Raw genomic sequence first — 72,089 nt, forward strand, 5'->3', positions numbered from 1 at the left:
TACAATAGTTGCACCTGGTCTTTTTCTTGCTTTTATCAAGAGCCTTCTCAGACTTATTGTTGCTACCTGTGGAAGGAGAAGAAGTTGCAGACCTACTAATAGGAGAAGAAACAGTGGAAGGGCTGCCTTACCACTTCTTCTCTGCTGCTGCTGGGCAGCAATAAATGCTTGATCAACTGCACGCTGCCTGGCCCTGTTTTGCCTGGACTGCGCTTCTTGCAAGAGCTTGACTAAAGTATCATACTTGACAGCATTAGGTCTGTCCTCATTAAGAAGTCTCCACGTGGAAGCAAAAGTCTGATATGTCTCAGGTAAAGCATCAAGAACAGTCTGCACAAGAGAATGATCAGGAATAATCTCACCTGCAGAAATCAACTGTCCTTTGAGATCTTTAATCTCAGCAAGAAAAACATTCATGTCATCATCTTCTTGCATAATCTTCAATTCTAGCTCTTTACACAGGTAAGCGATTTTTACCTCATTACGACCTGCATACAAACCAGCTAGAATATCCCAAGCCTGTTTTGCTGTTTTAGCTGAACGAATATGTGGGGTGTTGTTACGTTTGACAGAAAGTGCAATCAAGGCATGAGCCTACGCATCTTTACCATCCCAACGAGCTTGTTCAACAGTGGGTAAAACAGTAGCAACAATAGAGCTGCTAGAACCTGCAACATCCTCAACAGATCCTACATCCACAGAACCTGGACGTACATCCATACCCTGCACAATGTTCCACACTCCTTTTGCAACCAAAACATGCTGCATCATGTATGCCCAAAGTGGGTAGTTGCTGTCTCCATCCAGTTTGTCTTCAGCAGACAACATGCGAAATACATCATTGCTGTTATCAGCCATGGCCACTGACTGAAACTGATGCAAAAGCTGCCTGATGAAGCAAAGACTGAACAGAAAACAACTCGTGCTATGTAGCACGGTCCACAATAGAGTACGTATGCCTGTTTTGCAGAAAACTGCACTCTCGAAATTTCTGCAGAAAATGACGAAAACACCTGTGCAGAACTTGAAATGCAAAAACGGAGCCCGAAACGACCTCAGATGCAAATTCTGAGAACGCCAAGCCCTACGGACTAATTTGCAGAGTATAGGGACCTGCAAGCGCTCGTGAAAACTCACCTCAATCGGAGAACGTGAGTCGGAGGGTGCTGGCGGCGTAGCCCTAGGAGCCGAGATACCAATTGTTGGAATTAGAGTTGCAGGAAAGCACACCAAGCTTGGAGAAGAAGAAGCAAGAATGCACACAACACAAAGTATATTAAATTGTGTCAATGTACAAAAGATAAGTTAGCCCTAGAGTGATGGGCGTATATACAAGCCGGGGGGAAAAAACCTCCTAAAGAGGGAAAAAGTGCCCCGGCGGTCCTAAGTGTGTTCACACACATCACTGCCTATATATATATGGCAACAAGGTTTGGCGGGAGTTTTGAGTGTATTTTCTTGAACTGGTCACATCTTCTTTCCTCGAAACTGACGAAGTGTTTGGTCTTGGTCAAAGTCTGATTCAGGGTTCGAGTCTGATAAGATTTTTCCTGAACTATCTTTCTCAAAAAGAGGGTGATATTTCAGTTACTATTTTACTGACTTTCATTCATTGAATATTCACTTAACTGATTTATAAATTAATCACGAATTCTCATTTATAATAAAAATTTCCGTTATGCATATTTCTATGCATAGAATTTAAATTCAATGAAAACAACACTTTTATAATAAAAATTTCCTTTATACATCTTTCTATGCATAGAAATTAAATTCAATAAAAATAACACTTTTATAATTTTAAAAAAATCCATTGTGTATCTTTCCATGCATAGAAATTAAATTCAATGAAAATAACACTTTTATAATTGAAAAAAATTCCAATATGCATCTTTCTATGCATAGAAATTAAATTCAATAAAAATAACACTTTTATAAAAAAAATTCCAAGATGCATCTTTCTATGCATAGAAATTAAATTCAATGAAAATAACACTTTTGTAATAAAAAAATTCCATTATGCATCTTTCTTTGCATAGAAATTAAATTTAATAAAAATAACACTTTTATAATTAAAAAAATTTCATTATGCATCTTTCTATACATAGAAATTAATTTTAATAATTAATATCAGTGATATCCATGCATATTCATAGGTGAATATGTACATGGGGTAAATAAGAATATTTCTTTTAGAATGCATAAACGGTGGGAATTACTCTTTTAGAATAACATAAAAATAAACTTTCTTTTCCACAAAATTCAAGAAAATTTTACCATAACCTCCTTTGTATGGCTGACCATTTCTAAATTTTTAACATTCTATTTTCTATTTAAATTAATCCCAATAAGATATAAAGGACTCTAATCTACACAATTTTCAATTTCAAGAGAGTAAACAATAAAAAAAGTTTAATCAGTTTATTTGTTAATCATTCTAATATAAAGAAAGGCTGAATTGTAAAGAAGAGAAGGGGGTAGCCTTCTCCTCAAGGCATAGCATCAGAATTCACTTTAATCAACTATAAAAAACAAGGAAATCAGAAAACCATAGATTTGAATTTAAAAAGTAGAAATTTTAGCTTGCATGGAGTTTGTAAGCTTTCCTTTGGCTTGAGGGATTGAGGGTTCTACTCTTCTTTGGATCAAGAGTGGCCACCAATTTCTTTGGAGAGGATTAAGTCAAAAACAATTGAATTATCAAGAAAATTCAATGTAATTAGCTCTGGGTAGGAGTAGAGTAATAGTGCATAAACACTATTAAGCTTTTACAAAGGGGGAGGCTTTTATTTATAGAAAAAAGTGAGCCTCAAACCAAGCAAACTGATTCTAGAATTTTCTAGATCAGTTTGGTCAATTTTTGACCATTTTTGGGTCAATTCAGCTTACTTTTTGGAACTAGACTTGAAATAGGAGAGAGAGGAGAAATGAAATATCTCTTTTATTGATTTAAAATGGGGAGTAATGATGAGAAAAAAGGCACCTCCTTCATGAGGGGGAATCCCCGAGGTGTCAAAAATTTAGTTTTTTAATGTTTCCTATGGTCCTTAGTCCACTCTTCATCTTATGTAAGCATTTACTCATTTTTGGGGGATTTTTCTTTATTTCTTCAATTTATCTCCTCCCTACATTTGGATTAATCTTATTGGTCTCTCAGAACCTTAATCCAAAATTTTTAAAAAATTTGGACCCTTAGGCTAAGGTCTTTTGAACAGATTACAATTTATTTCTAATGCACCTTAGGAACTTCTTTTTAAACTTCTGTTTCCGGGGAATTTATTTTAGTAAGAAAGGATATTTTTCCATCCAAAGATATCTAAAAACTGAATTACCTTTCTCTAGAATATTTTCTCTCTCTAGGCCAAAATAGGTAGAAACAAGATCTTTTATTATTCTCAAAAGGGGATTGATTACAGGGGAAGAAATTGGACATCTTGAGGAGCTAGGGAGGAATGTTACAAAAACAGTCCTTGAACACAAAGGTTCTATGCAAGTAAAATTTCAAGTTTGAGATTGGTTCCACAAAACCCCTTTTTCCTTAATTTTCAATTTCTTAATGAGAATCCTTGATCTCTCATCAGGGTAATCTACCCATCATTTAACTGATTGTCCAACTAGATTCTTGGTGATTTTGGTCAAAGAAAAACTAGTTTAATTCAACGGTAGTCTATTCTTTGTATTTAGGAACTGGAATTAGTCACGAAGTTTTTGCTTGATTCAGATCGAGAGATGGACAAGTAGGTTTATTGTCCGTCCCTCTCGTAGTCTAACCAAAATGATTCGGTTTAGTTCTAATGAGGATTTTCTCAGATAAACAACTACTGAACTTCTAATCGTAAGGAAATTCCAACTTTGTGAATTTCATTCTTTCTTTTCCGTAGTAGATTAAGAAATGGTTTTATTAGAGAATATTGGATTTTATTGAAAATACTATTCTTCCATTTAATCTATTTTTGGGTAAATACCAATTTGGTGATTTAACCACATAAAATATCCAAAGATATTCTTTCTGCCATTTAATTTCTCAACCTTAATTTCCTAGATGGAATTATGGTGAAAATTCCTCTTTTGTCTTAAAAATTAATTCAAATCCTTCTCTACTTAAATATCATAAAAATTCTTCTTTTAATTAAACATAATTAACTATTTTTTAAATAAGCTTAAAATTCCTCTTTTCCTCATTTAATGATTTGATTCCAATTATCATGGAAATTCCTCTTTTATCATAAAATGAATTTATCTAAAATTTCTCTTTAAATTAAATAAAAATATACATTATTCCAAATATACCAAGAATTTCTCTTGTACCATTTAAATGATTGAATTCCAAATATGATGGAAATTCCTCTTTCATCATTTAAATTTATTCATGCATAAAATTTTTTAACTAAAATTTCTCTTAAAAATTAAATAAAAATATCCATTAATTTAAATATGACAAGAATTCCACTTTTTCCATTTAAATGATTGAATTCCAAATATGATGGAAATTTCTCTTTTATCATTTAAATTTATTCATGCATAAAATAATTTATCTAAAATTTTTCTTTAATTTTAAATAAAATATCCTTTATTTTAATATTCTAAATTTTCTCTTTCTCCATTGAAATACATGGATCTCCATTATCATGGAAATTCCTCTTTTATTATAAAAATGAAATTACTAAAAATTTCTCTTTTTCTCTAATTAACTATTTATGCATAAACATTAAAAATTAATTTTCCATGGATGTGATGAGAATTATTCTTTTAGCATAGGATGACTAATCCTAGAATATGGTAGGAAGTCCTCTTTTCACATTATGTATAAAAATTATTTCTGTATTAATTTTTAAAAATTTTACCATAGCTCTGCTACTATTATTGATAATTTTTAATAATTTTAGAAAGCATAACACTTAGTAATACAATTATGATATATTAACTATCAATAGATCTAAATCCAATTTATGGATCTAAATCATAAGTTTATCATAATTTATATAACATAAAAGCATTAAAAACCCATTTCTTTAGCCTCTAGCTTAACTAGCATAGAGTTTGATTTTAGAATTGAGAATTGCTCCATGAGAAGCATCATTTGAATAGAGAATTGGTCATAGGACTGACCATTCTTTTGGGGAGAGAGAGAGAGATATACTTAAAAAACATCCTAATTAAGCATAAATGTAAACTTTTTATAATTAATCATTAGAATTATTTGGAAAGCTTAATTTGCATTAAAAAACCATTCATTTAAAACTTCTCAAGCTTGAGAGGAGTTGAGAAGTGAAAACATTTAGAATATTAGAGAAAAAACCATGAAATTACATCTTACCTCTTGTTTCGCTTGCTTCTCTTTCTTAGAAGAAGCCCCCAACCAATCAATTGGTTAGTGAATGTAGAGGCTTTTTAAAGGATAACAAAAAATATATTTATTTTAATGTTATACTGGCATGGTCTAGCTCACAGATGAGAATACAAAAGAATGAGGGTCTATTTATAGGTGAGCGAGACCACTAACTGAGTCCAACTAAGTTCTAGAATTTTCCAGGTTCAATTTGGCTGAATTTGGACAAGATTTGGACCAGTTTGGCTCCCATTTTGATCCAAGTTGATCCAAGAGAGGGGAGGGATAAAAATATCTTAATATTTTTGAATTAAAAACTCATTCACATGTGTGAAATAGGTGCCTCCTTAAAGTCTCCCCCTCTCCTTACCAAGGTGTCAAAAATGTATCATTATTCCAAAATATCTCATTTTTTTAGTAATATCTCATAGTTTTTTACTAATAAACCTTGTACTCAATCAACTCTTCATCTTATGTGTGCATTTACTCATTTTTTGATATTTTCTTTAATCTTATTGGCCCATAGAAACAATTATACCACCATAATCCTAAAATTTTAAAAAATCTTGACCCTTAGGCTAAGGTCGTTTAAATCATTTTTAATTGATTCCTAATGCACCTTAGAGAATTTATTTTGAATTTTTGTTTCAAGGAAATATATTTTTGATATTTGTAGAATTTTTGTATCCAAAAATATCTCAATATTGAATTACCTCTCTCTATAGAATTTTTTATCTCTCTAGGCAAAAACAAGGAAAAATGATATTTTCTTCTATTCAAAAATAGGGAATGATTACAGGGGATTGAAGTAAAAGCTTATTCAATATTCATCTTGAGGAGGAATCTTACAAATAACCATCCAATCTACTCGAATAACATCAATGAACAAGTGAAATGAATTCTAGAATTAAATCACCATGGACAAAGCTTGATAACATAAGATAAAGCACAAGATCAAGAGCAAGACATAATCAATCTCCCTCCCTCCCAATTGGAGTGGCTCATTCTCCCTGACATGGGTATCTAATTATATTAATTTCTAATTCCAATTCAAAATGGTCTCCTATGCATGCAAGTGATATCATGCATTCTTTTAATAACATTCCTTGCATTGAAAGAAGGTTGAAAGAACTGATGAGGCAAGTATAAGCATCAACAAAATTGCTCAAGGATCCACCAAGTTCATCATATAACAATATTGCTGCGTTTCAACAAGTATTTATCATAAGCCTTTTATTCTGAGTGTTTTCTTCATATATAATTTGAAGTCCTAACAAAGATCTTCTAGCTAATGATAGTTATAAATATCCAATTTCTCTTCTAAAATTAATGCTAACATTGCTCTTTTCAACATGCGTAATAGGGTGTGTTGTACCATCACGTTGTGAGGTGAATCCCAAGACCTCTCCAAATATGATGTGTAGATGGACGTAGGGTGTATATGGTTGTGTATAGTCAATCCATAGTGGCAAAAAGACCACGTGGCATCCAAATGTATAGGCGCAAGTGTGAGAAACAAAAAAGGAAGGTGTATGGAAAATGAAAGAGATGGGATGCGAAATATTTTGGAAGAATCGAGGATGCCAATGGGCTCAAGACGACGGGGGAGATAGTTTCTCAAAAACAAATGCAAGGGGGTGGGATTACGAGACCACCAGAGTTGAGACCGCAGTGAAGTGAGTTCCTACAGGTTAATTTTGTTTGGTTGCAGTTAGTAGGCTAGAGTTCTTGTAGTTGTTGAAGTTTTGTAGACAGAAAGATAGTACAGTGTAAGGAAGCATGGAGTCGTCTAGAGCAAAGAGTGCAAGGGAAGCAGAGGATCTTGTAGGAGGTGTGTTTTCTAGGATCCCTGTGAGATGCAACTCTGTTTAATGTTTTTCTCAACTATTCTATGCTATGTTTAAAGGAGGAGACCTGCAGTGTTAGGCTGTAGAGACTTTTGATGTTAGTTCTTGAAGAATCTCTATGTTTTCTTGGTGTTTCCATATCTTGTATGAGCTCCATGTCTCAAGGGTGTTGAGACAGTCTGATTTTGTTTTCATGAAGAAATCTGAGTGTTCTAAGCTTGAATTGTGTCCAGATTGTGGAGATTTTGTGATATGGAGCTTGGCTTGAGTTGCTTTTGTTAATCCCATTTCGGATCAACAAATATGCTCCTCCATTTAAGGACATTAATAAGTGTCATGCAAAGGCACTATAAAAGTTGTACATTATGAGATATTGGCCACCCAAGGCCTTCGTTTAGTAAGTTTTGGGTGGGCACCCAAGTGTGCCTAAGGGCCAATTGTATAGAAGGCATTTTCTCATAATTGAAGGACACAATCCCCCTTTGTGCTATGAGAGCTCTTGCCTTGTCTTGAGAGAGAGAGAGAGAGAGAGAGAGAGAGAGTGTGAGAGAGTGTACTCTAGTGCATGTTTCTTCGCTATGCATGTATGTGTAGAGGAGTGAGAGAGAGATTGCCTTGTGTTGTGGGGAGAACGACTCTACGATGATAGCGTGGAGTGGGAGATTGGAGGATTGGAGCTTCTAGAAGTGAGCTTGGGGACTTCAAGGGACGTGAGCTTGAAGTATTGGTAAGTACCCAACGATGGTTGTTGTCTATTGCTTCTTTCAATGGTGAATGTTTATAGTTCTCTCTTGGGAGGTGCGGTAGTCATTAACATTTTTGGCGCCGCTGCTGGGGGGAACACCATTGTTTCTTCCATCCTCTTTGAGCTTTAGCTCACTATGCAAGATTCATGATTGCCTTTGCATTCAAAAAATGCATTGTGATGAGAATGAATGGACAAGGTTTGATTGGAAGTGAAGAGTTGTTAGTAATTGTTTACTTTTAGTGTGTGGGTGAGTACTTGGGTTATCCTGGAGGAAAGTTACATCGTTTTTTCTTTTAATTTTGATGTTTATATCACCAAACTTGCTACCGTGAATGAGCAGATGTGATACTCTATTTTTAATTTTTTTAATTAGAGGTCTGATTCATTTTGCAAAGGGAGCACCATACCAGATCTCTTCAAGGGTAGAGATGAGCATGCCTTGATGCTTCTCTTCAAGGGTAGAGATGAGCATGCCCTATCTAGTATAGCATTACCCATAGTCATGTTTCCCAACTTGCTTGCTCCGGGTTCTTGTGTCCTGGTTACTTGAGACTCGCGATGTTATTGCTACTCAAGCTGCCTTGGCATCTTCAGGTTGTGGCAATTCAAGCACGTTGTCTTCATATTCTATTGCCAACTTACAGCATACATCTAAGGTAGCCGGTCTCGGGCTAATACTAGATAATCATGCATTTTATGATCTCAGACCCCTCTGCGGAAGCAAGGCAATAACTGATCATCTGTTAGCTTCTCCCATAGCTTACATCTTGAATTCACGTGCTTTGATGAAAAATAGATCAAGAGAGAGGGAGCACACACAGAAGAGCAAACCCTAATGTATTATGCAAACCCTAACCATAGAGTTACTACCTAACATGCCAGCACATAGTGCAACTGGCACAAGCTGACATCGAGCTTGAATCTCAACAGCCCCTCTCAAGCTCATGATGTACTACCATAGATGAGCTTGGGCTATCAAAGCTCTCAACACTCCCCCTCAAGCTCATCCCATGTACTCCCAACATAGTACAGAAGTACTCAAACTTCTCCCTGCTAAGTGGCTTTGTAAAGATGTCGGCCACCTACTCTTCAGTCTTCACATAATGCAAATCCACTGTACCATCCAACACTTTCTCTTTGACAAAATGATAGTGGACCTCTATGTGTTTGGTCCGCACATGAAAAACTGGATTCTTGGCCAACTGTATGCTGCTCATGTTGTCACAATGAATGACAACCTTGCCATCAATAAGCTCACCCAAATCAGCCAAGAGACTCTTTAACCATACTCCTTCACATGTAGCAATGGCTGCATCCCTGTATTTAGCCTTTGTACTAGATAAAGCAATAGTAGGTTGCTTTTTGCTACTCCAACTCACCTTTGCACTTCCAAATGTAAAGGCATAACCACTAGTAGACCTCCTGTCATACAAGCTACCTGCCCAATCTGTGTCTGTGTAGCCATGTACATCTAAGCCTTTACCATGCTCATAAAGAAGACCATAATGTGCAGTGGTCTTTACATATCGCATAATGCATCTCACTACATCCAAATGAGGTTTTCTGAGGCTTTGCATAAATTGGCTTACTAGCCCCATAGCATAACTGAGATCCAGGCATGTGATAGTCATGTAAATAAGACTGCCAACCAGATGGATCATCCAAGCCTTTACAATGCTCATAAAGAAGACCATAATGTGTAGTGGTCTTTACATATCGCATAATGCATCTCACTACATCCAAATGAGGTTTTTTGGGGCTTTGCATAAATTGGCTTACTAGCCCCACAGCATAACTGAGATCCGGGCGTGTGATAGTCATGTAAATAAGACTCCCAACCAGATGGATCATCCAACTCTTCACTAAAATCAACCGACAGCTTCACATTCTCCTCCAAAGGTGTACTCATTAGCTTACACCCTGTCATCCCATATTTAGCCAACATATCCAATGCATATTGGTGTTGCACTAACCATGTACCTGCATAGTCTTTGATCACTTCAATCCCAAGAAAATATCTCAATTCACCCAAGTCTTTCATATCAAACTGCCCTCTTGACATGCATAACATCTGTAGCATGATCTCCTGTGACAATCAAGTCATCCACATAGATGACAAGTAAGACAATCCCATGATCTATCTTTTTCACAGAGTGAAGAATCTGCTGAAGAAACCTGAAATCCAAGGGAGATAAGATATCAGCTTATCTTATCACTCCAAGCACGAGGTACTTGCTTCAAACCATATAATGCTTTCTTTAATCTGCAGACATGAGTGGGATACCTCGGGTGTACATATCCTTCTTCTAACTATGCCATATAAACTTCCTCTTGTAAATCACCATTTAGAAATGCATTTTTCACATCCATTTGATGCATTTTCCAACCATTTGCTACAGCCATAACAATGATTGCTCTCATTGTTCCCATATTTGCAACTGGACTAAATGTTTCATCATAGTCCAAGCCTTGGGTTTGTGCATAACCCTTAGCTACCAACAACCGTGCTTTATGGCGCTCAATGGAATCATCTGATTTGCATTTCACCTTATAAACCCATTTGCAACCAATGACATTTTTGCCTTGTAAGGCAACCAAATCCCATGTTTCATTTTATGAACCAATGCGTCCATCTCAACATCCATTGCCTTCTCCCATACATGCTTCCCAATAGCTTCTATATAGCATGTAGGTTCCACATGCTTCCCAATAGCTTCTATATAGCATGTAGGTTCAACATGCTTCACCAAAGAGGTCATATATGCATAATGCATAGCAAAGTCACGATATGTCAACCTGTCAACTGGATACCTGACCCTTTGGGACCTCCGCAATGCATGCGGATCACTCTGAACACCTGTCACTCTAGCATGTGGAAGCACATATCTATCTTGCCTTGCACACCTGGTGAGCATGCTTCTTTAAGTTAGCCACCAGGGTCGAGACGGCTGAATCATAAAAGCCCTTTTGTGTATTTTTCCTTGTGCAATTTCTGGATTTAAGCTTTATATATTGCATTCATGCTCATTGCTTGTGGGGTTGTACTCAACGAGGTCTTCCATCTGTCATTGCTTGCAACCTTCAATTTCAAGTGGGAGCTTGTGCTTGAACCTCTTTTCTTTCCTTCTTTTGGAATAGTGGGAATCAATCGCATGTCATGTTCATTATTGTGAATAGTAACACTTCGTCTGATTGTGTTCTATGGTCTGTATCTATTCACCCATCGCACGTACAAAGAAAGAATGTGCATAAAAATTATGATCACTCTTAGCAATTAAGATACCCCTTCTCTTTCCTTCTTTTGGAATAGTGGGAATCAATCGCATGTCATGTTCATTATTGTGAATAGTAACACTTCATCTGATTGTGTTCTATGGTCTGTATCTATTCACCTATCGCTCGTACGAAGAAAGAATGTGCATAAAAATTATGATCACTCTTAGCAATTAAGATACCCCATGAAATAGCAGTCTGCTATTTCACGGCATCCACACCGACCCTTTTGATGGGACTACACAATCCTTAATCTCTATCTAAATGAATAAATCACGCCCTAGCTGACCCATAGACTCGTCAAAAAAAAACCATACGAGTTAAAACCCTGCAACTTCATGGGTTAAAACCCTACAACTTCATGGTTAAAACCTTGCAACCTCATGGGTTAGAACCCTGCAACCTCACGGGGTTAAGCCCCTCATGGGTTAAGCCTCTCATAGGTTAAGCCTCTCATAGGTTAAGCCTCCTCACGGGTTAAGCCTCTCACAGGTTAAGCCTCTCACTGGTTAAGCCTCTCACTGGTTAAGCCTCTCACGGGTTAAGCCCCCTCACTGGTTAAGCCTCTCACAATTTAACACTTCACGGCTCAAGCCTTCCACCTACATATTTACGTCTTATACACCTTGTTATTTCTCACCCGACTAACACCCTTCTCATCAATCATAACACACAAACACACCACATCACCCAAAATAAAAGAAGAAGGGAGGACCATAAGCTCTTACCAGTCATTATGATTGACACTCTTCTCAATGTTCCAGATGTCGTCCTCCACAGCCCCAGAACCGAAAGTTGAAGAGACTCCGGACATCACATAAACAAGTACCACAGGATCACCAATAGACCGAAAGAAGAGAGCACCACACGGTACAAAACTCAATTATCTGGGGCTGTATGCACATATGATCAAGGGCTCAATGATCAGCAAATATCAATAGAGAGTACATGAAAAGATAACCCTACAGTACCACAGCCCAGAGTGTTTACAGATTTTGGAGGATTTTAAAGTCAAAGAAAAGTTGGAGAAAGTGGGGCTTGGAAGAATGGTCGAATGCCTCCCTTGCATAACGTAGAGTTATGTGCAGAATAATTAAAATCCTATGATAGGGCAACCAAGAGGGCACAGGTCACAAAAGCATATGGTACAATAGAGCAAGTCCTCCTCTCCGAACAGTTACTACATGAAGCTTTGCAACCGCTGCCGTCGCCGATAAAAATACACACTCACAATTTTGAAAAGATGCCAATGGAAGCAATTCTCAAAAGGAGTTTGTACAATTCAAATGGGGAAGCCTGCCAAGAAATGTCTATAATTATGTAAGTAAAGCCAGTCGACAGGTACAACAAAGTCCCTCTCTCAACCGAATAGCCAAAGTGCGTGAAGAGAAAGAAGAAGACTGGGCCTGGTATATCCATAGAGAGATGGAGAACTACCTGAAGGCACCCCAATCAAAAGTGTGCAATCCATACTTGCTCACCAAGGTACTTAGTCATGCAACAGATCTTCCAATTCCAGAAAGCATGCCAGAAGAACAGATACCACAAGCAACACCGCTAGAACTGCCAACAATTACCCTTGAAGAGTTGCAAGAAGGGCAAGCACTTTTAAAGGAAACAAAGGAGATAATGAGGGAACTGAAGAAGGGAAGATGAAAAAAGACAGACAAAAAGATGATGGGCATCATTCCAGAAGTTGCAGAGGAGTCTCAACGCTTGGAAGCTGAACTGGCCCAATGACGTTGCTTCTTATTATTAGCAAGAGGCAAGGGGAGTTAGCCTTTCAGATGTACCAGTGAGCATAGATTCAGACTTGCCTCAACAAACACCCCCTCCAAGCTCAACACATATGGTTTTGAAGAACCTCTCCCCACTCCGTGATTCTGTTCTCTCTGATCAGCAAACGTCCATGGAGATTGGTGCAAAAAGGTTTCCATTAGAAGTGGTACAAAGGAAGCCGTGGATAAAAGGCAAGGCACATGCCGAAAGAATCAAAGCCTTAAATGAAGTAATCACTATAAAATCCTTGGAAATTGATAAATTGATGGTGGCCAGCCCACAAACAAGTGTTTGATCACGTCAATCAACAGCTAAGAAGCAGCCAGTTATTAGTTGAAGAGAAACTAAAGAGAATTGAAGCTGCTACTGCATTGGAAGCATCAACCACACGGGCACAAGAAGCAGCTATACAAGAAGATATGAAGAGTTAGATGCTGCATGAATGGTACATGAGGTTGCAATCTCTGATCTGCTGTCAACAAAAGCCTCCCAGATACAAGAATTGGAACGCGAGCTAGTAATAAGGGAAAGGACTGAAAGAACGGACCCTGCATATGAATTGAGACTACTCATTGAATGAGCCTTAGAGATAGGTTTGTTGCCGGTAACTCCTCGGGCCCCTCCTCAAACCCTAACCTTATTTTTGTCTACACTAACCCTCTCCCTTCTTCAGTACGAGATAAACTTAACTAAAGACCTCAGTCTAGGAGATTTAACACTAATTCGCCACAAAAAGAGATGGCGATCCAACTATCATTATGGGTATCTTTAGGGGTGACTTAGTACTAATGGATCCAGCTGATATATTTTTCTATCCCTTACATCCAATCGTGCTTAGCCTCCATAGTTGGTGTCAGGTGTTACAACAATCAGACATTTTGGATAACAGTGTTGATAAACTTGAACTGTTTATGCCAGATGATATACCCACCAAACCAACCAACTACGAGAGGTGGTTGCAAGTAGTTACTAGTGGATCATTGGTCATCAGTGGTTAGAAGTTTATAATACACACCAGCATTTAAATCTCGCAGAGTCTACCCTATATCATCCGTTTGGTATTATAAATCTCTACCGCAATATACATGAACATCTAGAGGCAATGATGACTAATGTGGTATAAGACTTTGATAAAGCACATATTGAATATCCTAATATTACCACAGAAGATCTCACTGACCTACAAGAGTTCATAAAAATTAACAAGCCCACCCACCCACCCCCTAGTTCACGAGAGGGCCAGGAAGAATCACAAGGTTCGTCTATTCCTACTACCTATCCAGTTTTCTCTTCTATGGCAAGTAAGTTACTACACCCCTTTCCAAGTGTTACTCCTACCAACAAAACTGAGGCTCACTGCATTTGCTCTCGACTGGCTTCTATACCTTTAGATTTTCCCACTAACCTTCTCGACCCCAAGGAGATGCCGGTGCCCCACCCGTCTCCCCCACAACTACTTCAAGAGGTACGTCACATTCAACTAAGAGATGACTTTCAGCAATTTACTGACAGCAATATTCTTGAGTCCTTGTCATGTGCAAAATATGAAGGGCTTATCAGGTCAGGTAACCCATTACTAAAACCAAAATTGATGTTCAGGGTGTTGCTGCAAATCACACCGTTTGACCCAAATAGGAGAATCATGCCCAGATGCCTATTCAACAGTCTCATCTACACAGCAACCATATGTGTCATATCCTCTCCAAGCACCAATGCCTGAATTAGAAGAGTTATTGCCACCAGTGGGGGCAGGAGAAGGAACCTTATGGGCCAATGTAGTAGCAAAACATACAAAGCTGGCTAACCCTCACTTAGCAGATCTACTCGAAATTAAGATTGTCACATTTATGATCAACTACTATTTTCGTAGGTGGAGAAAAGCACATCCTGTACACAAAAGAGGGGGTTATACTGCCATTGTAACAGATGATACCAACCCTCGACTTGAATATTTTGGCATACAGCCTGAGTGGCGGAAACAGTACTTGATCATTTCCAAAGTACAGCTAACAGTACTAGTGTTCACCACCAAACCTAAGGGTTGATCTGTTGTACATGCCAATTAAGCAGAGGTTCACCCCACTACAGTTCCATGATGCAAAGAAACGGGATTCACATGTGTGCTACAATTTTTTTCTGGCAACATTTTCAAATGTAGCACAACAATAACGAATGCTGACATAGATGTGAGCATGGCACCGTATTCCAGATCCAGCTATCGTGGCAACAGTCAGGTTTTTAACGTTGATCATGGTGCTTCTCGATCAACCAAAGGAGCGGTATGACTGCTTTGGTGCACAGCAACTCCTTTTCGACATGAAAACAGGGCCAAGAACGAGGCATGATGTTATGCTATCATCGCCTAAGCTATCTTCCAGAGGCTACATGTATATCACCTTTGAAGATATGGTCGACACAAGGTTCTGGACCTCTCACTCCGCCTTTCAAAGAACCTTAAAAAGGCTTCAATCACACCATAACTTTTATAGACATGAGTTTGGTGAGACTAGGTCTTTTGGCCTAGGTGACAGGTTCTGAGGGCAGAACCTACATCAGGTGGGGGGGGATGTTAATCCCATTTGGGATTAACAAATATGCTCCTCCATTTGAGGAAATTAATAAGTGTCATGCAAAGGCACTATAAAAGTTGTACATTATGAGATATTGGCTACCCAAGGCCTTAGTTAGTAAGTTTTGGGCGCCCAAGTGTGAATAAGGGCCAATTGTATATAAGACATTTTCTCATAATTGGACACAATCCCCCTTTGTGCTATGAGAGCTCTTGCCTTGTCTTGTGAGAGAGAGAGTGTGTGTGTGTGAGTGTACTCTAGTGCATGTTCCTTCTCTATGCATGTATGTGTAGAGGAGTGAGAGAGAGATTGCCTTGTGTTGTGGTGCGAGCAACACTACAATGACAGCACGGACGTGGAGCTTGGAGGATTGGAGCTTCTTCCGGAAGTGAGCTTGGGGACCTTAAGGAACATGAGCTCGAAGCATGGTAAGTACCCAATGATGGTTGTTGTTTATTTCTTCTTTCAATGGTAAATGTTTAGAGTTCTATCTTGCGAGGTCCAGTAGTCATTAACAGTTTTGTTTGATTTTGTTAATTTAGAACAATTGTGGATGTATGTCTAAAGTTCAGGGAGTCAGGGTTGACTCATGACAGAATCAATCATCTACTATGGAGAGGATTCGGAGTTGGCCACACCAGTCTAGTGTCAGTTACCGTTAGCTATGTGTCTAGGATGATCAGCTAAAGGGCTAGAAGGGTAGATATAATATTTCTAGTTTGAAGGGAAAAATGTGGCAGCTGTGAGTTAACTACTTCAGCTGAGGATTTATTGTGATGGATCCTAGTTGGGCTTGAGTATTTTGAGGGTATAGAGGTGTCAGAGGAAACTGGCAGAAGAATTTTGAGTCTACTAAATCAGTTTACTCTGTTTCTGTCAGCCGGGTATATCTCAGCCAGTTCAGTCAGAAGGGTGTTAGAGTTTAGGGTCAGGTCCTAGGGTTGTGTATGCAAGGTTAGCTGATGCTTGAGGACAATTGAATAGCATGGAGGATAAGTTTCTGACTAGGAACAAGTGGAGGATTTTGAAGGTAGAATCTGAGCAGTTTTGAGTCAGCTAAGACTTGTTTTGTCCGTTGGATGTCAGTTGAGGTCAGCTAATGCTTATAGATGTATGTTTAGAGGTGCTAGAGGTCAGAGGTGGCCTGAGAAGACAGTTTGAGGAGGCACCTAGATCAGATAGGGAGGTTGGGAGGGTGTTGAGATGTCCCATTGAGTCAGCTGGAGGGCTGGGGGCGCAGCACCCAGGTTGATTGATGCCCTTGAAGCTGGGATTACAGTGTCCCCCAGTTCTAATCCCATTGTGTCTTCTTCTTGTGTGTAGCCAAGGAGTGGTCTGAATATGAGGCCACAGAGGATGAAAGAGGAAGTTGATTCTGGATGAAGGAGGCCCTAAAGAGGATATGGGAAAGTCGACTATCCAGAGGACTTGTGAAGAGAGCTTCGAAGGCTTAATCAGACAGAGGATGAACAAATGTATGTTTTTGTTGGCACGTTTGAAGTTGTTTGGAGAAAGCTTGGCTGAGAATCAGGTGCCACCTGATTCTTTGCAAAAAGAAAAGTTCATTGGTATGTTGCATGAAAGCATCAGGGTGAAGGTGGAGTTAAAAGATCCAAGAACCTTTGTTGAAGCTGTGAGGGTGGCAACTGAGCAATGGAGGAAGAACCTGAGGAAGCAGGAACTGGCTAGGAAGGAGAGGGAAGCAAACAGGTCTCAGGTGACATCCTTGCCCATGGTTATGCATGTACATAGGAAAAGTTGTGTGGAAACTCCCAGGTTTGTGGAGTCATGTAGAAGAAAGGAGGGTTTGCATCAAGAGGTTCTAAAGCCGTCTGATCAAGTAGGAGGTCTGAATCTTGCTATGTTGGAGATGCTTGGAGTGGATTGGGATCAAATGCAACTCAAGGGTCAATCTAGTGATGTAGATATGCTAGCAACAGTGCATGAAGAGGAGGATCAAGCTGGTGTCTTAATCAGTGAAGGGAAGATAAGCCTTGATGCTTGTGTGATAAGGTCCTCATTTGGTTTAGGTGATGAAGTAGATTTGGATCAAAGTTTGTTAGAAGTACAGGGAGAAGACTCATGCCATGATATTCAAGGAGTTGTGGAGTTGAATGTTGAGACGTTTTCTGAGAAAGCTGACACAAATTTGATAGATGATTGCATTGTGAGCAAATACCTAAGTGTGTACTATAGGTGACATGGGATTCAGAGGATGTTGTGGATGGTGGATGTGATCAAGCTGAGCTGCAAGATGCTCCTTTGTGTTTTGTTGATTCTTTTCTGAATGCTATTGATATTACTTACTTAGAAAAAGTGGATGATGAGGGAATCGCTGCAAATGTGGTTGAGCCTGTGGAGATGGGATATGTAGGTTTGTAGTCAAGTGACTGTGCTGATATGTCTAAGGGGAGCTGTTGTTTGCATAAGGTAGACTGTTTGAAGAACAACCTGGGCTTGGGTGCAGTGGAGAGTGAGCAAGATGATGGTGTTAATGTTGTTGATGTTTCACAAGGAAAGCAGTGTTGTAAGAGAGCTTGTGACTCCATGCCAGGATTAGATCATTTCGTTCATGAGAATACTTTTGGTGATAATCTGGATGTGCAGCCTTGTAGTGGCCAGGATGTGTTTGAGGAAGAGAATGTTATTCTTGTAGATATAGATGTGTTTGGGAAGCACGATGAATGCATGATGGAGGCACATATGCTGGGAAGATGATATGGGTTGTATGATGGTACCAGGGTGTCTATGGATGGAGGGACTGAGAGGAGGGCTAGCAAGAGATCTGGCTAGATTGAGCCCTTTGATAAGGGCAAAGTGCTGAGGGGGTTTGTAAATCGTTTCAGATATTTGATCCAGGTGGGTGGATTAGGTTAGCCAAATGGCTATGGAGAATGATGTTATACCCCTTTGATCCAGGGGGATGTTGAAATGTTGTGTGGTGCTATCGATGCTGTAAATAGAACTGTTTTTGAGTGATATGTAGAAGAGGGGAGTTTGGAGCTCAAAGGATGCAGTGAAAGCTATATGTGAGGTGAATCCCAAGCCCTCTCCAAATATGATGTATTGATGGATGTAAGGTGTATATGGTTGTGCATAGTCAATCCATGGTGGCAAAAAGGTGATGTGGCATTGAAATGTATAGGCGTAGGTGTGAGAAACCAAAAAGGAAGGTGTATGGTGAATGAAGGAGACGGGCGGCAAAGTATTCTGGAAGAATCGAGGATGTCGACAGGCTCAAGACGGAGAGGCAGATAGTTTCTGAGAAACAGATGCAAGGGAGTGGGCTTGAGAGACCCCCCCTAAGTTGAGACTGTAGTGAAGTGAGTTCCTGCAAGTCAGTTTTGTTTGGTTGCAATTAGCAGGCTAGAGTTCGTGCAGTTGTTGAATTTTTATAGACAGAAAGATAGTACAGTGTGAGGAAGCGTGGAGTTGTCTCCAAAGAAGAGTTCAAGAGAAGTAGAGGAACTTGTAGGAGGTGTTCCCTAGGATCCTTGAGATGATGCAACTCTGTTAGAGACTTGGACTAGATCAACATTTTGCTCAACTGTTATTTGTTGTGTTTGAAGGAGGAGACCTACAATGTCAAGCTACAGAAACTTTTGATGTTGGTTCTTGAAGAATCTTTATGTTTTCTTGGTGTTTCCATATCTTGTCTGAGCTCCATGTCTTAAGGGTGTTGAGACAGTTTGATTTTGTTTTCATTAAGAAATCTGATGTTCTAAGCTTGAAACTGTATCGAGATTATGGAGATTTTGTGATATGGAGCTTGGCTTGTTTTGTTTGATTTTGTTGAGTTAGAACAATTGTGGATGTATGTCTGAAGTTCAGGGAGTCAAGGTTGACTCATAACCGAATCAGTCATCATACTATGAAGAGGATTTGGAGTCAACCAAGCCAATCTAGTGTCGGTTTATGTCATCTGTGTCTAGGATGATCAGCTGAAGGGCTAGAAGGGTAGATATAATCTTTCTGGTTTGAGGGGGAAATTTGAGTTTAGTCTGACAGTCTAAGCAGCTTGCTGTGTCAGCAATCAGCGTCAGACGGGTTTGTGGGGGTTGAAGGTGTTTCTGTGGCTGTTGTGAGTCAACTGCTGTCAGTTGAGGATTTATTGTGATGGATCTTAGTTGGGCTTGAGTGTTTTGAGCGTATAGAGGTATCAAAGGACACTAGAGAAAGAATTTTGAGTCTGCTAAATCAATTTACTCTGTTTCTATCAACCGGGTCTATCTCAACCTGTTCAGTCAAAAGGGTGTCATAGTTGAGGGTCAAAAAGGGTCCAAGAAAGTCCTGGGGTTGTGTATGCAAGGTCAGCTAATGCTGGAGGAAAATTGAAGAGCTTGGAGGACAAGTTTTTGACTGGAACAAGTGGAGGATTTCGGAGGCTGAATCTGAGCAGTTCTGAGTCAGTTGGGACTTGTTTTGATCAGTTGGATGTCAGCTAAGGTCAGTTACGGCTTATACGTGTATGTTCAGGGATCCTAGAGATCAGAGCTAACCTGAGAGGACAGCTTGAGGAGTCGTTGGATCAGATAGGGAGGTTGGGAGGATGTTGAGGTGTCCCATTGAGTCAGCTAGACGACTGGGGACAGCAACGAGGTTGATTGGTGCCCTTGGAGCTGGGATTACAATTTCCCCCAATTCTGATCCCATTGTGTCTTCTTCTTGTGTGTCTGTTGGTAGTGTAGTTGAGGCCATCACCCAACCACCACACAACATGTTTCTACATAACCTAGTTTTTCCAAACCCCTTAGTTTTCTGAACCGCTTACATGGCTGGTCATGTGGTTAGATGTACCAAAATTAATATAACATACATCATCATGAGTACTACTATCATCATTATGTAAGTTAACTAGTCTACCAACCTACAATTAAACGTATTATAAGTCTATTGTAAACTGTCTAACTCTTCCATAATATTTATAACATCAAGAAAAAGAACAACACTAAAGCTCAATGCTCTAGACATCATCAGTGGTGGTGGTTAGCCGTGTATCATTGTCTTATCACACTTTAAAGGTTATAGTTTCTTGAGGCTTGATGATCCATCACATGTATCGTCTTTTGCGACTAAGAAGATAACACATCGACATCAACTACCATGACCATTTCAAGTTTGTGATTCTTAAGTCTCTGTGTTAGCACATTCATTCCCAGGTTCTTAAGTCTCTCTGTTAGCACATTCATTCCTAGTTTCTGCCCATGTTTGGTGTCCTTTTGGTTCCTTTTTCATGGCCCTTGGTTGTGGGCTGGCAACCCCTTATTTATATATTTTTCTGGGATTTTTTCCAGCCTGGATGTATTTGCCCAGTCGGCCAGCTTTATCATGTCTAGCTTGTCGAGTTGGCCAGCCCCATCTTACCTATAAATAGGTGGGCTGGCCTCTCACTTTTCCATCTTTCCTAGTCTTTCTTTTGCTCCCTCACTTATGAGACACTTTCTGTCTCTTGCTTGGGACTGTATAACTTCAGTATATTCAACATAGTTGCTCCTCCATATCTCTCTCTCTCTCTCTCTTGCACTCTCTACTCAGCACACTCTAGTGCTTATTTGCTTCCTCTCTGTGCACTCTTTCATGGTATCATCGCTCCTGGTTCAGCGATTCCCTCTGCTACCCCAGATTGTGCCCTATCTACATTCCCTTCACCTCTACGTTTTTCTCATATTTGCAGCCCTCTGGATGCTGCGTTTTTTGGACAGTTGTTGCTGATTGCTTTCCCTTCACTTTGGCTTCATCGCTTACAGCAGCCTGAAGGTAACTTCTCATCAATGTTTTTTCCGTTGTGGAGTTTGGAACTAGGCGGCCTATTTTTTCCGGACTGCATCCCCTCTTTGGCTGCGTTTTCCTCTCCACTGGACATTCCCTTTTGCAGAGGGGGTCTTGTGATGGTTCTGGCTTTGGTGGCAACCTTGGTACATGTGGTGGACACTCCTTCGGAGATAGTGCATATTTTTGAGATTGAGCCCAAGCTTTTGTGATGGTTGCACCGACTACACTTCATATGTTCTCGAAGTCTGCAAAGTTGGATGGTTCCAACTATACTTTGTGGAAGGTGAAGGTGAAATCAGCCTTGCGTAACGTGGATCTCTGGGATTGTCTTATTACACCTGCCATCCTGCCCTTGCTTCCGGTGGTGTGACTCAGGCACAGATTGATATTTGGCAGGTGAATGATCATTGTGTTTTCTCCTTTCTGATGTTGAACTGTCAGGATTCTGTTCTCTCTAATGTGCGTACAACAAATGCTACACATGAAGTTTGGAAGGCATTTGCATATCTCTACGAGATTAAGTCTTTGGGTCGGATTTTGGAGTTAGAAAAGCAGCTTATGAACTTAACAATTTCTATCTTTCCATCTTCATCTGCTTTCATCTCGAAGATGAAAGATCTTTGGGACGAGCTTGCTGTTTGAAGCAAAGATATCTCTACAGAGGATATGGCTATTCGACTTCTCTCCAAGCTTCCAGAGCGGTTTGATGCTTATTTTCAATCTCTTGTTTGCTCTCCTCGTCCTGTTCCAGTTACTTGGGGAGAAAGTTCTCCCCTCCATTATGCAGATTGAGTCTCGCTTTGAGGAGCGGACTAGCACCTCCGGTGGTTCTGATGGAGCTTTGGCTGTGCGAGATAAAGGGAAGAATCAACAGAAGAAAGGGAAAGGGGGTTCTGACAAGAACTCCAAGGATAACGACAAGGATAAAGACAAAAGCAAATCTTCTAAAAATAAGGACATTGAGTGTCATTATTGTGGCAAGAAAGGCCATAAATCGCCCCAATGTCACAAGAAGAAGTGGGATGAAGAAGCAAAGAACTCTTCCTCTACCACAGCGGTGTCTCAGACCAAGAAGGATGATGGTATTCTTCCATTAGTAGGTACTCGTCATATACTTGCTCTTGTGACTTCTCAATCGCGGTCGTGGATTGTGAATAGCGGTGCTACTCCTCACATGACACCCCACCGATATTGGTTCGAGGACTTCACTGACAGGTCAGGCGAGATCACTTTGGTGATTCTTCTCCGTGCCAGTGCAAGAGGTACGTCTCTGACGTTCTGTACCTTTGAGATTTGGCATTTAACCTTTTGTTAGTGAGTGCTCTTACAGCTCAGGGTGCAGAGGTGATCTTCTCTCGTTTTATGAGATTACCATTCGTGATAAGGAGATTGGTAGCATCTTGGCTCAGGGAGGCCAAGATAGTGGTTTGTACAAGTTGACCGCTTTGCTTTCTTCTCGTTCTTCTTCTTCTCTTTGGCATGCTCAGTTTGGCCATTTGAGCTATCAGCTTGTACAGCGAGCTTCAAAGGATGGATTGGTTGAGGGCTTACCGACCATCAAGCCTCCATCTTCTGCTTGTTCCTCTTGTTTACAAGGGAAGCAACACCAAGCCCCCTTTCCGAAGGAGGCGACACACAGATCTTCAACATCACTTGCTCTTGTTCATGCAGACTTATGTGGTCCTATGAGTACCGTGTCTTTGAGTAAGGCATTGTACATGCTCGTGATGGTGGATGACTTCTCCAGATATACTTGGATTTTCTTTCTGAAGACCAAGGATGAGGTTTTTCAGCACTTTTGTGATTGGAGAGTTGAGCTGGAAAAAAAGACCGGTTCCTCGGTCAAGGCTCTCAGGACCGACAAAGGGGGTGAGTTTACATCCCAGGAGTTTCAGCAATATTGCAGGACCCATGGCATTTGGAGACAGCTTACTACAACAAATACTCCATCACAGAATGGAGTTGCAGGTGGCGTCTACTACTGTCTACATTCAGAATAGGTCTCCTACTGTTGCTCTTCCAGATAAAACTCCATATGAGGCTTTCCATGGTGAGAAGCCCTCTGTTGTTGATTTTCGGATATTTGGTTGTTCGGCGTATGTACATTTGCCTAAGGAGCATTGCTCGAAGTTGGACTCGAAGTCTCAGTGCATGACTTTTCTCGGATACAGCACTGTTTCCAATGCATATCGTCTTTATGATAACCAAGCTGGCAAAGTTGTTGTGAGCCATGATGTGGTGTTCGACGAGACTCCTACATCTTCAGAGGGGGGTGGTGAGCTTCTTCTTCCTCCGCCTCCTCCTTCTCCTCCCTATGCTTCTGTTACACCTCGAGCTGTGGATTCTCAGTCAGATGATGATGACTCTACTCCTCCTCCAACAAGTTCGAGCAGATCTATATGCCTAGATGGTATTATCAGACAGTTCGTGATTCTGGGTTACGTGAGCTTCCTTCTGCTCCTCCGCCTAGTTCTCTCATGCGATGTTCCAAAGTTTCACGGGGAAACAAATTCATGAGAGCAACATGTTTGTTAACTATGCTCTTATGTCCTCTATCATTCATGGTTCTTCTAATCCCACTTCTGTGAACGAGGCTATTTCACATGAGCCCTGGCGTCATGCTATGCAATCAGAGCTGGATGCTATTCAACGAAATGGCACTTGGATGTCGGTGCCTAGGCCACTGCAACGTAAGGTGATTGGTGTGTGTTGGATCTTCAAATTGAAGTTCCGAGCTGATGGCAGCTTGGAAAAGCACAAGGCGAGGTTGGTTGCCAAGGGTTATGCTCAGTCGACTTCGATGAGACCTTCGCTCCGACAGCCCGCATGACTACCATTCGCACCGTTCTTGCTCTTGTAGGACATCATAGATGGCCTGTATTCCAGATGGACATCAAGTCGGCTTTCCTGAATGGAGAGCTTACACAAGAGGTTTATGTTGATCAGCAGCCGGGATTTGTTGTTCCACACAAACAGGATCAGGTGTACCGGCTGAAGAAAGCTTTATATGGTCTGAAGCAGCCTCCACGGGCTTGGTACCAACGGATTGATGAGTTCTTTCAAAATCTTGGCCTGCATCGTTCTCATGCAAATTCGAACCTTTATATCCTCCTCGAGAGGCGGTTGATTGTTATCATTGTGGTCTATGTTGATGACCACCTCTTTACGGGTTCTTATTCTGTGCGAATTCGTTCAGTCATGGATGCTTTGGAGACAGAGTTGACAAATCTTGGCCTTCTGCATTACTTTCTTGGCTTTGAGATTTGGTAAACCCCGAAGGGCATTTTCTTCTCTCAGCAAAAGTACACACAGGAGATTCTTGACAGATTTCAGATGACTGGATGCAAACTAGTATCTTCCCCTATGGATACTAGTGAGAAGCTTTCTCTACTTGATGCTTCTCCAAGGATTGATCAGGGACAGTATCGGGTTCTCATCGGTTGTTTGGTTTGGTTGACCTACTCCCGATTGCGCGTATGTTTCACAATCAACTTATTGAGTTCTCTCTCATCCAAACCCCGTCAGCAACATTGTCAGTGTGCTCTCAGAGTTCTTCGGTACTTGCGTGGCACTCTGGACTTTTGCATCTTCTATGGCCAAGGATGCACTCTTCTTGGATGGTCTAATTCAGATTGGGCTGGAGATCCAAATACTCAACGTTCAACCACTGGTTGTGTTTTTTCACTTGGGTCTAGAGCCGTTTCATGGAGCAGTAAAAAGCAACCTACTCTGGCGCTTTCCTCTACAAGGACGCAGTATCGTGTGGTTTGTTATGTTGCATGTGAGGCAATTTGGTTGTTGCGGAGATTATTGAAGGAGCTTGGCTATCCTCCTACCGGATCTACTCTTCTTTGGTGTGTGTTGCATCGCCCTCACCAAGAACCCGGTGTTTCATGCTCGTACGAAACACATTGAGATACAATATCACTATGTTCGTGAATGGGTTCTTGCTAGAGATTTATGTTTGGAGTATTGTCCTTCAACGAAGAATGCTGCAAATTTGTTCACCAAGCTGGTTTCTCGAGCTTCCTTGGCTCCTCATCTTCGGCTTCTTGGTGTATGTTCAGCATTTGGTGCTCCCCAGTTTCTACCCATGTTTGGTGGTATCCTTTTGGTTCCTTTTTCATGGCCCTTAATTGTGGGCTGGCCACCCCTTATTTATATATTTTTTGGGATTTTTCCCAACCTGGATGTATTTTCCCAATCGGTCAGCTTTATCATGTCCAATCGACCAGTAGTAGCTTGTCCAATCGGCCCGCCCCTCTTACCTATAAATAGGTGGGTTGGCTCTATCTTGCCTAGTCTTTCTTTTGCTCCCTCACTTATGAGACACTTTCTGTCTCTTGCTTGGGACTGTATCACTTCAGTATATTCAGCATAGTTGCTCCATATCTCTCTCTTGCACTCTCTATTCAGCACACAATGGTGCTTATTTGCTTCCGCTCTGTGCACTCTCACTCTCATGAAAGCAAATTTGAACAATTGTTTTGGAGTTCACACAACAGTGACATAAGCAACAATAGCCGTGGACAAATTCAATTTTTGTGCAGGCTAGCTAGAATCTAGGTTTGTTGGGCTTCTCATGATGATGCACATGCACGGCTCCTTGACGTGGGAGCAACCGTCGCATCAACCCTTTGGGCTTGTGTTTTGAACTTATCATGCCTTGTCTAAATCCAACAAACCTCACCATTCAAAACATAGTCCAAACCAAAACCCAAACCCCATGCCTAAGGACCCTAATCCTAATCCTAACCCTTACCCAATCCAAACCCCAATCCTATACCTTAGAATCCTAGCTCTAATCCAAACACTAACCCCATCCACATGAGCCCTAATTTAAACAATAAACCTATTCTTGATCAACCCTAACCCTTCTACTTGGTCAGACGAACTAACCGCTGTGTATTTAGGTAACATCAAGAATACCTCTTTTATGGCAAATTTGACATCCATTTCTTCATAATGATTAGCTTATGACAAGATTAAACCCTCACATCCTAGCCAATAGGATTGCTTTAAGATTTTAATCCTTTTCATACTTGACCATCTTAATTACATTCAAGGCAAGCTAGCAGCTTTTATCCCACATTAATGATAGATATTACAAATGCTTGGGAGTGATTCACATTATCAATTGCTCTCAACAAAAAGGCACACCCTCCATTACAAAAAACTAGGTCCCTCCATGGTGATATAGGAGACTTGCAAGTACACATGTTATCCATTTCATGCATGAAATAATAATCACTAATGATTAATTAATGTCCTACTTATTAAAGGGCCAGCTTAATGTGCTAGCTTAAAAGGCTAACTTCATTAAGCCTTTACCAGTAAACTTTTACTTCAAAAGGGGGGAATAACATGTCAATACATGATTCGTTAACATTGCCACCTATAGTATTGAGTGCCTTAAACATTTGGGTATTCAAAAAATCACACGACATCCATGATCTGCTCTTCAAGGCTTCCATAGACGGAACCAGCAATGCTATCCAAGCACCCAAACCATAGGCAACTGGTCTTGTTGCGTGGGGAGCCCTAGGTAGTGGCAGGGCCTCCAATGTATCCAAAAGGTAGCTGATACATTGCCAAGGCCATTTCGGAGGCCAGGAACCAGATGATTGTTTGTAGCCACAGTAGCACTGCTCCAATGAGAACTCAACATTGCAAAGATTTTTCCTTTGCTTCAACTCTGATGTATACTTTCACTGCTCAAAAAAATAACCAAGCTTGGAAAGTCCTGCAAGCAACTGACCCAAAGCTAATGCTTAAAGTTGACCTTAGCTGGGGTACTATTTGCAGTGTCCTTCTGCACTGTAACTGGTTTACAATCCCTTGATGTTCCTTTGGCGGTGCTAACAGCAGGTTTCTTCGCTGTCTTCAAATGCTCCTTCGCAACCCCTTGCAAACAACTCGATGCTTTTTTGGATGAATTGCCAAAACAGTTTTCTTTTATTGCAAGGGGTGTATTATGTTTGCTTGTTCCTTCACCTAGAACAGCTTTCCTGCATGCAGCAGACTTGGAGTTGCCTCCTCCTTTTGAAAGAGGGCACAGCACTTTGAGACCTTTTCTAGCAGCTTTCACGCAAACATCATCTGAAAATTCTTGGATAAGGAGATAGAGCTTTGAGTAACCAAGTTTCTGTAGGTCAAGATGTATACCAGTGGCACGCTCAAAATCTTTTGGTACCAAGGAAATGTCATAATCAACCTTGTTTTTTGAAGTTTCAATGAGCCACGCTCTTAACTTTTCAAAAACTATCAGTTTTTGGGATGAATCCTGATTTAAAACACATGCTGATAAGTCTTCATTAGTCTGACAAATGCCTGCCTTTTTGCCAAGGATGCTACCGGCGTCCTTCTCAGCAAAAGCCATAACAGGGAGTAAATTTATAGTCAGTGAAGACCAATTTTTCCCATGAATGCTAATCCACTTTCTTTTTTGTATAGATTGATTCAGCAAGTGAATAATTTGGCCTATAGAAAGATGTTGGATTCTGGTTGGACCAGAGTCCTTAAGAATATGAGCTGCTTCATACCTGCATGGTTTTGAACTCAAAAACACAGCTTTGAATAAAATACATACAGCACACACACACACACAAATGTGTGTGTATATATACATACAGACACACACATATATATATACACTACATGCATATACATATACATATACATGTGTGTGTGTGTGTGTGTGTGTGTGTGTGTGTGTGTGTGTGTGTGTGTGTATATATATGTATATATGTGTACGCGCGCGCATGTCAAAAAACTACCTTGAACTATTCGCCATTGACACGAGAAGAATACATACACACACACACACATATATATATACACTGCCTTGAACCATTCACACGTTTGACACTATAAGACAAATTTTATGCTCAAAAGTAGCTTGCCTGCATACCTGCTATGCGACTTCACAAACAACTCCCGATTCTTGGCACAGCAGCAGAAGCGGCAAAAATCCACCCATATGTCATTAGGGTAGTCATGCTGCATGTCATTTACGCTGACACAACCCCAAAGTTCAGTGTTTAAGGGTAGAAACACTCTAATGTTTCCAGGGAACACATTTACCGCTGTAATTTCTTGCATCTCTATCGCTTTGTAGAGAAAGTACTTGATATGAACTTGCTCATCCCAATATCGCAAACAATCTTGCAAATTTTTTCCTGTGGGCATTAGACCATCCTGCTTTAATGCCCTCAAAGCCTTCTTAACCTTGTCCAGCAGGGACTCTACCCTCTCCTGTGTAAACTTCTCGAGTGGTAGCACAGGATCCAGTATAGCGGTCTTTGCATCAGAGGATGCAGAAGGGCTTTGATGGCCATCAGGATCAAGTTTCCCAGGTGAAAAAGCTAGACTTTGTGTAGGGTTGGAAGCCACTGCATTCACAGGAGCTGACATAGCTGGTAGTTGGTCATAATAGGAATTTTTCAACTGTTGTGCACTCTTCTCGGGTAATCCTAAATCACATGTCTGTCCATTTGCTACTGATGTCCAGTACCAAATGCTTGCTGCAGCCCCGAGAAGTGCTGGTTTGATAGGTTGGTCAGGTCGTGCTAAAAGCACATTGTAGCCTTTGAGTCGAAGTCGGTGTAAGGCATTAGCAAAGTCACCATCACCTGAGATTAGAAACATATGTGCAGGAGGTGGATTATCCAAGGCCCAGAATAGCATAGCCACCAATATGGCTTTATCAGCTGCATCCTTGCCACCTATTTTCCAAAACCGGTTAACTTTACAAGCTGAACCAATATCTGACAACTCTCTATCATGTGATTAACATTTCATAGAAATAGGTATAATGCTACCAAGTTTCTGCACACGGTCAGAAATGAGAAAGTCCCAAGAAGGTGATCGCAAAGAACATAATTGAACTTGAAACATCCATCAACAAACCTGAAAATGTGTATGTATCTGCCTGCCCTTGTCCTCTTTCCCTGCCCGTTTGTTATCAGTCCGCCCCTTTCTCTACTACCCATTTCCTCTCAGCCCACATATTTCTCTGCCCTCCTCTGCTGCCTCCCCTTCCTCTGCCCACCATCTCTGCTGCATGCTTTCTCTCAGCCCGCCCCTATTTGCTATGCCATAGGAAAAAGATAGAATGCTACTCACACCAGTCATAGTCACACAACCTTATCAAGCTGGGAGTCAGACATTAGCCTCTAGCTTGGGGGTGGTTTGAAGCATAGAACCTATGGTTGGGAGGTGAGCTAGCCTGCACCCCTCTTAGGGGCTTTGTACTAATCCCTTGTGTTTCGTGTTTAGGAGATTCACAGGGTGTCAACACATCTCCTTCCCTGCCCTTTCCAGAGCACACTGAAAGATTTTATTTAAAGTTCGCACAGGCCTTTCATTTTTTGATAGGCGATATGGCCCCCACATCAGCCAATCCTCCTTCACCTACCCCACCAGCCAACTCGCTTTTCGATCTCATCCCACAAGAAGTCAAGCTAGAGATTGAATGCCCGTGGCTCTTCTGCCTCGCCCCTTTCCTCACCTCACATTTCAAATGTCCGACTTTTGGGTAGCGGATTTTTTCAGGTTGATTCTATTGAGCGGCTAGTCAGCTTGCTCTCAATTCTGGTTCCATTTTCCTTGAGGCTTGACCTAGCCGAGGAAGATAAGAAACATTTTGCTATCTTTCTCTGATTCCCTAGGCTACCTCGTTATCATTCCGCTGCTTCTGACCATCAAAGCAGCCTTTGGCATGGTCCTTGAGGGCCCATTAGAGAAAATGGGTTGCCTTTATGTTAGGGTCATTGATTGAACCCTAACATTCAAGAAGATCATATAATACTCCAGAATCCAAATGTCATTATTTAGTCCAAGGATGGAGACTGCAGGCAGACCAGATCAGTGCCACATCTATAGATTTATGAGCACTTTGCTTGAGAGTATCCCAAGAAAAAGAAGCCTCCTAGGAAGAAAAGAAACCCTCCTACAATTGATATTCAGGATGCTCGCCGCTCTCGTAGAGCCAGACAGAGATGAATTATTGTAAGGGATGGCAAACTGCAAGTTGTTAACCACTCCTCAGGTCAACATGGTTTTACCCGCCTGTCCTACCGTAAGGCGGCTTGCCGTCTTACATGCATGTAACCAAAGTCCATTCCTTGTAAGACTACGTTGGAATCTATGAAGCGGCCTTACCCTGAGCTTAATGCCAAATAGGAGAGTCGCATACTTCGTGTATATACTTACTCAATGCTAGAAATAGTGGCCCAGGACCTTTTTTAAGTTTTGTCAGGTCAAGTGTGAACACTAGCTCTTTGGTTGTTTGTATATAAGTCAATTTTGACATTAAGCAATACACATTGATTCCCTTGCAATAGAATACGTGTGTGCTCTACCCCTTCTCTACTCTCTCTTGCTTAGATTCTTGCTTAGCTTGATAGCTACTTGCATGTATAGAATTAAGTGTAGGTCTACCCACCTCTTGTGAGAGAACCACAGTGGGGGCAGCCTTCTCCTCACCTCTATCAAGGTGATTGAAGCTCTACCTCCACACCCATAGCCATGGAAGCATTCCGGTGCAACAACACAATGAGGATATAAAGGACGGGCTAGCACACCCACACGGGAAGCTGCTTCTCGTGTCTCTATACCAAAGTACCCAACAACACATGTATTGGCAAAGGCATAGGTAAGCTCTAGTCTTTAACATATTTGGTGCTGCTCCCGGGGACTAGCCTAGGGATTAGCTCCGATTTCCATCCATTCCAGGTTATTGGATTTAGCTAATATCATCCGATATCGAGTAGGGGATCACACGAAAGATGTTCATTTGATTTTGATGTTTTGAAGCTTGTTTTGTATTAAGTTTAGACATTCTAATTGTAAGTTTAGAGGAGAAAACCCTAATTTCTTTGGCTAGTTGCATTAGATTAAAGCCCAAGAGGCTTGGATTTGGTTGCATGAAGCAAAGAGGTTGCTTAGCATTGTGATACGAGTGTCATCCACTCCGAAAACATAAGTTGTAAGTTCCAATTGTGTGGAATTTATTTCATTTGCTTTTGTTCATGCATTGTTTACAATTGGTAGCATTAGAGCACATTAATTTAACAAAAAATAATCAACAAACACTCAATCACTTGCATAAATCTCTCAATTAAGATTAAAAATATTAATCACCCCCATACAAGTCCAAGGAACCACAAAAAAAACCAGAAAAACTAAGCCCAAACACCTCTTGGGTTAGGGGCTTGCCCCCAATCCCCCAAAAAAAGACACGAGCCTACCAGACGTGAACCTAGACAAGATGTGAACCCAACAGGACGTGACATGAGCCTACAAGGACATGACATGAGAATAACTAGACATGACGTGAGCCTAGCTCACCAAACCACGTGAGCCTCGCATGTGACATGAGCTTGCTGGTAATTGCACCTAATATGTACTAGGTGATTAAAACTGCTTTGAAGACTTGTAAGGTCATACTTACCCATGTCCCGAAAAGATTTTCTTGTCATAAAATCTGTACCAACCTCAACTTCCGATGGAAATTCTTGTCCTTCCCAATTATTGGGCATAAAGGACCAATTATTGCTCAATAATTGCTCACGAACCCTATCATAGACACGGGTCCCTATTTACAACCTAGCTCACCAGACCCACATGAGCTTATTTCATCCAAACCCATGTGAGCCTATTTTATCTAAAACACGGGAGATAGAAAACAAGACGTGAGCACCAAACGTAAGCCTACTTACCTGACATGAGCCAAGCTCACAAGTTCGTGCGAGCCTATTCTATCCAAAAAATCGCGCGAGTCTATTTTATTCAAACGCGTGTGAGCCAAGCTCACTAGACCCACGTGAGCCCAACTAGACATGACACGAGCCTCTGAGACGTGACGTGTACCAAGTTCATCAAACCCACGTGAGTCCACATCACTAAATACACATGAGCCCAGCAAATCAAAACCGCATGAGTCTACCAAGGAAGTTACAATGTGTTGTGGCGTGAGTCTATCCAAACCAATGTGAGCCTAGCAAGGTGTGACATGAACCTACCCAGACATGATGTGGACACCAAACCCACGTGAGCCAAGTTCACGTAAACCCAGAAAAAAAAACTCTTTTAAAAACCAAAAAGAAAAAAGAAAAAACATTTGTTTTTTTCAACTTGGGCAATACAGACATGTCTGAATCCGTTGAGATATGCTTCATGGAGAGCTAATGACTAATTTGCCTTTGAAGACAAGTTTTTAGCTCAATTTTGCCTCCCAATTTCACCCAAAAACAAACACAAAAAGTGGGATTGGTTAGATCCAAAAGGAGGAGGAATCAATCACGTCATATGTATCAAAGCATTGGAAGATAATGTTGGAGCTGATTCCCTTCATCGTAATTGATGAAGAGGAAAAGAAGAGAAAGTTTGTGTCGGGCCTTCAACCCATCTTTCAACGTGGGCTTGAAATCTATCCCACTCAAACTTTATAACAACTCATAAATTCAGCTTTGGCTTCCGAGAAACTTAATGTCAAATAGGCGCAATCAAAGATTGATATTAGCATGGGAAAAGGGAAGGACAAAGCTGATCAAAACCTGCAAAAAGGTGGACAGCTACCTCAAAGGGACTTCAAGGATCCCAAAGGTGCCCAGAAAACTGAAAATACAAAGGAGAAGAAACCCTAGCATAAGAAGAGCACTTATGGCTAACACAGGAACAAAGAGTGCAGTACAGACCCGAAGGCAAATGCTTCAAACGTGGTAGCAAAGACCACATGTCTCGTCAACATACTAGCAAGGGTTAAGACAAAACAAGAGCCCAAGGTGCATGTGAACATGGTGCACGACATGTAGGGCAATACGCGTCATGCAAACAAGGATGGAGTAGTATGCAAAGCATTGGGACAACTCAAGGATCAGCCCGCTTTACTCGTGTTTGATGATTGCTCTACTCACAACTTCATCTCTACTCAAATGGTTTCCGCCTTGTGTATTGAAGTAGGAGAAATGGGACCCGAAATCCATGCATGCTTTGCCTTTGTTGTCACGTGCAGCCCGTGCCATGGCATAAAACCTCAGCATATTCCCTGTTTAGGACAGCATTTAGGGCAAGATTAAGGCTTAGCATAGGAATTTGTGGGCATCTACAACAGTAGTAGCATGCCGACAACATTTAAAGCACATATGGGCTGCGCATTAGGGCAGAAGGACCTGGTCGACCAGCTTCCATGCAGGCCGACCAGCATACAGGCATTTTCATAGATATTGGTTTGTCCAAATACTGGCCGGCAATAGTTCAAATGGCCAACCTGCAGCCCATGAACATATATAAGCATAAGTCTCATTTGCATCTTCACACAACCTTTTGAAGAAGCTTAGAAGTCAATAGAAGCATGTAGAAGGCAAGAGGTAACCCTATTGGGTAGACTAAGGGCCTAGAAGATGTACAAACTTTTATGTCATCTTTTTGTACTATAATACAAAGAAAACCCTACACCAACTCTCTCTCTCTCTCTACACCTACAATCATTAACATGACTTTGGAAGAGGAACAACGAAGACGTACACGTGCTTTGCATGTGAGGATTACCGGCCTTAAAGACCGGGATAAAGTTGAAGAGGAGGTGAAAGAGCTTATGGTGTTGATGGGGATTGACAATCCGGCACACGCAAAAGCCTGGAGAGTGGGCAAAAAAAGCGGAGGCAACGGGGAAACATCAAAGGAAAGAGCTCTCATACTTCGCTTCCCCTCTATTGAGGCAAAGAAGGAGTTCTTGAAGAGGCGACCCACTTTAAAGAATACAGGCATTTTTCTTGGTGACGATCTTACTCTTTCACAGCTTGCACATATGAAGGAAGTCATGCCAGAGATTAGGGTGGCAAGAGAAAAGGGAAAGATAGCATTTTATAGAGAAGGGAGGGTGGTCATCGTGGAGCGACGCTCTACATGACGGTGCGAGACCTATGGGACCAAATTAAAGCTGGCAGCCTGGAACTGCAATGGATCCCTCAGACTTGATGTAGGTGCCATTGAGGACAGCTTTAGAGATAGAGATATAGTCTTCTACTCAGAGACTCACCAGGCCCCTGGTCAGATGATGCCATAGGTGAGAGGATACAGATGGGAGACAGCTTGCAGAGTAGGGACGAGATCGGTACACAGTAGTAGAGGATAGGGGGGGTGGCAGTTTTTTTCAAGGAGGAGCTGCAACCGCTTCTACACATCGTTCGGAGAGATGATCAGGCCAGATATATGAGGGTGAGACTGAGGGCCGACACAGGCAGATTCCTGTATATTGCCATATGCTATTTTGCTCCTAGTACATCGACATATGCAGCACCTAGAGGGCAGTCTCCTTTCTCTGTGCTAGATGATGACATATGGGAGTTCTCTAGGGATGGAGACATCATCCTGTTAGGGGACTTTAATGCCCGGACGGGCAACCGCCAGACAGCCTTTTATGATACCTCAGAGGAGATGCTGAGAGAGCTGGACACTCTGGATATGGGACGCTCACAGGATGTGGAGTGCACAGAGTATGGGAGATATTTGGTAGATATGGGGACTGCACATGGGTTGGCCATACTTAATGGCTTGCAGAGGTTTCCGTCAGCAGCTGGATTTACTTGCTTTCCACATAGACATGGTGCTAGCACAGTGGATTATATTATGGCTATGCCGAGCTTTGTTTCATGCATTGAGGACTTCACAGTTGTGGATCTCGGCCCATTGGGGTAGTAGTGGATCGTGCATTCCATGGTCAATCCCATATTAGGATTGTCAATATGGTATCAGAGCTAGGATGGGCTCTTGGTCATGGTGAATACTTATGTTGGAAATTATTTCATCCCCAGAAGGACTTTCCCATGCACATTCATGCTTGTATCTGGCTCCATATGAAGCCCTGCATATGCATCTAGGCACTACATATTTTTTGCCTATTTTTAGACATTATTTCAGATTTTTTTGCATTGTTGGCCAGTCCTCTGATTTTCTACTGGCCGACCAACTCCTCTCCCACCTATATATAGGTGGCTAGGCTTAGCATCATTATTATCTCTCTTTTCAGCTTTTGCAGTGATAGGCAGCATCTACGGGACCTCCCTCATTCTGCTCCACGTGGTGTACTACCTTTTCTGGTGATATTCAATAGTGATCTTCTTTTCTCCTTTATGCTTGCTGTCCATATACAATGTTGTACAGTTCTAGCAGCATTTCTTTGTGGGTGTCACAGCATAGTACCCATTCTTTCAACTTATGTATAGTTTCTTGGTAATGTGTTCATTTGATTAAGCATTATTTTCATTCTATTATTTTAAAAAAATAGCACACTTATTGTCTTTAGTATTGCATTTGGAAAGAGATTATGTTGGTGATTTGGAGAGATCATGAAGCTGCCATGGAAGCTGAAAATGGAGATTTCAGCAAGATTAGAGAGATTTGGAGCTGCCAATTTCGAGTTCGAGTGAATTTTTGCAACATGGAGGTTGCAATGGAGCTGCCAATTAAGGATGCAAGCAAGGATTTGCATCATGGAGTCACCATTGTCATCAAGAAGCTTCCAACAAAGTGAAGTTGCAAAAGGAGATTGCAACATGAAGGTACTTTATGATTTTGCCTTGATTTTTTGGTGTTTTGGGCATAGAGAATGCTCAATGTATTAAGGGCTGCTATGGTGATGGGATGTGCGAATCCCATGTCTCTTGCATATGGCAATGAACAAGAAGGTGCATGCTTGCTTGGCTGCGAGCAAGCAAGTTGTGGGCTCAATTTGGAGTCTATGTGTGTGCATCGAGAAGAAGATGCACTTGGGTGTTGTTCATTGAAGATGAGCAACTCTAGGTGGGAGTCATGGCAACTTCCACAACATCGGCACCTTAGGTTTCTTGCAAGAAACCCATGAAGAAGCACCCTTGAATGGTGGTATGCAAGAAGGATGCATATGCATTTTCAAGCTAAATAGTGGGAGCTTGTGCTATAGCCATGCAAATGGCCATGGAATCCTCTTCGGGAGGAGGTTGGGAGGCAAAGAAATTAGCAACAACTAAGCAAGCTGTATTGTAGAGTGACAAGCAGAAATAGAGCGCAACAAGCACTACCAATTAGGGAAGTAGAATAGTGATGGCATGTGAAGCCATTACCAAAGGTATTCTGTCGTGAAAACTGTAGAGAGAATGCTGAATCAGCAGTTGACAGCCAGCGAACAGCACTGTAGCAGCAACGGAGAGAGAGAGAGAGAGAGAGAGACAGAGAGAGAGAGAGAGTAGAAGAGCAGTGAAGACGGCGGAAGCTGCAGAGAAAGCGGGCAGCATCAATAGCATCGCAGCCTTGTATGCATATGGTGACAGCAGTAAAGAGCTCTCTGTGAACTATAGTAATGGCGATGAAGAGAGAAAGCTACAGAGTAGCGTGTGGATGAGAGAACTCATCGACCATTCCAGCGCATAGAGAAAAGAGCAAGGGACCTTGAGAAAAAGGAGAAAAAGCAACAAGACAAATGCACTAGGCACAGTGAGGACAAATGCAATTGGTGAAGAAGATAGTGTAGCAGAGGCTACATGCACAAAGAGTGATGGCTTAGTAGGAGCAGTCTTGGTGATGGCTGCAAAGAAGTGTAAATGACCAAATGACCTACAAAAGAAGCTGCCTAGATGTTGTTAGTCTGATGCGCAACAGAGCTTAGCGTGGAAGAAATTGACCCACATGGGTCCCTACGCCGTGATGCAGAAGATGCTTTTTTTTTTGGTTTTAATGGAGATAAGGTCTATCCTTATAATTGTAAGGATATGTTCACACACACACACACTCTCTTGATGAATGAATGATATGGAATGCAGTAAGCAATGCTATTTATATGGGATTGATGCTGGTTGGCTGGCTTCAAAGCTGGCCGACTGCATCATAAATGCTACACAACTGGATAATAGGTGATAAATGTTGGGTTTTATGCTGTGTATGCACCCAGAGGAGTGCTAGTGATCATCAGTAGATTACTGGGGCACTTTTTACTTCAGTTAGTGGAGGTTTTTTCCCCCAGTTTTAGCTTAGTTTCACTTATAATAGTTTATAAGTGATTTGGTCCACCTGGCACACTTTATGGCCGAACCATGTGAACACAACTTTTAGGTCACATCTTTATGTGACTATTGTACTTCATTTTTTATCACCCTCAATACATGAGCAGTCGTGTTTTCCTCTCTGCTTCTCACGTTTCTTGCTGAAGTACCTTCCAAACCCTAACCCTAACAGCTGAGCTCCTTCATTTGGTATCAGAGCTCCCAGGTTGGCCTGCCCTGCCCGTACTGCTCCACGCGACCTGCCCGTACTATTCCACGCCATCAGTGTCCGTACATTATCGCCCTCAGCTGCTGCAGCCACGTACAGGTAGTCGCCTTCAGCCAGTCGCCTTCAGCCGTACACCCCGTACAGGCACCTGTCCTGTTCCATACTCTGCTCCGTACATTAGTCGACCAGCGGTTCCGTACACAGCACCCGTGCAGCGCCTGCTTTGCTCCGTACACAGTTGCCCAGCCCCCGTACAGGACAACAGGTACAGGCATCAGGTCAGCCATTGCCTGTTCAAAGAACAAATGCTCAGAAGACATGGGATGCTAGAGATGCACAAGCCTTGTCACTTATTGCATTGTCAGTACAAAGGTCTATTATACCTCATATTCGTTCAGCTGGCTCTTCACGGAATGCATGGGTGACTTTGGAGCAGATGTATGCTGCTCGTAATGAGGCTCGGATCTCGTTTTTGAAAAGAGAGCTGGAAAATCAGAAAATGCATGAAGGAGATGATATGTCTAGCCACTTGAACAAGCTGCACGATTTGAGAGAGCAACTCATCAATGTGGATGAGATTATTCCTGAGACGCAGCTTGTGTCCACCATCTTGAACTCTTTGCCAAGATCTTACTTGGCTTTCCATACCTCTTTGAACCTTAGCATGAGGAATGCTGTTGAACCCCTTAAGTATCAAGAACTTGTTGCTCTCTTGCTACAAGAAGAGCAAATCAGGAAGAACATGAATATGAACACAAGTGCTGAACAAGCATTTACTACAGGTCAAAAAGGGAAAGGCAAATCTCAACCAAAGAGTTCAAATCACAATTCAGGTGATGGTGGTTCATCTCAGGAAACCAAGAAAGATGATGGACAGCCCAAGAAGAAGAGCAAATGCCATTACTGTAAGAAGCCAGGTCACTACATCACAGAGTGTAGGAAGAGGATTGCCAAAGAGAAGGCAAAGGAATCTGGGATGTCTGTAAATGATGCCTCTAAAGCTCCTCCGGAGACTGCTTCTTTTGTTGAGGACAGGGATTACTGTTTCTACACATGCAGCTATGATGCCTCTTGGTCTTCACAGGCACTCAGTGTGACAGAGCATGCATGTACTTGGTATTTTGATAGTGGTGCTTCAAAGCATATCACATCTCGCAGGGACTTGTTTTGTCATGTAGGCCCTGCCCCTGCTGGCAAAACCGTTCACTGTGCCAATAATGCTTCATATCCAGTTCGTGGCATTGGGGAGATTCAGCTCACAGCCATTGATGGCCCTCCCCCTGTTGGCAAAACCGTTCACTGTGCCAATAATGCTTCATATCCAGTTCGTGGCATTGGGGAGATTCAGCTCACAGCCATTGATGGCTCTATTCTTCGCCTTACAGATGCCTTATATGTACCAGGGATAAAGAAGAATTTGTTGTCCATTTCTTCTTTAGCACAGTGTGGTTATGCGATGATAACAAATGCATGGTCAGAGACAAAGCTAATGCTTTGACCTTGATGCTTACTGGTACATTATGTCATGGACTTTATCAGTTGGATGCATTTCAGCCAGTGGATCAGTCTGCTTATAATGCATTCACTCTTACTCCAGCTATGGTTGATGCGGAGTTATGGCATGCTCGCATGGGGCATGTAAATTTTGGTAGTCTTATGCTTATGCAGCGACATAACATGTTGACAGACCTACCTCTTATGGAGAAGCCTCCAGATCACATATGTGAAGGATGTATTTTGGGAAAAATGCATCGGTTTTCCTTCCCACGTGATCAGGCTCTACGAGCAACTGCAAAGTTGCAGCTTATACACAGTGATCTTTGTGGTCCCATGCAGACAAAGTCATTAGGAGGTTGCTTCTATTTTGCTACATTTATTAATGACTTCTCTCGTATATGCTGGGTCTATCCGTTGACACAGAAATCACAGGTATATGATGCATTTTTGGCCTTTGTAGCACTTGCTGAAACAGAGTCAGGATGCAAGGTTAAAACTCTCCGTTCTGACCGAGGGGGGGAATATGTGTCACACATGTTGAATTCCTTTCTTGAGAGTAAAGGTATCAAACATCAGTATACTACTCCTTATACTCCACGGCAGAATGGGGTTGCAGAAAGGAAGAATCGGTCACTCATGGAGATGGCCAGATGTATGTTAAAGGTAAAGAAGCTACCACATATCTTTTGGGTGGAAGCTGTTATGTATGCTTGTCATATTTTGAATCGATGTCCCACAAAGGCATTGGTTTCCATTACTCCTTTTGAGGCTTGGCATGGCCGCAAGCCTTCGGTATCACATTTTCATACTTTTGGGTGTCTTGCATATGCACACATACCCAAAGAGTTGAGGAGGAAGTTGGATGATAAAGCCACAAAATGTATTTTTGTTGGGTATAGCCGTGAGAGCAAGGGCTACCGGTTATATGACCCACTATCCAAGAAGATATTCACTAGTCGGGATGTGATTTTTGATGAAAAAACAGAAATATCCATGGCTGGTTATGATATAAATCAGGCTGAAAACGATGTGTTTGAAGGTCTACTGCCTATGGAGTTTCATTCCACAATTGGTGATCCAACCCATGAGGGTACAGGACAGCCAGCCAATCATGAAGGTGGTGCAGAAATTCAGCAACAAATTGAGCCAGAAGTTGAGCCAAATATGGGGCAGCAGGCTCCACAGGTCAGACACATACCTAGATGGTATTTGAGGACATTACAATACAGCCATCTAGAGGGTCCTCTTGCTGGTCGTACTCGTAGGGAGACACGGACCAATGAGCATGCACACATCATGGATTTGAATATGGTTATGGCAGCCAGTTTACAGGATGATGATGAGCCTGATCCATTTGTGGATGCACGAGACAATGTGCATTGGAATAAAGCCATGCACGATGAGCTTGATTCTATTAAAAGGAATCAAACATGGGATTTGGTTGATCTGCCCAAAGGCAAGAAAGCCATTGGTACTAAGTGGGTCTATAAGTTGAAAAGACATGCAGATGGATCCATTGACAGGTACAAAGCCCGTCTAGTTGCAAAGGGCTATGCACAGAAGAAGGGCATTGATTATGAGGAGACATTTGCTCCTACATCCCGTATGTCGACACTTAGGTGTGTCATTGCATTGGCTGCACATCGTGGTTGGGTTGTTCACCAGTTGGACATCAAGACTGCTTTCCTACATGGGGACCTCAAGGAGGAAGTTTATGTACATCAGCCCATAGGTTTTGCAAAACATGGTCATGAAGGGAAAGTATGCAGGCTGAAAAAGGCCTTGTATGGTTTGAAACAAGCTCCACGAGCTTGGTATGCAAAGATAGATGCTTTCCTACTCACTCAAGGCTTTGTGAACAGTCCATCAGAAGCCACTTTGTATGTAAAGAAAGAAGAGAAAGATCTGCTGGTCATCAGTCTTTATGTAGATGATCTTTTGCTCATGGGATCAAATGATGACAAAATTGCAGCTTTTAAAGAGATACTGCAACAAACATTTGACATGTCTGATTTGGGGCTCGTACACTACTGTTTGGGCATACAGTTTGTGCAGGATAACAGAGGCATTGGGTTGTTGCAATCTCGGTATGTTGCTAAACTTCTGGAGAAGTTTAAATTTCAGGATTGCAAGCCTATTAGCACTCCTATGGAGCCTGGGATGAAACTGTCACTACAAGATGACAGTATTTTATTTGATGCCACTACATATGCTTCATGCACAGCCCGCGATTGTCACATTGGCAAGCTGTGAAGCGTGTATTTCGGTATTTGCAGGGTACCTTGTCTCTTGGATTGCTTTATCCTGAGGGGGGTGACATGCAGTTATATGCTTACAGCGATTCAGATTGGACTGGTGATTTTGATACCAGACATTCCACTAGTGGAAATTGTTTCTTTCTTGGCTCTTCATGTATTTCTTGGCTAAGCAAGAAACAGACCACAGTGGCCACTTCGTCTTGTGAGGCAGAGTACAGAGCAACCTACACTACTACCGTTGAGTGTGTCTGGCTGCGTCGTCTCATGACTGATATGGATATTTCAGTGGAGGAGCCTACACCTATCTATACTGATAGTCAGATTGCCATTGCTATGGCCAGGAATCCTGTGTTTCATGCTCGCACGAAACACATTGAGATTCACTATCATTTTGTTCGGGAGAGACTCTAGGCAGGTGATATCAGTCTGATCTACTGTCCTACAGATCAAAATGTGGCAAACATCTTCACCAAAGCATTACCACGTCCAAAATTCGAAGCATTCCGCACTGCTTTGAATTTGTTTCCTTTTGGTGGATGATGTACAGTGATCACATATCACTCCAGGGGGGTTTGTTGGGTTTTATGCTGTGTATGCACCCAGAGGAGTGCTAGTGATCATCAGTAGATTACTGGGGCACTTTTTACTTCAGTTAGTGGAGGTTTTTTCCCCCAGTTTTAGCTTAGTTTCACTTATAATAGTTTATAAGTGATTTGGTCCACCTGGCACACTTTATGGCCGGACCATGTGAACACAACTTTTAGGTCACATCTTTATGTGACTATTGTACTTCATTTTTTATCACTCTCAATACATGAGCAATCGTGTTCCTCTCTCTGCTTCTCACGTTTCTTGCTGAAGTACCTTCCAAACCCTAACCCTAACAGCTGAGCTCCTTCAATAAATGCTGAAATAATGATAATAAAATGCTCGAAAATATGGTTAAAATGTAGAATAATGCTAAATAATATTCTGATGCTTCCGCCATGGTCTATGTGGTCTTATGTGCATATGGGATGAATGTTATGCAAAATCAACCATGAACTGATGCAGACCCTAAGGCCCCTACTGACTCTATATGCATGAATGATTCTCTCCAAGTGGGTTAAGGGACTTTGACTAACTGACTAACTCTCTAAGGCTGAGGAATGACACACGTAGTTCGTGCTTGACATATCCTCGACTAAGGATTACAATGGGATCACGGCGTATGAGTCACGACAAATATCAAATCCTAAAGGGTTCTACTGTTGTACAGTGTTGCACTAATGACCATATAAGGCCTTCTGTAACCTGTAAATCATCCCCTTTGATCCTGGAACCTCAAAGCCTGGAGATTGCTCAACATACACCTCTTGCTAGTCACCAGTAAGAAACGCAGATTTTACATCCATATGATACACCGACTACCGCTGAGAAGAGGCAAGGGCAAGAACTGTCCGAATCATGATCATCCTCGCTGTCGGTGCAAAGGTATCCTCATAGTCGATGCCAAGCCGCTGAGCATAACCCTTAGCCCCACAAATCTAGCCTTGTGCCTGTCCACCGACCCATCCGACATATACTTGGTCTTATAGACCCACTTGACACCACTGACTGACCATTTTGACGGCCTCGGAACCAACTCCCAAGTGTTATTCTTCTCAATGGCTTCAAGTTCCACTTGCATGGCTTTCCTCCAAATCTCCTCGGAAAGAGCTTCCTTAACAAAAGTGGGCTCTTTGTCCCGAATGATACGAGACATCAAAGCATAGTTCACCTGTAAAGACTCCTCTAACTAACGAACGTAAGAACTGAAATGTCCCTACCTGTTGCCAATATCTAGCAAGCCATCCACCATCTGGTCCCGAAAAGCCCGCCGTAGCGTATCCACATTCAAGTGGTCATGACGAAACTGCCACAAATCACCTAACTGAGAACCTGTAAATAACAGACAGTGCTGAGAGTTTGTAGATCTCATTCTCCACTCCGCCTTCCCAAACAACCTGGCCTGTTACTTTGTCCCGGGCGGCAAGCAACAAAATGCTCATCAAACTCCACCCGTATGCCACTCTTGCAAACCTCATGTAGTGACAAAAGATGAAAACCAAGGGATGAGACATAAAGAACCTAGGAGGAATGCTTCCCCCCTCTGCCATCGAAAACGATCTCCAACCTACCCTCACTGTGAATAGGGATAGTGGACTTGTCACCAATAAGAATTGTGACCTGTGTGCCTTTGAAGATCCTATAATAACTCTTGAGAAGGAGTCATGTGCCTAGAAGCACCACTGTCGAGAATCCACTCTCGAGTATCCCTAGCGGTGAGTCCAACAGCCTCCCTGCTCGAAGAAGATGAAACTCCGATGTCCATAATCTCCAAGTGCACAAACGTTGGAGTCTTCAAGGTTACTACTAAGAAATCTGCACCTTTCTTGGTGCTCCGTTGAGGACATTTCCTCCAATAGTGACCTTTCTCGCCACAATGGTTACAGGTCCACTCTACCTTCAAGGTGTCACAATCTAAGTTGGGCTCCTACTCAGAAGACTTCGTTTGTGAAGACTTTCCTTTGCCCTTGTTGTGGCCTTTCGACCACTGGCCAGTCAAGGCCTCAGAACCTCCGCTCTAAGGAGGATTCGTAAACTGCTCTTCCTGGTCCAAGACCATAGGCACAAGCTCCTCCCATGTGATGGTGCTGAGCCTCCCACTGGTGATCAAAGAGAAACAGAAAGCTAAATATTGCGAGGTCAGATGAGACAGCAAAGTGATGGCCGTATTCTTTGAAGATATCTCCTTCCCAGCCTGAAGAACCTCCTGTTAAAGAGCCTGGAGTTTGTTGATGTGCTCCTACATCATCGAAGACTTTCCAGGATTCATCACTCGAATCTGCACTTCCAAGGAATTCCGCTTCATGGGTGATACCCTATTATACAGAGAAGCCAAGTGCTGCTAAATTCCTCGGGCCAGCATCATGTGTTTGATATGATTAATCACCTGGGGTGTGCAATTAAGGAAGATGAAAGAATGCACACTAGCATTAACACGATCCCATAACTGTGCCTGAGCCTCCCATTCTTTCCTAGTAGAAGGTAAAAGCTCCCCGTCCTCCAACTCTAGCCGTGGAACACCAACCACAATGAAATCAACCAAATCATAAGACTCCAAGACAAACTCCATTATTACCTTCCAGATGCCATAGTTGGTCGCGTCTAACTGTCAATCCACCGGGAATGTGGGGAGAGTGGGGATCTTCACATGCTTCTCAGCCATCTCAAGCAAATCTGCCATCTCAAGGGTTCACAAGGTCTCGTGAAGGGACGGTGGGTGGGAAAAAAAATGAAGAAGAGGCTGCAAACACTATGCAAGGTGGCTGTCCAAGAGTGATGGCCGCCTTCTACCCATTCTCCAAGTCCCAAACAGCCCAAGAAATCTCCAATCAGCACCAAAAAACAACAAACCCTCAAGCTCTCGCTGTCTCCAAGCTTCAAGCCACCTGGGGCTCTGATACCATGTCGGAATGCATAGTAGAAAATGAGACAACTGCTGTGAGAAAGAAAACGCAAAAATGTAGAGAGAGAAGCTGTATAAACTCTGCTTTATACACAAGATCCGGTAAAAAAATGAAGTGGGGGGCAACCTATGCTGTTGGTCAGCCCCAAAAACAGCCGACAGGCTGCCTACCTGTCCACGACTGGAATAACACCAGTCCGCCAGCACATATGCAGTCGGCCAAGACAAAAAATGGAGTAGGCCAACACAGAGACAAGTCAGCCAGCACAGAGACGAATCGGCCAGAACCAGAGAGCCCCCACGACCAAAGAACATGGAAGAACATGGAAAAAATGGGAAAAAAATGGAGAGAACTCCTGGGCGGGCACACCCACAACAGAGGCCCTCACTGAGTAATATGGTGCAGACAGGACAGACAGGACAGGAGATGACTGCTAATCTTCTCTAGCATTCGACGCAATGGACAAATCTTTGGATATCTTACGATGCTATATGCATACTCCCCTTATTGGCCTTCTTCACCAAGAAGAATAAAAAATGATGTTGCTAATTTCTTTTCATGCCACCATGCATAATAGACACACTTATGATGTAATATTTTGGTCCCATTGACCCATGAGGCCGTTTTCTAAGACATAATATCTCTCTCTACAAGCAGGAAAGACTTGCTATTGCTGCTTTCATCGAGGAGGCGCTACGCTGCAGAGAAACACCACAGGGCATATAACATTTAGTCATCTCACTTTTACTTTTTACTTGGAAACGTTTGTATCATGGTCAAATGACGGCAATACAGTCTCTCTCTCTCTCTCTCTCTCTCTCTCTCTCTCTCTCGTGCACACACACACATATGTGCGCACATACACAGCCTCATCTTTTTCAGCATCGGGGTCACTCTAGCCTGAAGGTCTTAAATGCAAGCCATGCAGCCTTGAAAGCAAGATAAACAGGACTTGAAAATACACTGGAGAAAGAAAGCCCACTTGGGATGTGATTCACGTTTATGCCTGTGCTGGAGAGGGCGTCCGACACTCTCTGCTCCAGGACTTTCGTATCGCCAAACACGTCGATGGTGACCGGGCCTCTGAAATTGGCATGGTGCAGTATGAAGCTTACATTCTGAGCTATCTGATGAGGGTCCACCTTTCTGGGAACTGGGCAGTTCTCTATGTCCCACCATACTGAAATTTTAGCGGTCAGCAAATGGTCATGCCCCATCATATTCTGCATCCACACACACACACACACACGCCCCCCGCCCCCGCCCCCCCCAAAACCCTTTTTTTTTTTTAAGTGTCGAAAACACTAGATGCCTGCCGTTGGCTGGGGCGGGGTGTGCATCAAGGCTGGGCCGTGTTCATAAGCTCGTACGCTGGCAAGCTCGGTGCAGCACCACCAACATCGCCACTCTCGCCGCCATGCTGTTCAGACCCTGCTCGCACCACGTGCCAGAAGCACTAGCTGCAACAATGTATGTTTGCAACGTTTCTGTGGAGGTTCCTTGATTGAGAGACAGAGAGACATAGAGAAAAGGAGGAGGAGGAGGAGGTGCTGCTGCTATAGAGAGAGAGAGAGAGAGAGAGAGAGAGAGATCAACCTGAGTTTATAGAAGAGATTCCTGCACAAGCATACACGTAAAAGGGGTTGCTTGGAGTCACTAATACACTTTAAAAGGCATTTCACACTATTCCAGGATTCTCAATCAAGAACAGGATAAAGTGACACTTTATAGGTACGTGAACCAAATGTGTTCACATGTGACCCAAGCCTATCATTAGCCACAGACTAGATACTTTGTCCATTTGAAACTTATATCAAATTTTCAATTTTAGTGTGCAAAAAAATAGTTCTTCACCAAATGGTGAGAAACCTTCATCCCTAGATATTCGTCGATAAGTATGAAGCCGTTCTCCTACCGAGTGAAAGAACATCACTTCGATAGGCGAGAGGTGAAAATGACCCCGATCTGTGGACCTTCAGTGAAGCATTTGTCATGCCCTTCGAAATAGCTTACACTTGTTCACTAAGGTATTTTTGATAAACTTATAATAATTTGGAGATATTGATCACTAAAACCACCCTATTTTAAACCTTAAACTTTGAATAGGCGAGCTTTTTTGCACACTAAAAAGGAATGAATAATAAAAGCAATAGCTATTAAATCACTCAAAACTCACTTCATACTATTCTAGGATTCTCAATCAATAACCTTCTCTTGTTCTTGTGAGTGATAAAGTGGCATCCTCCAACCAAATGTATTCACATGTGAACCAAGACTTTCATTAGCCCCTACAATCACTTTGAGTCTACATATGTGAAAGGTAAGGTGAAATCTCATCGTAGATAGTATTACATACACTGTAATGACTACCCTTATGGACATATTTGCGATAGGAAATGTAGAGGGCTTTGGGTCCTTTGTGTGGATTAAGATATTGGCGGCAAAGATGACATGGTAAGTAATCATGTGAATAATATTATGTGTGATCAAGCAATTAAGTGATGCAAGTGTGGTCAACCATGTGAATAATATTATATGTGTGATCAACTAGTTAAGTGGTGCATGTGTGGTCATAGAAGAGGAGGAAGTAGTTTTTATCCTACTTTTCTCTATGCCACCACATTATGATCAAGTGGTAGGGGTCATTACAAATTAAGCTAGCTTAACACTTATTTTAGTAGCAGTGTCTCTTGTAAATGGAAGAGACAAGAGTTGTCACATCTAAGGGCCCAAATAATGGAGAAAGTGTTGACAACCAAGTGTCTACTTCAGAAGCTTTCTCAACAAAAGAAACAAAGAAGAAGAAGAAATCCCCAAAGTCTTATTATTACTACAAGATAAAGGGGCACTTAATGAAGGATTTCTTTCAATGAAAGGAGGATGAAGAAAAGCTAAAGGGATCAAACAAAGAACCTGAAGACAAAGCCAATTTGGTTTCTATCAGCTCTGACTATACCTTTTAAAATTTTTGAGATCCCAAATCTTTTGTATATATTTTATAGTTAGTGGGCACTTTATTCACTTTGTGTGTGTGTGTGTGTGTGTGTGTGTGTGTGTGCATTCTTGAATGGAAGGAGGATGAAGAAAAGCTAAAGGATCAAAGAAAGAACCAGAAGACAAAGCCAATCAGGTTTCGATCGGCTCTTACTATACCTTTTCGGATCTTTGCGATCCCAAATCTTTTGTATATATTTTATAGTAAGTGGGCACTTTATTCACTTTGTGTATGTATATATGTACATTCTTACTTGATTAGAGCATGCCCTACACGTGGTGGTTGCTAAATCAAGAGGAGGCCGAATGTTAGAAATCTTGTTTTATCAACCTTTGTGGTAGAACCTTAGTGGGGGGAAACATTATTCATCAAAGGTTAAGCCTAAGGTACATATTTAGGGTGTAGAGGGAACATACCCACATGGGATTGGTCCTAGGTGGCATCTTAATGTTACAGGTACATGTGGGGGAGTCTTAGGAGCTTTTATGAGAGGTCATGGGCTGGCCATGAGCTAGAATAGACACCTCCTTCATGCACAGATCTATATAGGAAACACTCCTATATAGATCCGTGCATAAATAGGCACCTCCTTCATGCACGGATCTATATAAGAAACACTCCTCTATCTTATCCTTACACTTGAGGCTTGTATTTGTGATAGTTTTTGCGCTAATGAAACAATAAGCTTAGTGCTTAGCTCTTTGTGAGCTTATCACACATTGGTCTCTTGTGAGGCTTGTACACTTGTGATAGTTGTTGCCCTAATGAAATAATAAGCTTAGTGCTTAGCTCTTTGTGAGCTTATCACACATTGGTCTCTTGTGAGCTTATCACACATTGGTCTCTTGTGAGGCTTGTACTTGTGATAGTTGTTGCCCTAATGAAACAATAAGCTTAATTGTTGAGCAGTCTCACTCTTCAATTGTGTATTAGTCTTGCTTGTTTAGCTCTAGGCAAATGATATCAAAGCTCTTGTTGTTGTATTAGTGATTAAAGTGGTAGAGATCCTAAGGGGGCAACCAAGTACGAGAATTGAGACTTTGAGACTTTATCTTACATTATGCATGGTTTAGCGCACACTCAAATACACCAAATGGCTAATTTAAAGTTTTCAAATGAGGCTTGGGTTAGACTTAAGGGAATACATAGCACGTCTTTTTCTTGAAATAAACTTTACGGGATGGACATAGGCAAGATAACATGGTGAGTAATCATGTGAATAATATTATATATGTAATCAACTAGTTAAGTGGTGCAAGTGTGGTCATAGAAGAGGACAAAGTAGTTTTTATCCTACTTTTCTATATGCCACCACATTATGATCAAGTGGTAGGGGTCATTACTATTGGACAAGGGAGAAGATGCTCTGCACACTCACACAGACACTCACACACACGCATAGTCACACACAAGCTTAGAGAGCAAGAGACGAGCTGTGACGACAGCTGGAAGAACTCAATGATAATGATAATGATCATGTGGAGTACAAAGTACTAGTAGCCCTAGCCCTAGGGCTGACATGGCTAACACACTAGAGTGTGTTCACACAGGGAAAAATACCCTACCATCATAGGGTAAAAAGTGCCCATGTGTGAACACACTAGAGTGTGTTCACACAGGGAAAAATACCCTACCATCATAGGGTAAAAAGTGCCCATGTGTAGGGTTGTTCACGCCAGGACTTCCAAGGCTAATAAACCCCCCTAAAATGAATGGTGTGAATGTGTACAGGGTGTATCAGACTACCTTGGTAGAGGTAATGAGTTCAAAGCCTTGCGGAAAGCCTCAAAATTATCCTTGGGTACCATTTGCCACATTGGCATGTGTAGGCACATAAGTCAAGGCAATCTCTTCTGCATGAAGTCTCCCCTAACATAATGATAATGCGTGTTGTATACACGCATGAATAATCGGATTCCACGTGACTACTCGATTGTCTAACACCAAGATCTCCTAATAGACGGGAGCCATACATACTCCACAGTAGCTGTGAATGTTGCCTTCTACTCAGCTTCACAACTTGAAGTGGCCACTATTGACTCCTTCTTGCTGGGCTATGAAATACATGAACTGCCAAGAAGAATACAATTACCCACTGGTTGACACCCTAGTGTCAGAACATATTGCCCAACTCACTGTCAGTGTAGGCGGACAAGCATAAAGAAGACGTAACGCTATAAAACAATGCAAAGTCCTGAGTGCCTTGAAGGTAATGAAAGATATGTTTCACTGCTTGCCAATGCCAAGTGTTGGGAAATGCATAAATATGCTCAATTGTGACACTGCATACTGAATGTAAAGACGGGTAGTGCATAGATAATAAGGCATCCAACAACTCATTGATAAGGGGCAGCATCAAAAGCTTCTCTAAGATAACAGGATGCCCCCTCAATTGGTTTAAACTAGATCCCAAATAGTAATGCAAAAGTCCTATGTATGTAACATCAAATGCATGTTGTACATCGCGAGCAAATTATCAAGGCCAATTTCTACTAAATCTAGTGATTGTCAGCAGCAACACAGAAGGCTGAACGCATATGGTTGTAACCCAATTATCATCCTCCAATGCATCAAAAGGAGAAAGTGGCTCCTCATTTAATGCAGAAGCAATAAGGTCTGTATATCAGCAAAATGAGATGCATGTCTAGAGGTAACGCATGTCTAACCTAGCATAAGTGTAGGCAGCTTGATGTTATGCAAGGTGGCACGAAGCCAGTGAGGAATCACAAATGGCTACATTCTCTTTAATTAATGCATCACCCATGGCATCTTGATCCAAGGTTGATCCAGAGCAAAATGGGAAAGTTGAGCTACTGAATTTGCGGAAGCAGCAAAAGATTGATTTGGAGCCTGAGGAGGCTCAACATATTCAACACCGGTACCAAATAAGAGTATGAAGATGTAAGCAATTTCCAACAATAGTGCATAAGCTATCAAGGATATCACCAATCCAGTAATAGATTCACTGAATGCCAACACATCGACAAAGGAACCTTAGTCAATGGTCAAGTCGACAAGGTGGTAATTAGCAATGGAAATGGACTGATATAATGCTGAAAGTATTTGTCAAGCTATGAGAGTATCAGGAAACCTCTAAGCATGGTAAAATAAAAGAGATGTGTAATCCCACACGGATTGATGCAAAGAAATTCTTGAATTATGCATAATGGCAAAGCAACCAAGCCGAAGATAATGTAACATTCTGACTCCATTAGCATCCATGTAAATGAGCTGCAAAGGGGAGGCAACTCAAACATTAAGCTAGGAAAGATAGTAATACATCTTAGCAAGTAAGCATCACTACATAAAGGAATGTCTCCAAGGCATAGTACAATTGAGAGGTTAAATGCAAAAGTGACCAAGTGTTATGGGCTACCACACCTCCAAGAGGGAACTCAACACATTCACCTAAAGGATGAGCAATAGATCACAACTGTCGTAAGGCACTTACCAATGCTTCGAACTTGAGTCCCTTGAGGCCTCCAAGCTCGCTTGTTAAGCTCCAACCTCCAAGCTCCACCTCCATGCTGTCACCGTCAAGTCACTCGCACTGTCGCATAAGGCAATCACTCTCTCTCTCGCTCTCTCACACACAAGCATGAATCACACAAGCATAAAAGAGGAACAATGCTAGAATGCTCTCTCTCTCTCTCTCTCTCTCTCTCTCTCTCTCTCAAGACACAAGGGAGAGCTCTCTATAGCACAAAGGGGATTGTGTCTTTTCATTATGAGAAAATGCCTTATATACATTTGGCCCTTATTCGTCGGGGGCCCAAAACTTACTAGGCCTTGGGTGGCCAATATCTCATAATGTACAACTTTAATAGTGACGTTTCATGAGACTTATTAATGTTCTCAATTGGAGGATCATGTTTGTTAATCCAAAATGGGATTAACATCCCCCCCTTCCTAATGTAGGTTCTGTCCACAGAACCTGTTATCGAGGTCTAAAGACATGTTCACAGAACTCATGTCAGTAGAAGTTTCTTCTGGATTGGAGCCTTTGAGTATGCATCAGAATGCTAAGTGTGACCTCCAAAATCCTGTATCCACCATGTCTTCGAAAGTGATATGTATATAGCCTAGAAGACATCGTAGTCGGTGGTAGTAAAGCATGATACCATTGTCGGATGGCCCTTAGTTCATGTAGAACTTCAGGTTTTTTGCTTCATACCCGTTATAGGGCTCCTTTGGTTGGTCTATTAACACCACCACCAATTTTAAAAATCTGACGCTTGCCACAATTGCGGGGTCTGGAATTCAGCGCCATTCCCTTATCCATGTAAGCATTTGCTGTCTTTGCTCCTGAATGTTTGCAAATGTTGCTGGTGTCAGGCGTTTTTCTGAGAGGTATTTTGAGCCTGTGTATTTACGTGTGCATGGCTAGGGTGAAAGGTTTTGCTTTTGAGGGCGTTGCCAGGTGTACAGGGTGGACGGATTTGATTTTGGGCTTGTGCAAGCCTGTCCGGAGTAAGGGCAACTGCAGGTGGTATCAGCTGTTCGGTCGTCTTGATATGTGTGGGCACGTCAAAATACAATGGGCACTAAGTTGCATTTGAAGATGTGGAAAGCGTGGAGGAAGATCCTATTGTTATGGATTTTCTTGGACAGCTTGATGGTGGTCTAGTACCTGCGATGAATGGTATGGATGTTTTCCCATTTGATGCATTAGGTGCTCAGGAGTCTTTGGACAATGATACCAAGGGGGTTGGCAACATTCAAGAAGGTATGCATGTAGATTTGGCTAATGAAGAGCGTTGTGAGGTGAGTATTGTGCTTGAGGATGATATATGGGAAGTTGCTAGCCTTGATGAACAGGAGCCAGAGATGGAGATGGATGCAGATATGGCTGAGAGTGTAGCTGATATGCTAAAGGCAAAGTCCATGGAAGACAAGGGTTTTGAACCAGTTGAGCTGTATGGTTGTGAGGAGATGCCTGAATTGCAAGAGCTGGAAGTGTTTGTGGACACTGCTTTGCAAAGGATGTGGATTTTTGTGTGGATAAAGGTCAAGATGCTGGAACCTGGCCTTCACAGGTGTTGATGAATGGGATGCTAAATGCTGTAATGCCACAGGTTTTGAAGACAAGGAGGTTTGTTGTGGGTAAAGTGGACGTAAATGATTTTGTGATGCATATGGTTGATGTGTGGTATGCAGTGATGCAGCCATGGTGTTTAAAAGATGTTGGGGAATGGGATGGTGAGTTGCTGTTTCCTTTTGATCCTGGTGGATAGCTATTGGATTTATGCATTTGCTGCTGAGCATGAATGCTCTTTTTTTTTTTCGGGAAAAACAATCCTTCTATTAGTTAATGAGAAAACGCCATAAGGCTACAAAGCTCACCTCGCAAGGAGGGATAAAAACACACAGTGAACACCTGAGCTCCACCCCCTGCTGGCCGCTCTCTGGAGGGGGCTACCTAGTAGTACATGTGGGAGGTGAGAAAAGCCAAACTCGAGGCCTATAGTGCCAAGTGACATCCTCGCCCCTCGCGATGAGGAAAGGGCCAGGCTGCCAAGTGCGGAGGAAAGCCTTGCGGCGACCTCTCATGCGATCCGAGTCGCCCTGAAGTTTCCCCGTCCTCTCAAGGTGTGAATGATGTCCACCCAGAGGGCTTGTATGACCTCCGCCGGTGGAGTCGCCTGGCGGTCAATGGCCTCCCTGCATCGGGCTCTCCATATGTGCCAAGCCGTCATGCTGCTGATCATCTCCCATCTGTGCCCGACCCCCTCCTGAGGGACTGCCGAGAAGAGAAGTCTGGCGTCGGAACCACCGCCATCGCCCTGTCAGAGACCTGGATGGTCGCAATGCCAGGGACATCCTCATATCCAAGGGCCGGGCCGCTGTCCGTGGCCCAAGCCACCGCACCCCACGTCACCAACATCTCACCTGGCAAGCCTGCAAAAACCATCCCGAGAGCGCGCTGCCAGACCTGCTGTGCCTGTGGTGGGCAATCCCATAAGCAGTGCCGCTGCGACTCCTGTGCATGGCCGCACCGAGGGCAGGACGCTGGGTGTCTGCCAAAAGCTAGCCAGGCCCCCATAGCCAGTCCTCTATGCGCTGTGAGCCAGAGAAAAAGCGTCACCTTCCGGGGCCGGAAGCTGGCCCAAAGGCGCTGCCAGAAGTCCCTAAGAAAGGCAAGGGAGAGCCCCTGTCGCCGCCAATGCTCGGCCGCCGGCCGGGGTGCTCGCTATCCTGTGCCTCTGAATACGCCGCCCCAGCCTCGCTGTGTACTGAAAAAAGGGGATGCCTGGGCTGGTAGGGGCCGAGTAGGGATCTCGCTAAAACCACTCACCTGGATCCCACTGAAGGCGAATAAGAGGCCTGCTGTCCCAAGCCCATAATCTCCAAGAACAGTCCTCCCTTATCGAGGCCGGTGAGGGGTCTACATGCCACTGTCTCTGATGAAAGCCGACCACCCGCACCCTCTGAAAAATACAACCCTGGAGCTCATCCAAATCTAGTCGTGTCCTCTGAAGCTGGCCACCCTCTCCCACCTCGAAAGTGAGTGGGGCGACTCTCTCCGCTGTGCCGCAGACCACTAGAAGGATCTCATGCCGAGTAAAGACGCCCATCCACTGTGGCGGTGGAGGATCCTGTACTGGGGTCCACCACTCCCGGGGGATGGCCGCCTCAATGTCCTGTCTCATCAACTCTCTGCCCCTCATCCCACTGAGTCTCCTCTCCTGAGCCTCTAGAGGCAGCTGCTGAAAACATATCCAGTCGTCTAGGGACTGGGCTGGTGGGCCGGAGCTCAACGGGCCCCACGACACGTGAGACCGCGATCCAACCATATGGCCACTGGGAAGTCGAATCAAGGGGTTCCAGATCAATGGCTGCCTCAGGCGCTCCTCATCAGTGCCCGGGGGAGTCTGGAAGAGTGACGGCCTCAGATGCGCCCAGGCCCTCAGAAGGCTAGCTGCAAAACGCTCCTCGAAGCCAAGGCCCACTCCTCTGGATCGCTGCTCTGTAAAGATCCACCTGATGCTGGGGGTAAGAGAAGGAGTGCGGCTGAGCATCCTGGAAACAAGAAACTCCTTCCACGGCTCAGCGCCTGGAAGGAGGCCACGAACCACCAACTTGCCAAGCAAAGCTCGGCTTTGGCAAATAGGATCAACAATGCCCAGGCCGCCTCTCTCCCTCGGCTGAGTGATCACAGCCCATGCCACCTTGGCCCTGGCGGGCCGCCCATCGCCACCGGACCAAAGAAAGTTCCTGATGAGCCTCTGCACCTGGCCAATGCACGCCCGAGAGAAGGCCCAGCAAGAAGTGATGTACCACATGGTAGCAAGCAGAACTTGGTTGGCCACAACTACTCGGCCAGCCAGAGATAAACGAGCGGTACTCCAATACAGAAGCTTCTTCCGAATGCTCAGAAGAAGGGGGGCTATCTGCTGCTCCGGAGATATGTCAATGCCCACATAGCATCCCAAATAACACACTGTAGTGCCGGGGGGCAGCCACTGAAAACCATCAACTGGCCTCCAAGTCGGGGGGGGCATAGAACTGACCCACAACCCACACGACTTGTGCCAGTTGATCAAAGCGCCCGAAGCTCTGCAAAACCTGTCCATGGCTGATGCAAAGTGGCGGAGGTTCTCCTCTCCTGAAGATAGACAGCAGTGTCATCCGCAAACTCCGAGTCTAGGTGTAGATGGGAAGCAGGAGGCCCCGCAAACCTGTATCCTATGCCGTCAAAAAAGTGCTCATGGCCTCCGCCACAAAAAGAAAAAGAAAGGGCGCCAAGGGGCACCCCTGCCGCGCCGAGCGCGAGAGCTGGAACCTCTCTCCGCGCACGCCCTGTATCAGCACACCTGGCTATGAGCTGATGTGTAGAGTGCAGAGACCCCACGGATCCACTGAGAGGGGGGAAGCCCATCCTCTCCATAGTGCCTTCCAAGAAGGCCCAGTCCACCCGATCATATGCCTTCTCGAAGTCAAGAAGGAGCACTGCCAGATCCTCCTGCCGAAATCTAGCCAAAGCCATAGCCTCCCAGAAAGAGAAGATGTTATCCAGAATGCTCCTATCTTGGATGAAGCCTGTCTGCGTGGAGTGGATGATGTCCGGAAGGTGAGGCTGAAGCCGCCTGCTGCTGATCGCCTTAGCTAGGACCTTGTAGGCCGTGCTTAGCAAGGTGATCGGTCTCCACTGTCTAATCTCCAGTCTGTCTCCTCCCTCTTTGGGGATCAAGTGAATCAACCCCTCTGCCATGCTGTCCGGCATGACTCCCGACTCCATAATCTCCTGGAATGCCAATCTGAAACCCCTATGTAAGAGACCCCAGTATCTCTGGAAGAAAGCCACTAAGAGACCGTCTCCTGGGCATTTGCCTCGAGGTAGTGCCTGAAGAGCCTCCTCCAGTTCTGTATCCGAGAAGGGGGGGAGAAGGGAGTGCTGCAAATGGGCCGGCACAACCGGTCTCGTGAAGCTCCAGACTGCCTCCCGAGCCTCTCTCACCCTGTCATCTGCTGGCTCAGCAGAGAGTAGATCCCTGTAAAAATCTGTGGCTATCGCCCGAACCCTGGGGGGATCCACCACAACCTGGCCATCAGCCTGCCGAAGACGCCTGAGACCCTCTCGTCTGAAGCGAGGCCCTGTCGCCTCAAAGAAATCTCGAGTCACTCTGTCTCCAGCCTATGTCCAAAAAGAAGCCAGAGCATGGAATCGAAACTCCACCCTCCTCTCCTCGATGGATCTGATCTCTGTGCGAGCTGACTCCATCTGCTCTAAGATCCAGGGGCTCGTAGGATCCCTACGGAGGAGTCTCTGAAGGGACGCTAGACTCCTCCGTAGGCTCCTCTCCTGCTCTCTTAAGGCCTCCAGACGGTCCAGGGCAGCCTGTCTGAGCATCCGACTGATCTCCTGCAAGCCCCTGGCAAGATCGCTGGCTGCTGATCCTCTCCTGAACTGCAGCTCCTGCCAGACCTGCTCAACTCTGGTCACAATCTCGGTATGCTCCCTCTACACCCCAAATATGTGCCTTAGGCTTAACCTTTGATGAACAATGTTGCTCCCCACTACGGTTCTACCACAAAGGTTGATAAAGCAATATTTATAACATTCCTCCTCTTGATTTAGTGACCACCACGTGTAGGGCATGCTCTAATCAAGTAAGAATGTACACATACACACACACAAAGTGAATAAAGTTCCCAATGACTATAAAATATATACAAAAGATTTGGGGTCACAAAGATCCTAAAAGGTATAGGAAGAGCTGATAGAAACCAGATTGGCTTTGTCTTTAGGTTTTTTCTTTAATCCCTTTAGCTTTTCTTCATCCTCCTTCCATTTAATAATGTACACACACACACACACATAGTGAATAAATTGCCCACTCACTATAAAATATATACAAAAGATTTGAGATCATAACGATCCTAAAAGGTATAGTCAGAGCCGATGGAAACCAGATTGCCTTTGTCTTCAGGTTCTTTGTTTGATCCCTTTAGCTTTTCTTCATCCTCATTCCATTAAAGCAATCCTTCATGAAACAAGTGTCCCTTTAGCTTTGTCTTCAGGGTCTTTCTTTGATCCCTTTGGCGTTTCTTCATCCTCCTTCCATTTAAAGCAATCCTTCATCAATTGCCCCTTTTTCTTGTAGTAATAGCAAGACTTTGGGGATTTCTTCTTCTTCTTTTTCTTTGTTTCTTTTATTGAGAAAGCCTCTGAAGTAGACACTTGGTTGTCGACACCTTCTGAAGTAGACACTTGGATTTCTTCTTCTTCTTTTTCTTTGTTTCTTTCATCGAGAAAACCTATGAAGTAGACACTTGGTTGTCAACACCTTCTCCATTATTTGAGCCCTTAGATGCCACAACTCTTGCCTCTGAAGTAGACACTTGGTTGTCAACACCTTCTCCATTATTTGAGCCCTTAGATGCCACAACTCTTGCCTCTTCCATTTACATGTGACACTGCTACTAAAATAAGTGTTAAGTTAGCTTGATTTGTAATTGTTAGCCTTGGAAGTCCTGGTGTGAATAGCCCTACACACAGACACTTTTTTTAACCCTATGTTGGCAGGGTTTTTCTCCCCACCACATGTAAACACACTCTAGTGTGTTAACAAGCCACATCAGCTCTAGTGCTAGGGCTATTGGTACTTTGTACTCCACATGATCATTATCATTATCATTATCATTATCATCGAGTACTTCCAGCTATTGCAACAGCTCGCTTCTCACTCTCTGAGCTTGTCTGTGATTGTGTGTGCATGTGTGTGTGTGTGAGTGTGCAGAACATCTTCTCCCTCATCCAACATTGGTATCAGAGTGGTGTTATTAAAACCGTGTTTTTAGAGTTTGGTTTTAGATCCTAGTTTTAGAGCTAATAGCTCCTCCCCATTACTCTCTGAAGTGGTGAAGCAAGGTGTACATTGTTGGTGTCATTCATTTTTGCCACCATACATCTCCTAGGTAAGCTCTCGCACTTCTCGCAAATCTAGGGTTTCTTTCTCCTACCTCCTTTTGTACATTACTAGTGTCATTACTATCACTGTTGTTCATTAAATGATGTTGCTATGCTAAACATTGATCTTAGAGATAATCCAAACTCAAATGATTATGCTTTATAGCACTTGTCACCTAAGTTGCATTTGAGAAGCAGCACATGTTGTGTATTGCTATTGGTGATGTCCTTGGTGTTAATCCCGTTTTGGATTAACAAACATGATCCTCCAATTGAGAACATTAATAAGTGTCATGAAACGACACTATAAAAGTTGTACATTATGAGATATTGGCCACCCAATGCCTAGCAAGTAAGTTTTAGGCGCCCAAGTGTGAATAACGATCAAATGTATATAAGGCATTTTCTCATAAAATGAAAAGACACAATCCCCTTTGTGCTATAAAGGGCTCTCCCTTGTATTTTGAGAGAGATTGAGAGAGAGAGAGAGAGAGAGAGAGAGAGAGAGAGAGAGAGAGCATTCTACAATTGTTCCTCTTTTATGCTTGTGTGATTCATGCTTGTGTGAGAGAGTGTGAGAGAGAGTGATTATGCGACGGTGCGAGCAACTCTATGGTGACAGCATGGAGGTTGGAGCTTAACAAGAGAGCTTGGAGGCCTCAAGGGACTCAAGTTCGAAGCATTGATAAGTGTCCTACAAAACAGTTGTTGTGATCTATTGCTCATCCTTTAGGTGAATGTGTTGAGTTCCCTCTTGGAGGTGTGGTAGCCCATAACATTCTTGGCGCCGCTGCTGCTAGGGTCTTTAGGTGGCATCTTAATGTTAGAGGTACATGTGGGGGAGTCTTAGGAGCTTTTATGAGAGGTCATGGGCTAGCCATGAGCTGGAATAGGCACCTCCTTCATGAATGGATCTATATAGGAAACACTCCTCTATCTTATCCTTACACTTGAGGCTTGTACTTGTGATAGTTGTTGCCCTAATGAAACAATAAGATTAGTGCTTAGCTCTTTGTGAGCTTATCACACATTGGTCTTGTGAGGCTTGCACTTGTGATAGCTGTTGCCCTAATGAAACAATAAGCTAGTGCTTAGCTCTTTGTGAGCTTATCACACATTGGTCTCTTATGTTGAGCTTTCTCACTCTTCAATTATGAATTAGTCTTGTTTGTTTAGCTCTAGCTCTAACCAACAATATATATACACAAGGGCTTTGCCCGAGTGCCCATAGCCTATCTCTATTCATATACATAAGCCTTATGGCTAAGCAATTGTTACATCAATGGGCCCATGGTTATACATATTGTGAAATGCTATTAGGCTAGAGGCAGTGGTTTCCTAATGTATGGAAAGTGTGAACACCCCCCCTTCTGCCTAGACTTGCTTCTGTCCTCAATGGCATCTTGGGCTTTCATCTTCATGATGACCTCTGCATGTAGAACTGTTGCACTACCTTTAAACGTTCCATTGCAGGTGAACACAATATTTTATTCGGAGAGGATGAACTCAAAGGAGAACAACTCTTTAAAATCTCACATCCATAAGGCTTCCAAGAATTGGATAAGCTATAGAGTGGGATCGACACGTTGATGTTGAAGGCGATGCCTTACACATGGGTTCATCATATTTGTGCCATTGCATGTAGGCTTTCTCCTCTTTGAACTCTTGGAGGCAAATTATGATGGTGTCCAAGAATTTAATGGGAGGCTTAAATGGTGATGTCGAGGATCAATTGATAGGAAGTGATGAATTGTATAATTTGCCTACACATCTAATCCTCTAGCGGGATCATGCCGAATGATGGTGATTCAAATGCTATAAAGTTAAGGAGTAGTAGAATGACCTTCTTTTTTGCTTTATACTGGTGTTGAGGTTTGTTTCTTTAAATAGGTTGAGGGGACTTTTTGATTTATTATCTTGGTACCCTTGTGCTTGTAGTAATCTTTTTGGTACCCACACTTGTTGACTTGATGGAGTTCTTTGAGGAATTCGCATAGGTTTTTATGGACGGTGTTGTGGAGTACTTTTCTTTTTCTTTGGCCTCTGAGTGCTACGTTGAGGAAGAGGCTTTGACTGTCGTCGAGGAACCCAAATTTGATTGGCACCTTTGTAGTAGCCTTGGGCTACAAGTAGCTACTTCTCCATCCACATCTTGATACCATTAAGATACCTTGATCTTGGTTGTCTTGGTGGAGTTTTCTTTTTGGTTGATGCGGAAGGTTTGGGGCGTTCCTTCACACTAGTTGGCATTGAGGCTGCAGGTTTGAGACTCACGGGCTTTGTTGACGATGATGAGGCTAGAGTCTCTTGTGGAGTGGCTGTCGATGATGAGGCTTTCGAGCATGCAGTTGTCTCCTTTGGTGGGGTTTGTCGATAAAGAGGCATAGATTCCGGGGCTTTTCCTTTGAGTTCCTTGTTAGAGGGTTGCGCAGTGGGAGCTTCTTCAGGAATAGCTATTGACTGTGAGATATTGGCATTGAGCTTCGTTGGTAAGGATGGGGTTGAATGAGTAAATTCTTTATCGGAGTCGACCGTTTATCGGAGTTCCTTGTTAGATGTAGATGGTTGCGCTGTGGGAACTTCTTCATGAATAGTTGTTGATTGTGAGATATTGGCATTGAACTTCATTGGTGAGGATGGAGTTGAACGAGTAAATGCTTATCGGAGTCGACCGTTGACGCAAATGGTAGGTTATTGTGTAGTAGAGGGGATTTCGTGGAAGAGGCTTGCAACTTTTTGTGTTCAGCATCATAGAAATCCATTAGGGTTGGATCCTCTTCCTTACAGTATGGTATTCTCAACTCTGTTTTGTTGACCATCATGATGATCCTATCGTCGCGCTGATAAAGCACAGTGGTGCTTGGGCAGCAACAATCGTCCATTTATGCCCCAAGATCAAATCTGCTTCCAACACATAGTCAACCACAAAAAACTTGCAAGTAAGGGGGTTAGTTTCAATATACATTGTATGTTCAAAGCACCCCAAACATGGCATGTTTAAGTCTCGTGTAAAGGAAATTCTTTCAGAATGAGCCATGAGTGTTGGTTGACCTAACAAATCCCATAACTCGAGGGTCATGAGATTATGTTCTCGTGTTGGATAAAGTTGTGCTTGAGCTATGGTGATTTTATTGGAAAGTTCCATTTCAACCAAGATCCCAGGGATCTTTTCAGCATTAAGATATGTTGGAAGTTCCAGCTCCTCCAAGGTCTCTTCCTCCCGTAATAGCAATTGTACATTGCGTGCAGGAGTGTTCGAAGGTGATTGTTTGCATGGATTCATCTATTGAATACGAGTCACGTATCCAAGTTCCACTAAGGATGACATCATACTCAAGGGCATCTAGGGTAACATGGAATGTAAATTCTACATCTCCTCCGATTGTTTGAGTAGCATAGATAAAGTAACCGAGAAATTCAATGTTTTTTCCATTGGCTCCTCTTGCAAGACCATTGTCTGTAGGCATGAGTTTAGGTTGTCCCAAATAACACCCAAGTGTCTATTGTCATAATGTTATGACTAGCTTGAGGGCTAATCAATGCGCATCTACGCTTAACATCATTGCTTGTAAGGAAAGCTAACCATATTATGATAGAATCTTCAAGAGGAACCAAATGTTCAGTTTTTGTTTCAGCTTCAGATCTTGTTTCTGTTTCATATTCCCATTTACTCTCGTCCTCTTTTTGGCTCTTAGCTTTTTCAAGAGTAGCCAATGTGTACACTGGCACACTTGGCCCTCTGACAATTTTAAATGAGGTGTTTGGAAACTTGTGAATCCTCACAGTCCTGTTCTATGGAGCTCTTTATGTCTTGGTATAACTCATGTTGAGCCCTTAAAGGTGCAATCATCGTCGCTGATGTTATACTGGCTTCACCCCATGAGAGAAGAGCATTCCTCCAAATAAGGTTTTGATAGACTGCTTTAATTTTGTAAGAAAATTATCTAATTCCTCACGTGCTTTCTCAATTGCATAATTTGTGTAATTTGTCCCGAATGACTCTCCTGTATAGAGAGTATGTCTTCCTCTTGAAAGGGGAAGCGGTACTCTGGGTTTTGTATTTTGGTTGCTCTTTTAGGTTTGGCATTATTAGGCTCAATTACAACCGGTGATCCTGTAAGACACTCAACCAAGCTAAGCATGCTCTCTTGAGCTTGCTTTTTGCATTTCGCATATGTCATATGATCATGATTTTCAATTTGGGGTGCTTGGGTGGGTTCTAGTTTCTTGGTTGGTCTATGAGGTGTACTGAGTGAAGAGTCAGAACTTGTTTGATCCTCACTTAGTAACATATTAGAACTTGTTTCATCTTCTAACTTCCTTTGGATCGTTAGGTTTTCTTTATATTTGCCCATGCGATGAGATCAAATTTTCTTTTGGGCTTTTGTATCCTATGTCGCACATATGGGTTTTGTGGTTTGTGTGGTGGCTTTTGATGTGGATGCTTTTGCATCATGTGTAGCTTCTTTTGGCTCTTTTGGGTTTATGTCCTCCCCACAGGCTCCTTTTCCTTGTCCTTTTCTTCAACCTTGGTTTCGATAGTTTGTTGTCCCTTGTTTTTCTTGGGTTTAGAAGGTTTTGTTTTCTGTTTTGGGTTCTGCTTTAAGGCATGTTCTTCTACCCATGTTGAGGTATTGTCTTTTGCGTTCTTTTTTATTGTTTCTCGTGCCTTGGCTTGTAAGCGTGTAAGCACAGTCAAGGGTACCATTGACAATTGCCCGTTTTGTACTCTTAAGATTTTAAGAGTTGTATTTTGTGAGACAAGTTGCATTGAAGCAACTCATCTTGGGTAATCTTGGAACATGTGATCAATGCCACATCGTTCACACATGGGTTGCAAGGTGTCAGTGACTATGAGCATGGAAGTATTCCAAACTATGCAGTCTGTCACTTTGTGAGATCCACGATAATAGAAACACTGAAGTGTTCGATTAAGTGCTTCTGGAGCAGTTTCTACCCTTTGGACTATTTGTGTTTGGTGCACGGGAGATGGAGGTTTTGAGTCAATTGTTGATGAATTGGGACACTTTTTAGTATCATGATCAGAGGATTTACAATATATGCAGTATAGCAAAATAGGTTCCTTGTATGCATAATGGGGATTGGGATGGTCATAGTGATTGCACTGAACACAAGGCATTTTGCTCCTCACTTGTAGAGGCGTTAAGGATGGTTGGTTTTGAAGGAGCTTATCTTCGTTTAGAGATGGTGATTGAAAGCTTTTAAGCAAGGCTGCATAGAATTCAGGGAATGATAATTCCAAGATCAATGTTTCTTTTGCCATTGCTTCACTTGGTTTAGATGAGGAACAACTCGTAGCATGATCATCTTCCAGCATGTTGTCATCTAGACATACTGCTTCTTTACAACATTGATTGAATGTTTCTAGGTTGGATACAATGATCAAGTTGTGTAAGCTGTTTTTCCTTAAGCCCATCATGAAACATCTCTTCAATTGAGAATCGTTTAATTTCTCCCATGACTCACATCGTGAGTCCAAGAGTTTTATCGGAAGAATAAAATCTCTAATAGTTTTATTTGGTTTATGCTCAACTGAATAGAGTTCTTTCGCTGCACTCCACTGATCACCTTGTCTCGAAAAACTGTGGATAAAGGCTATTTTCAAAGTTTTGAAGTTGGTCTTGATCACCGACATCAATGTGATGAACCATCGACTATCTTTTCCCTCTGAGCATAGGTTTAACACATCTACCTTGGTGGGGTAGTTTGGGTTTCCAAAGGCCTCGCATCATTGTTCAAACATTTGTATGAATTGAACAGAATCAGTTGTGCCGTCGTATTTGCTCATAATTTTAGAAATTTGTACGACCGTATATTTGTATGTCACTGAGGTCGTAGGTGAGTGCTCTTGTGGGTAGGGACTCATGTGGGCATCCAAGGAGTTGGTACCTATAAGATTAGTGGGAATGTTAGATAAGGGACCAAAGCCCGGTAGGATTGAAGTGACATGGGGGTGTAAAACCCGATGACATGCTTGTTATAAGCATGGCAATGGTATTGGGAGGTGCATTTATGGCATAGATCTCAATAGCTTGAAGTTGTAAGCCATAGGGTTCAGTGCTTGTGTGATCCTCCCTGGCAATCTCTCTATCGTTGCCATGTCTGATTGCTTAATCTCCTTAATGAGCAAGCACAAGGTGTGTTTTTTATTCAATTTTTTTTTCTCACAACCCGTTTACAGCTTGTGTGATCCTCCCTGGCAATCTCTCTATCGTTGCCATGTCTGATTGCTTAATCGCTCCTTAATGAGCAAGCACAAGGTGTGTTTTTTATTCAATTTTTTTTCTCACAACCCGTTTACAGCCTCAAGAGGCTTGGCGTTCTCTTCGTTGGGTCAAACGGGTGTCTGTTCGCCCTAATTAGCTTAGGCGTTATATGCACGTGAACGACCTTAGAGATAATTTTCTTAAAAAAGTGCATATAGCTCCACGTGAACGACCTTAGAGATAATTTTTTGAAAAAAGTGCATACTAGTAACTTCCCAGATGGAAGAGGAGGTCCTAAAACCTATTTTCCGGCACTGTCTCAAGACGGAAAAAAATTCCAAGAATTTTTTCCCTATTCGTAACGTTTTTTTATAGCGTTCTAAAGGAATTTTGAAAAACTTTGTATTGTAGTATTTTTGGAGTACTACAACTTTGTTTGCCTGAGTCGTTCGTGATTTTATCATTTAGACCCTCAAAAAGTAGCCCGAATATAGTTCAACGTTGTTTTCGCGCTGTTTTTGCGATTTTGTGCTTCTTGGGCTGTTTTTTGCCTCGATTTCCGGGTCGAATTTTGAGGCTGTTGGTCAAAGGCCAAAACGATCAATTTTGACTTTGGACGGACAAAACCAAAGTTGAAGAGCTCGATGTCAGCTTTCCGATGAGCCCTAGAGCGCCTTCATCGGATTTACGGTTTAGGAGATATGAGCCTCCAAACAGGGGTGTTTTCGAGAGTCCTTTTATTTTGCCAGCGAACCCCCTTTCACGCGAACTAGCAGGGTGTAGTTCACGGCGTGAAGTGAACTTTGTGAATTTCATCAATTTTGAATTTTTTTTCGGCGAACTCTTAGGGCGTAAACCTTAGGCCGTGAAAGTGCAGAAATGGTTCACGACGTGAACCTCTTTTTTTTAGTAGTGGGAAATACGAATTTCATTTTTTGGGGGGGATATTTTTTGAATTTAAAATTAAGGAGATATGGGCATTTTTCCAAAAAGATAAGTGGGAATTAAAAAAGTCAACCTTTTTATGACACCCCTTACACCCTTCATAAATGACCCCCAAAATGGACAATTTGACAACTCATGAGCATCTACTCATTGAATGCTCATTAGCCTTGATGAGTTGTGTAAAAAAGTGATTAAGAATTAATCAAAGATTAATATTTTCACTAATCTTTCCCTCTTTTACACTAATCAAGAACTCTAATTAACCATTAATCCTTGATTAATTCACACAATTGAGCACATCATTGGATAGAGCAAGGGAATGCTAATCTATGTGTATCAACCCATGTGTAAATTGATCTAAACTCTTAATTTTGGTCTTCTCTTTTAAGGCAAAATTAAGCAAAGAGAGTCAAATTCCTCCAATTGATGTAATTAGGTGTTTTGATGCATCTACATACTCTTAAAACACTTAAAAACACTAATTTCGACTACTCACATGATCAATTTAGACCTCAATTAACACATTTTTTAAATTTTTGGCCTCTTGAACAAGATTAATCACCCTTAATGATAAAAACCAATCCATTAAGAGAAATTAGTCGAATTCAAGGGTTTTTCCATAGTTTTGAGAAAGTTTTTGAAAGATTAAGCTACTCCTAATGCTTGCTAACACTCTAATGCAAACAACTCAAACAAAAAAATACACAATGAAGCTAAAATTAATGATTTTAGTTCTATGTTTAACACTAAAGAGAGCTAATATTCACTAAAAATTGCATTCTATTACATTGTTTGATGCAATGGATGCAAACTATGCCTTAATACATACTATATGCAAACCCTAAGAATATGAAAAACCACAATAACAACAAATTAAGCTAAAAATTAAGCAAAAAGCATTCTTTACAAAAATAAAAAAGAGAGCTATTCTACACCGAATCACACAAATCACCATCAAATCCACATCTTTTTCATGGGACACCATTAATCAAGATAATGGGCAATGGGTAATTCATAGATTAGAGGAAAAACAATGGAAAAAGCCAAGGAATAGCCCCCCAACAATGGTGCCAACAATGTTATAACTCACTCTAACCCCCCTTGAAACACATCCAACGAGAGATTACCAGGTGAACCACAATTGTCGTGAGGATCTTTCCAATGGCCGAGCTCATAACCCTTGAGGTCTCCAAGCTCTACAACTCCTTGAGAAGCAATTCCACCGCACCTCCTATGAGCGTTGTCACACCGCCGCGTTGCACTATAGGTACTCGTCTCTCCTCTCACCTCACTTCACTTACACACACTCACTAGCATGCATTAGGGAGAGAAATTAACAAGAGGATTAGCAAGAGCAAGACTCAATTGCACAATGGGAGAATATGTTGTATTATGATGAGAGATATTCACTTATATACATGGCCATAAGTGTTCACATTCACTTAAACTATGGTCGACCGAGCACTTTAGGCGGCTCATAAGAGGCCTAATGCTATTACAATGACTACATCACTTAGGACTTTATCCTAACTTTCTACCACCACACGCTCTTGAAGTGGTAAGCGTCATAAATACTCCGTCACACCATTACGGGCGCTTGTCCAAGTTGTAGCTTTGGACAATATTGCTTCATATCTTGAATGTATGACCCTTTGGTGTATCTACCTTGACTCCTTGTTGTAAGATAATGGCGGTAGATCTTTTTAACCCTAGGAACGGGTTAACAATTTTTAAATAGAGTAAAATAAGATTGTATAATGGTTTGTAATGATGTGGATGTCATGCTCTCTAATGAATACAAATGAAAATTTAATTTCCTAGTGTTGGATATGCTCTCTAATGAATACACATGCAAAGTTGATTTACTAGGGTTGGACATTAGGCTAATAGACATTGTGTTGAGGGTTCCAATTGGCCACACTTGGGACTTTCAACATGAATTTACTGCACAGTTTCATGAGCTTTATGCATGAAGAAGGGTGTGTTACATTGAGGATCTTGCATGTCTAATTTGACATTGATCAATGACACTAAACTCAAGAGAGAGCTTCGTGAAAATGGAGTGTGTTTATGCATCATAGCTTTGCAGAGACGAGGTTATAGATAATGATAAGGAAATAATGCATCAGGGCACGACTAAACTCTTGAGTATAAAGAGATGTTTCAAATGCCCAAGATTTTACCACCACAAAGAGAGATGTTGATCATGGTATTGATCTTAAATTGAATGCTAAGGTGGTCAACTGATCATGGTATTGATCTTTAAATATATACTCAACAAGCCCCCATATAGGCTCTCTAAGGTGAAAAAAGATGAAGTTACAAGAAGGCAAGTCAAACAACTCATAGATGTGGGATGGATTGAACCAAGTCAATCACTATTTGCTTCAACCGTACTCTTGGTAATGAAGAAATATGGGACATTCCGTATGTACATTGACCATCTCATCAAGAATAGATTTCTAATACCTCATGTGGATGATCTTCTCGATGAACTTACGGATGCCAAGTACTTATCTAAGATTGATTTGAGGTCGGGGTACTATAAAATTAGAATGAAGGAAGGTGATGAGTTCAAAATAGCTTTTAGAATGGAAAGAGGGCTATTTCATTTCATAGTGATGCCATTTAGGTTATGGAATGCACCCGCTACTTTCCATGTATTAATGAACAAATTACTAAAGTCGAGTTCGCTTGCAATAATACTCATCACCTATTCAGGACAGTCACCTATTCACTTTTTAGCAATAATTCATGCCCTTGTTGGGGCATTAATGAATTAAACATAACATAAGGTTTAACCTTAGGTTCAAACCTACATTGACGTTCTACGAACCTTAGGAGAAATTCTTACAACTATTTAACACGTACTACATTGTACTACAACGTATATAAAAATGTTATTAAGTTTTTGTAGTACGTGTTAAAGAATTAATAACATTTACATTGACTTACAACATATACTACAAAATTCATAAATTAAATTTATAGAATAAAAAATAACAATTATATTAAATTACAGTCCATTGAAAAAATTAGTAAGTGCTTGGTTTAGAGATACTTGAAGTAGCAGCACCATGTTCTACTATAAGGGGCATAGTAGAAGCAAAGGATCTATGAGTTTGGAAACCATAACCACAGTCATATCCAATAGTAGGTAGAACAGCAGCAAGACCAAGTGTGGCCGTAGATGCCCAAGAAATTTGAACACGAGAAGATTGCACAGCTCTCAAAATGGAACTAGGATTAGGAGTAAGAGAAGGTGTCCCCTGATGCAATGATCTTGGATGATAAGACTGACATTTGTCATGTCCACAAAGGGAGCCATTTTGGAGCTATGAATAGAGCAGATAAAATAAATGAAAACCCTTATACCCATAGTAGACACACACAAGCCCTTTATAGTTGAGCAAACACACACCTAAACCCTAACAAGACAAACAACACAACCCTAAGAAGACCAATAAGACAAGGCATGCAACGAGCAGACTTGGCAAGCACCAAATTACAAGCTTAGTACCCATCATAAGCACTACATACCCAACATTGAATATAGCATCCTAATCAGGATAAGCACAAGAGCAACAAGAGAAAGGATACAACGAGCAAAAACAAAAAGGAGAAGAGGCCACAAATTACCTAGCCAGTTGTGTGCAGGCTCAGACGCCATGCTGACCACAACTGTGCAAATGAAGACCACTCACCATAGCTATAGACAAACACCAACGAGGAGGCAGAATCATATATCACTGCCATGCATACATTTACTCACCCTACTAACCCCACTCTTCCAAACTAGTCGAACCACTCCATAGTTGTGGGGACAAAGCCGAACCAATAGATAAGGATAGCCTACTCCCAAGTACCCTAAATATAGGATAGGTGATAGACCCTAACCACCCATAAACCCTAACTAAAATAGATGGCAGAACCCTAACAAGAGTAACAAGAGAAAGGATGCAATGAGCAAATGACAGTACCCTAACAAGAGCAACATAGAAAGGATGCACAACGAGTAGAAACAAAAAGGAGAAGACACCACAAATTACTTAGCCAGTCGGTGTAAACTCAGGCAGCATGCTCACCACATCCATGCAGATGAAGGCCACTCACCATAGCCATGGATGAACACCAATGAGGAGGGAGGATCGTATATCATTGCCATGCATGCATTTACTCACCCACTACCCCCACTAATGCCTCCTATTATAACCTCCATTCTCCCCACTTATGACACTCTCCACCACCATGCAATACACGAATATTCCCATGAAATTTAAAAAAAAATGATGTTGGGTGCCTATTAGCATATCACCTTTTAAGGCATTGTATAGTTACAAGGTGAATGCACCTACGATGGTTGTCAAGCAAGAAGGAGTGAATCCAAATGCAAAAGATGAAGTGGAGAGAATGCATGCTCTTCTCCAACAATGCAAGCCAAACATGAAGCAAGCTTGAGTGAGAATGAAGCATTATGCCAATGCCCACAGAAGACCTTTGGAGTTTCAAGAAAGAGATTGGGTGTTTTTAAGGATTCCCAAGCCAAGATATGGGTCTCTCAAAGGGAACACTAACACCAAATTAGCTCATCTAGTATGGTCCATATAAGGTTTTGATGAGAGTGGGGGAAGTAGCATATCAATTATTGCTTCCACAAACCACTAATATTCATGATGTAACCATGTGTCTCAAGCTTACATTGAGCCCGAAGCTCAAGTTCATGATGAGCTACCTCCAATGAATGAGAAGGGATTGATTGAATATGTTCTTGAGAAGATATTGGGTACGAGAGAGAGTACTTCATAGCCGAACTATGGTCGAAAACAATGAATGATATAAGAAGCTTTGCATTGAGTTCTTTAACTATGGTTATGTATGAGACAAGGGCCGCTTCATTTCAAATGGTGTGGATTACCCAATGAAGAAGCTTCATGTGGCAACTCACTTCAATGTTGGAGCGATATCAAGGGTTGTTGTTTGCACTTGGGGAGGAAGCAATGATGCTTGAAAACAGAGAGTATAATTGCTAGAATTTTCTGAGATTCGTTGTTTTGGACAACCCTCTTCATGATGGTATTGGATGAGTATGGATTGAGAGCTTCATATGGTGTACATACTATCATGGAGCACTTGTTTGGGATGTTTCAGGAGCATTACATGTAGCTTATAGCCATATGGATGTGTTTCATCTCATACATTCAAGTTGGACCATGGATTATTCTATATGCAAAGGTGAATTTTTGATATAGGCTCTATGGAGATAACTTCACTTACTTATATGGGCCAAAGGCCATGGGACATAAATAATTGGTGTGGACATAGGGCAAGGGCCAAGGCCACAAGGGTGAACACCAAACAATAATGTAGCGTGTAATGGAGCTCTAGTATAAAAGATAACTATGAGTTTGATCATGTAACTAATCACTTTTACTAATCAAAGTTTATCTTCTTGCTTCAAGCAAGCTTCCATGGTGGTACTCCCACAAGAGTGCAAACATGTGGCTCTCTCTCTTGCAGAGAAACTCTTCTAGTGGATTCTATCAGAATGCACAACGAAAATGAAGACAATTGTTGTAGTAGAGAACAATACACAGATGCAAGAGAGAGAGAAGCTAGTGTAACTCTACTATATACACCAATAAATCCTAGAATATACAATGGAGAGTGTGGGGGGGCAAGGGGCCATTTTATATAGCCCAAGGAGGCTGCTGGTCGGCTAGCACAAAAACAACCGACAGTAGCCCATGACCAGTACAAGTCCAGTCGGCCAGCAGAAGGGCAGTCAGCTAGCAAATCTGAAGTCGGCCAGGGCTGTACAGCAAGTCGGGTATCAAACAACCAATCGGCAAGCAAAAGTAGATAGCCGACATCCCTCCCACACCCAAAAAAATGGGAAAAAATACATGGAAGTGACGAAAAATGGGGACACACCAAAATTGGGTGGGCATACCCAGGCCCTAACATAGTGTACAGATAGGAGATGACTGCTAACACCCCCTCTCAATTTCTGGATGTGGAACCAACCCTAGTGAGCTAGAGTGCTGCCGGAGCATAGCCCGAGGTAGAGGCTTCGTGATGAAGAGGTCCGACCCATTGTCCTCCATCGAACAATAAAAAAGCAAGATGTCACCAACCAAGATATTCTCATGAACAAAGTGATATTGTATCTCTATGTGCTTGGTCCAGGCATGGAAGATTGGGTTCCGAGTAATAGCGATACAGCTATGGTTATCGCATTAGATGACCGTGGGCTCCTTATGTGGAAACCCAATCTCACCAAGCAACCTCCGCAGCCACACAACCTTGCAAGCAGCCCGGTACTCTGCCTCTGTCGTCGACGACAAGGCAATAGTTGGCTGCCTCTTGCTGCTCCATGAAACTGTTCCTGAGCCGAGGGAAAAACTGTAGCCTGATGTAGATTTCCTCGTGTCTGGATCTCCTCTCCCCAATCTGAGTCACTCTAACCTTGGAGTCGAACTCGATCCTTCGTTTCACCTTTAGTGGTGTAGAAGAGTCCAAGATCCTTCGTACCCTCCTGCAGATACTCCAAGATTCGCAATCTTGCATCCCAATGAGACTTCAACGGCGTCTGCATAAATGAGCTCAATAGCCCCACAAGAAAGCCCAAGTCCAATCTGATGTTTAGCAACCAGATCAATGAACCAACCAGCTTTCGGTACAGAGAGGCATTAACTGGCT

At 42.3% G+C, this 72,089-nt stretch overlaps 1 protein-coding gene across 1 annotated transcript; it reads right to left on the minus strand.

The window, feature by feature from the left end:
* Positions 1–26,530: 26,530 nt before the first annotated feature.
* On the minus strand, positions 26,531–46,449 carry LOC147615385 (uncharacterized). The gene is made up of 3 exons (XM_086779474.1): positions 45,795–46,449; positions 28,229–29,042; positions 26,531–27,860 (listed from the first exon to the last, which is right to left on the minus strand). The coding sequence occupies exons 1-3, from the start codon at positions 46,039–46,041 to the stop codon at positions 27,083–27,085; spliced, it is 1,839 nt and encodes a 612-aa protein (XP_086635600.1). The 5' UTR covers positions 46,042–46,449; the 3' UTR covers positions 26,531–27,082.
* Between the last annotated feature and the right edge of the window lie 25,640 nt (positions 46,450–72,089).

The sequence above is a fragment of the Cibotium barometz genome, chromosome 40 (genome assembly GCF_041138505.1).
Source record: "Cibotium barometz isolate CiBa-2024 chromosome 40, ASM4113850v1, whole genome shotgun sequence".
Classification (NCBI taxonomy): Eukaryota; Viridiplantae; Streptophyta; class Polypodiopsida; order Cyatheales; family Cibotiaceae; genus Cibotium; species Cibotium barometz.

Coding starts and splice junctions, on each gene's coding strand:
- LOC147615385 (XM_086779474.1), bottom strand. CDS start 46,041: ATGCAGAATATGATGGGGCATGACCATTTGCTGACCGCTAAAATTTCA. Junction 29,043..45,794: donor AAACGTGAATCACATCCCAA/GTGGGCTTTCTT, acceptor TTTGGAAAATAG/GTGGCAAGGATGCAGCTGAT. Junction 27,861..28,228: donor TTTGTGAAGTCGCATAGCAG/GTATGCAGGCAA, acceptor AAAACCATGCAG/GTATGAAGCAGCTCATATTC.